The 72,089-nt window shown below is 37.3% G+C and overlaps 2 protein-coding genes across 6 annotated transcripts; both read left to right on the top strand.

Moving 5' to 3' along the window:
* The first annotated feature begins 29,782 nt into the window (after nucleotides 1-29,782).
* LOC145167672 (uncharacterized) lies at nucleotides 29,783-33,057 on the top strand. Of its 5 annotated transcripts, none has more exons than XM_079086910.1 (4): nucleotides 29,783-30,212; nucleotides 30,724-30,888; nucleotides 30,995-31,091; nucleotides 32,714-33,057. In XM_079086910.1, the coding sequence occupies exons 1-4, from the start codon at nucleotides 30,129-30,131 to the stop codon at nucleotides 32,722-32,724; spliced, it is 357 nt and encodes a 118-aa protein (XP_078943036.1). In that variant the 5' UTR covers nucleotides 29,783-30,128; the 3' UTR covers nucleotides 32,725-33,057. The 5 variants fall into 5 exon arrangements, 4 of the variants coding, with proteins under 4 accessions (XP_078943036.1, XP_078943034.1, XP_078943033.1 ...); XM_079086908.1 differs by having other exon boundaries at nucleotides 29,787-30,212; nucleotides 30,727-30,888; nucleotides 32,699-33,057; XM_079086907.1 differs by having other exon boundaries at nucleotides 29,787-30,212; nucleotides 32,699-33,057.
* Nucleotides 33,058-34,224: 1,167 nt separating this feature from the next.
* LOC145164963 (uncharacterized) lies at nucleotides 34,225-35,626 on the top strand. Its single transcript, XM_079083606.1, has 6 exons — nucleotides 34,225-34,313; nucleotides 34,374-34,518; nucleotides 34,608-34,899; nucleotides 34,984-35,080; nucleotides 35,178-35,283; nucleotides 35,396-35,626. The coding sequence occupies exons 1-6, from the start codon at nucleotides 34,225-34,227 to the stop codon at nucleotides 35,396-35,398; spliced, it is 732 nt and encodes a 243-aa protein (XP_078939732.1). The 3' UTR covers nucleotides 35,399-35,626.
* Nucleotides 35,627-72,089: the final 36,463 nt, after the last annotated feature.

The raw sequence follows: 72,089 nt of genomic DNA, 5'->3' as shown, positions 1-72,089 counted from the left end.
GGTAAAGCTGGTCCTAACACACTAGGAAGTGCCCAACGGTGGCAGCGAGATCATATACCGAAGTGTTGTGCCAGCAACTGGGCCATCTCAGTCATCTCTCCAATAACTTCATCTCTTTCCAGTTCAGCCTGCACTGCTCGTGCTTCCATGGCGAATAGTTGTTGCCGTAGTGCGGCAGCCTCAGCCGCCAGAGAACAATTCTCTCTTACGGGATTTCCTGGTGGGGCAGGGTGGTCCTGTTGTGTCTCGCCGGTAGGTGGTGTGACGTAGGCTTCGTCTGTGCCTCTTTCTTCCTCCATGTCGTCATCGGTCCCATCAAATTCGTAGTCTGTGTCCATGTACTCGTCGGGCCTAATGCTGTGTGCTGCCCCTTGTCCTTCCTCGGGGTCTTCCTCGAGGTCGTCCTCAATACTAGAGTTAGATAAGAACTTCTCTGTAATTATCTAAACACTCTGTACTCTTTGAAAGCATAAATTGAGCCATACAGATGTTATTCAGATTTTGTGTTCTAAATCAGATCATACGTTGATTCTGTTTCATTACTCGATTCAATAGGAACTACATTTGGTATCAGAGCAGGAATCAAACTGTTTTGATCTGATTTTCATTTGTTTCAAAAGATTTTTGAATCTCGCTCTAGATTCAAAAGTTTCCATACTTTTGATCCAAATTTTTTTTGTAGATCTTCAGTTTTGATTTGATTATGCACTTCGATTGACTAATCGAGTGTTCGTTGTTCATTTTATGTTTGATTCATCTTGTTAATCTCAAATTTCTCAAGCTTTTCTCTGAATTTATCCGTGCATCCATGGCGAACTTCAACATGAATACCATGACTTCTTACTCTCATCTGCTAGGATCTTCAACAAAGATTCCTATGCTTTTTCCAGAGTATTACGATCAATGGGCATATCGTATGGAGGATTACTTGAACAGAATCGATGAAGAGCTATGGAAGTGCATTACTAATGATGTTCATCCTCCGTCTTCTGTTCAAAGTGTTGGTACTTCTGCAACTAATCCAGATGTTGTTGATCAAACTGCAAGGCTGCTGAAAAACGAGAAAAATGTATGAGAGAACTCCGTGGAGCCCTTCCTCCAGGTGTGTACAATTATGTTCGGAGATGCAAAACCTCAAAAGAAATCTGGAACACGCTGAAAGAAAAATATCAGGGCAGCGAGAAGAGTAAAATCAATTTAGTCAAGCAATGTCTGATTGAATTAAGAGAGTTCAAGCAAAAAGATGGAGAATCGATTGAATTGTTATATGACCGTCTGAATGAGCTTATCTATAAGTGCGATACGTATGGCATCACCAGATCAACTATGGAGTTCAATCTTACTTTCATAATGGGGCTTCGAAAGGAGTGGAGGAATGTGAGTTTGTGTCACACCCCCAAACCAGACGGCGGAAACGTCCGAGGGCTCGTGTGACTTAAATTGAAATATCATCACAATGAATATACATGAAACATAACATAAACATCCCCATGCATTAATACATTGCAACCGTCATTGTTCATATCTAGTACATTGTTTACATTACATAATCCATAGCATAAATTGTTTGAGAGTCACAAAACATAACATCCTAACACACTTGGTATTGTTCTTCAGCTTATCTATTACCTGAGAATACAAGTTATTTTGAAAACGTCAACATATATAATGTTGGTGAGTTCATAAGCAGGTTTGATATGAAAATGTTTTGTATAGTTTGTAAAACCCAGAAAATGCGATATTTTCTGGAACGACAATTGTTTATTGAATAGGTGTGATGATCCATAAGTATATGCGTGAATGATTTCAAAACGTGTAAAAAGGTATGTTTCTCATGATAAATTCTTGCATTATAGTCATTGAAAGTACAAGTGAATGATGTTGTTTCCCCAGAAAACCCGATGTTTTCTGATAAAAATAGTATGATCGTTTTGTATTATTGTATCGTCACAACGAATGAATATGATTTCCCATGATTACTTAGATGGCATTGGATCTCTATGTGAGTCGTTATAACCATTCATAATAATGACTAGTTCGTCTGTCTTGGCATTCTAGCGAACGTCAGAATTGATTTTAAGATTTTGTCACCCTAGACTGGCCGAGTCTAACTGTAGCGAACAGCTTAGGTGTGGGGGAGTCACCCCCGTATAGATCTATACACAAACTATCACTCTCCCTCCAGGAGACTTTGATTATAACTGCAGACTACGACCGACACTTATTGGTGTCGCCCGTTATTACTCACTTAATCCAAATGAATTTGAATAACCTTGATTAACTACCTGATTTTTGTTTACTTGAATAGAAGGTAAGCCTAACAGACGAAGAGAAGAGGACTACGAGGCCCTACTAATCACGTATGTTATTTAAGACTGTCGAGTATACGAAGGACGCGTTAGCCCATTTCGCATATGATTTATTTGGACCTTACTAGCAATGCTAATGGGCCACTGAGGCCCAATAGCATGTAAAAGTCATTGAGGGTCCCTTAGGCATGTAATTGCGTCACAGGAGGCCCAATAAACATGTGTGAATATATCGGGCCCAATAAACATGATATTGGTCCACAAAGTCCCAATAGCACGTAAAGAAGGTATTTGAGCCCAACTTTTGAATCACATATGTTTTATCGAGTTTGAGTTCGTATTTTTGGTATTCGTGGTATGTTAAATGTTTATTCGCAATAACGAAATATTTTAACGTTTGATTTATAACGAAGTTTTTATTATATATATATATATATATATATATATATATATATATATATATATATATATATATATAAAACTATGCGTTATAAACTTGCTATTTTTAACCTCAAAAGTTATAGTCGTTTTAATTGGCCCAAAAACAATTAGGTTAACCATTGTGACACCCTTTTCTATAAAAATGACAGTTTTAGTCCCTTTTTATGAAAATTGACACTTTTGGTCCTTAAACCATTTTTATTGCGATGTTCCACCCAAACTTTATTTGAATAGAACTTTTTGCCCGAAACTATTGCATTTGTCATTTCCAGCCTTTAGTTGTAAAAAGTTTACATTTTTTACAGCAATTCCGTAAGTTTTACAATTTTGACCCCAAAATCCAAAACTTCGCATTTTTAGTCCAATTTGGTAATAAACTCATTTTTAACCCCTGAAAAAGTTTATTTACATTTTAGACCCATAGTTTGTTAAGTTTTCCAATTTATCCCCTCAAAATCTCATTTTTTCGTAACTTTGGGCCCAAAACCCATTAGGCCCACTTTTAAGCCCATTAAGCTAAAATTTATGTTTTTGACCTTTTAAAAAGTGTTATTTTCATATAAATCAGCTTTTATACAAATAAACATCTTATAACACTCATAAAACCGTCAGTTTACAATTTATACCCAATCTTTGTTATTTTTGCAAAAATGACACTTGTAAGGTTCTTTTGGTTTTGTTTTCCAATTTTTAAACTTAAGGACCCTTAGATCCATGATGTGTGTTGTTTATTATGTTTTTTTTATGATTCTTTCACCCTTTTTGCTATAGATCTCGAAATATAACAAATATTACATATTATCATAACCAAAACTAAAGAAATCACATATAGCATGCAAACACACATAGATCATCACATAATACTTGTATTCTCCCCCAAAAAAACAAGTAAAAACCGAAAACAAGAGGGTATGAACTCTCCTTTGCTTGTTGTTGTCGGTTTTGAAGAAAGAATTGGAAGAGTTTTGGTCCTAGTAAGCCTTCTTGGGTGGATCTCGATGAAATAAAGAGACTAGATTATGGATCCAAGCATCAAATTACCTAGGATGATGATTCTTGTGGAAGAACCTCCTTGAAATGTTCCAAGATTTCGAAAATTTATGGAGAAGATGAAGCTTTTCTAGAGAGAGTGTGTTTGAAAGAAGTTGATGAAATGTGTGTGTGTGTGTTCTCCTTGTGTTCTCGGCCGAAGAAGAAAAAGAGAGGGGGAAGAGAGAGGTGAAATGACTTGCATGGATGCATGTTGGTCCATGCATGGAGATATGGGGTGTAATAAGGAGGTGACACCTCCAAAGTCAGCCCTCCCCATTTACATCTTTTTTTTTTTTTTTTTCTACTTGGGCCGAGAGAGAGAAGGAAGAGAAGAGATTTTGGGCCTTAGTGTTTGAGTTCCATAATGTGAAGCCCAAATTGATGGTTTTCGGCCCATTGGGCCTTTAGAGTAGCTCACGGCCCAATTTTGTACAAAATAATTGATTTATGGCCCATTAGGGCTAACTAGGTTTGTTATGGCCCAATAAGGCCCAAAAGAGGTAAACCATTTCATTTTAGGCCCATGATGGCCAAAACGTTAAGTCTCATGAGAGTGGGTCTAATTAGAGCCCATTTAAGAGTTCTAAGCCCAAAATAGTCGAATTGGAAGCTTATTGGCCCCTTAGGCCCAATAAGGAAATCCTAGTGCATATTGGACTTAAACCGGGATTTCTAGGGTTTCCAACCCTTTTGTTGACTATTTGAGTGTTTGTATAGAGTGTTTGATGGGATTTTGTTGTCATTGAATAAGCATCATACATGCTTTCAAGTTTTAGTTACAATGTTATCCTTGTTAAATGTTTACAAAACATTCCTAGTTGTGACAGTTTGATGGTAAAGACATAACAGAGCTTCGATTTCTATACTCTAAACGATCTGTACAACGTGCTAAAATGTCACGAAGCTGAAGTGAATGAAATAGATGAAGAGTCTAGGATCAATCTGGGTGGTCCATTAGCACTGTTTTCGAAGGTATCGGGACGAGAAAATGAGAAGGAAGTTGCTGAGAAGGAAAGTTCTGATAATGAAGGTCTTATCGTCGACTCTGATGACGAAGCTATAGCTTTTTACTCGAACAATAGAGTAAAGAAGTTTTATAAAAATACACTGCGAAGTTGAATGAAGAGAAGAAGTTTAAGAAGAAAGAAGTGAAGGGTGAAGAGACGAAGCAGGTGAAACAGCTTAAGGGGGATACGGGAGTTGATTGTCACTATTACAACGGTGCTAATCATATGGCAATAGACTGTATGTTGAGAAAGAGAGAAGAAAAGAAGAATAAGGTTAAGGATGAAGCATATTATTCAGAAAAATTGGAAGAAGTGAGGGCTAAGTCGAAGGGATTGTCAGTAGTAGCAAGATGAGATGATGAAGATGAAGGAAAATACCAAATATGGTCTTCAGGCTCGGATGACGAAGAAATGAGAAATCCGACGCATGGAGCCATGTTCGCGAGGTATGTGGAGGAAAAAGAAGAGAAAATCACTGCTAGCTGTTTTGTTTCGACTTCTGGAGACAAAGCACCAATGACATCGAAGGTGCGTTCTCTACTTCAATCCTTTAATATTCCTTCAAGTGCTTATATATCTATATTAACTGAATTTGATGATGCTATTACTTATGTCAATATTCTGGTTATTTCTGCTAGCAATGAGGCTAAAAAGTCTAGTACTCAATTACTAGAAACACAGAAGATGTTCGATTTGAAGAAAATGAAAGTAGAGTACTTAGACATGCAAATAACAAATTTAATGTGTGATAGAGATAACATAAGTGCAGATGTTAAAATGTTGTTAAAGCAGCGAAACATATATTGTAACACTACTAAAAGATTGTATGGAAAATTGACAGCTTTTCATCATTCTTCAGATATTAGCAAGGACCAACATAGGAAACTTTTGCCCTTTTCTGAATTCGAAAGGGAGAAAATTGACTATATTTCCTATGATTGTGAACAAACTATTGTTGAATTTGATAAAGTACCAGATAATCGACATGCTTATGGTATTGTTAAAATTGAAGAATGTCTGAGTGCTGATGAATTAGTTGACATTGTAAATGATACATTGACTAAAGACGAACACATTAAGATTTTGAAAAGAACTGAGAATTCGAAAACTTATACTCAAAGTAATTTTGCTGATATCGAAGATGATTATGATGATATTAGTGAAATTGAAGAGGAGGAAGTTATTGACTGTTCTTTGATGTCTATCATAAATGTCACTTCAATGGCTAAAGGCAAAGAAAAATGTAATGATTCTCCTTTTAAAATTGATACTGACAAACCTTCAACTTCGAAAGTTCATGATCATAACAATGTGACTGTCGAAGATAGTCAAACTGATAGTGAGGATGACAAAGAAGATGTTCCGAAAGAAAAAACAACTCCACAGGTTGTAGTTGATCAAGTTTTTGACGAAACAGAGAAATTTAACACAATTATGAAGGAAAAAGGTTCTCATTACCTTGAAACAAACACAGTTGTGTATCCGAATTTCAAATGCTCAGATGAGATTATCTTTCCAAATCAGGCTTTTGTCACAAAAGGAAATAGTGATAACATTAAACATGAGATGCATAAATTGGTTGAAGAAGATAACAAGAAAGCATCAAAAGAAGGATTTTTCTCAAACCAAAGTACTATAGAAAACAACTTAACAAAGAATTCCTACACTTTTCAAAGACAAAAACCACAACGAGTTTGGGTTGAGAAATCTGAAACATCAACTGCTACTTCAAAGAAAGATGATAATGTTTCTCAAAATTTCAAAATTTATTCTCAAGAGTTTTGTATAGCCCTGAAATCTAGGATCCGAACCAGTGATCAAACAAACAACAATCAAACAAGATGAGAATGGAGTAGAAGAAGATTAAACCAAGCTTTGCACACGTTTATATCAAAGAAACGTCAGGTACAATGTGGACACACATACTATGGACCGTAAACTCTATTACTCAACAACAACCACTTACAGACTCTGACAAGCCCTATATAAAGGGAAAGGCTGGCCGTAAACAGGTTTACGACCATAAACCTGTTTACAGTCGTATACAAACTATTGGTCGTAAACACATCCAAACAACTCTATTACATGACAAAAGACCCATTAAGACCTATACATCAGATAGCCTAGCTCAAACCATAAACTAGACCCTTCAATCTCCCCCTTGGTTTGAGGCTAGCTTTGACTTAGTCCTTTTTCAATGATAAGCACATCGGACCCCCCCCCCCCCATCGTGCCTCTCCACATCTCTTTTGTGATGATGTCTACAACCATTGACGTGTATTCTTTAGCAGCACTATCGAAGATCTCTTCAGCCACTTTGATATGATGTTATGCCAAATGATGAACATCCCACTTTCCGAATTGAAGTAGGTCTCTTTTGTCGAACAGGTGAAAACAGCCATCTTGAAACTTAATGATAGCAGTTGCAGTGGTTTCATCATACACCCAGTAAAGCATATTCGCAAGAGATCCATCACAGAAGTTCTGTGACACAAGAATCTGCCTAACTTGGTTGGTCGGTGGCCACATCACAGTCTGGAAAGGCTTATTTGTCTTGGGATCCAGTATGTCAGGGAATCTTTTAATGATGGACCCAACAGTCTTCATGTTAGGATATCCCTTCTTTACTTGGTTCTCCAAATAAAGCTTGAAATGAGTTGCCCGTGGATCACCTGATGGATTTGCAAATGGAGCATTGGATAGTTCTGAAAGATCAACCCTTGTCAATGAACTGAAATCATGGAAGTCTTTGTAATACTCCACATTTGAGCTTTTGCGTCTCACTATCCACATGTTTAACCTGTCATGAAAGCCCCATGAGACAATTCCTGATCTATCACCATACTTGTGTCCAAATCTTTTCTTTTCAAGATCAGTGACGGTGACTTTGGGTTGATCTCCAGGAGCGTTCTGATCTGAGCTCTTCTTGAACAATAGTTGCTTTTTCTTGGCGGATGCTGCTAATTTGGCGCGTTTTAGTGCAGCAACGTTGAGTGCTTGAACTGGTTCCTTTTCAAAACGATCAACGATCCGAGTTCTTCTTTCAGCGGGCGGGTCAACAGGGGGATCTTGAGATGACTGACCAACATTGATTTCTTGAACGAATGATTTGAACTTGTCGCCAAGTTCCTCTGCCAATTTCTTCTTTAATTCAAAGTAGCATGCAATTATGGTTCCCATGTGTGTTTGCAGATCAGAGATTTGCTTTGATTTCAGAGTCTTATATGCTTCAAGATCTGCAACACGAATGTTAAGCTGAGCTTTTTCGACTTTAAGATCAGCTACACGAATATCAAGCTCAATGTTTTTCTGGTTTAGCACTCCGATCTCCTTTCTAAGTTCGTGCATGGTGGAATCATCCTCTCTTGAGTGGTTTTCCTTTATAGAAATTCCTTTAGCACAGGAGGAAGGCACTGAGCTTTGTTGTTGGGCCAGATGCATAACAAGCCTCTCAGAGGCAGCATCATGAAAAGGCCTAAGAGGAGATTATTCTGGGGGAGCTGATGAACCACCAACTTAAAAAAAAATTGCTTGGTCGTTTGTGGGATGGTATAGATGAATCAGCAGCAAAAGTAGTTGTTCGAGTAGTTGTTAGTTAAGTCTGGTGGCCTTGAGATTTTTCTGGAATGAATACTCCCTGCCTCAGATCACATCTTCTCATTTTCAACGGAGACTGGGAGGTTAGAGTCGTCAACGATTTACTCACATATGGCTTAGTAGTAGGAATAACATCCTCAAGGGGAGGAATCCCTGAAGTTGTCTCCATAGGTGTTGTAGTGTCAGCCATTTGTTTGGAAGTAGGAGGCGTTGTTTCAAGAACATCTTCGGTATCCCTTATCTCCGTTGCTGGATGAGCAACATCACATATACTGTCAAAAAACGAGTCAAGGTCTTCATTGGACAAGAAGTTATCATTGCCTCCAAAATTCAAAGAAATGTCATCCTTGTCAAAACCTGAAAGATCAAAATCATTAAACGAATCAGCATCATCTCCTTCATTTTCAGTTGCATCCTCCATCGTTCCCTCATTGTAGTCACTCTCAACATGCAAAGATTGCAAGTTATGCTGTTCAGCCACTATAGCAACAGGTGTAACTACATTATCTTCCTGATCTGATACAAGAATAACATCTTCTTTGGAAATGACATCGTCTTCAGAAGATACGCAGTCTGAAGACTCATGAGACTCAGATGCCTCGCTTGAATCGAAAAACCTACCAAACTTCACTAAGGGATACTTTCCTTGAAAAGTAACTTTTCCCCTTCGGTTTTGCTTGATTAGTTCGATAGTGATTGGCCCAAGAGACTTCATGTCAAGAGTTTCTCCTTCTTTAACCATCACAGGAAATTGCTCGTTGATGAACACTTGAATAAACCTTGGATACATCAAGAACTTGTCCCTTGTTTTTCCTTTGATGTTTACAATCAGCTCGTCAAGGATGAACTTGGAGAAGTTGAAATCTAGTCCCGTAGCAAGTGAAATGATGGCAACTGTGTTCCTTAAAGAAATTTCATCCGCGCCAGATTTTCTTCCTGATATGCAGCTCACAAAGACATGAACTAAGAACCTCCTGTAAGGTGGTAGCAGCTTCTTCATTGTCGGAGGAAATTCGCCTTCATAGCCCATCTTGTTGAGAAATTCCTGAACTTGATCGGTTTCAATCTCAGTAGGGAAGGTAGATTGATCGTCGATTTTCAGAACGTCCCTGATGAATTGTTCTGTTATGATGATTTTGCAACCATTTACAGTAGCTTCAACAGATACAGATCCATCTTCTCCTTTCTTTACGTCAGTTGACCTCCAGAATTCTTTGATCATGCCTTGATAAATTGCTGGATTCACAGTAAGAGTAGTGGTCAGGAAACATTCCCTTAATCCATGTATCATTGACTTGAACTCTCCATGAGAAACAGGAGGAACAGCCAAAAGAATTGCCAAGTTGTGACTGTCAGCGAATTTTAGATCTGCCATTTCAACCTGCATAAACCAAGCCAAGCGAGAAAACAATGTATTTAAACATTTAAAACTTGTGTTTTACTCTTGAAACAGTTTAATTAGACTCTTAAATGAAACATATGATGAAAAATCAAATTTTGTTGACCAAAACTGAGTTTACGGTCAAAGGGAGTTCACGGCCGTAAACTCATGGTGGTAAGCTCTGGCCGTAAGCTTTGGCGGTAAGCTCTGGCCGTAAGCTCATGGCCGTAAACTCTGACAGTTCGATTTTCGTCGATTACACCCTCAATACAGGCTGATTTGATGCGCGAATAGCCTATTGAGGATCGAAATTAGCATACCTTCAGATTCAAACGATCAATTTCACGAAAAGTCATGAAAATTTTTTAGAGAGAGAGAGAGAGAAAAAGAGAGTTTACGGCCGAGAGAAACAAAATGAGGAGGTAAAGAGTTTTTGGCTGAACACTCGTCCTTATATACCCGATCCATACCCAAGAAAAGATCCATGGGCTACAATCCACAATGCATAAAAATAAAGCCCAATAAAAATTTAAAGGCTTTTAAAAATAATGCATTTTGAGGACAAAAAATAAAATAAAACTAAAATGAAACAAATTTTAAAAAACAAACTAAAATATTATTATTTTTTTTTAAACAGTTTTTAGTATTTGAAAGAAAAAAAGAATGAAAATAAAATAAAAATAAAAATTAAATTGAAATTAAAATGACTTAACACTAATTTCACCTCAACTAACGCTAATAATATTTTTGTGATATTGGGATCAAAGTTGTTAGACAGCTTTAATCTGCTTATCGGTATTTCTACCTTCATGTCCATGTCGTGTCGATCGTCGGTATTGTGGTCCACTTAAGCACGAAAAATTATGACAATTTGTTTTTGGACATGCTATAAGTGACAAGACGTTTTGATCATATGTTCCTAGATAAACTTCCTAAGGACCATTCAGCTGATGACGACCAAGGATATTGTTGTCCACCTAAATTGAGTAGCGAGATCTACAGACAACCTATAAATGTTCAATTTTAGATGTACTAGAACGTGTTTCCCGCTTCCTGATATACCCCAATAATCAAGGACTTCCAGAAAACTCCTTACTTCAGATGAGCAGACAATTATTAAGGAATAAGTCAGATTTAGAATGCATATGTTGTACACTCAGGTCGGATCTCTTCCAATCACGCAGAGAGTGAAACATATGACTAACTAGAGTTTAGAGGGATTGAGAAGTAGAAGGTTACATATGCTGTGTACCAGGTTGGTGTTGGAAGTGTGTCCAAGGTCATTAACTAATTGGTGATATTTCTAATAATAGCAGGGTCCTCTTGGGTTGCCCTCAAGACTCAAAATTGAGTAGAATAAATAATAGGAGTGATTAGTTTATTAATTATTATTGTTTAATAATTAATTAGAAACTAATTGGAAAACAATTTGGGAATTAATTAACAGTTTAATTAATAGAATGGTTGAATGTGAATTAATCAATAGTTGGTTGATCAGGGAACATTCCAGAACCCTAGAATGAAGGGGGTTGGACGAAATATCCCTTTGGATAAAGGGAATTTCGTTCTTAGCCTATCCCATCCCACATGGATGGAAGGATAAAACCCTAGGAGGTATCCAAGGCTATAAATAGGGCCTTAGGGATTCATTCCTCCTTGCTCATATTTTTGGCTTGAGTATTCGCCACCTTCTTTCTCCCTCATTGTGGAAGAACTTTCTTTTAGTTCATCCCTCCTAGTTTAATATATGTTTCTACTCTTTTGAGTTCATTGGGTGTGAACTAAGAGAGGGATTCTAGTTTGGATCCTCATCATCCAAACAAGGTGGCACGCACAAGGAGTCAAGCTCGAAGATCATTAGCTGCTAAAGAGGTTAGTATTCTTCCTTGTATTTTCGGATTTCATAGGGTAGAAGTAATAGTATGAAGCCATAGATCCATAGGGTGCTTGTACACTTAGGTAAATCGTTTTGTTGTTTCGATTCTTCCGCTACCTAGTTATAGAGTGTATTTGATGCATGTATTACCCAACAGTTGGATTGTTAATCACGCAAAGGAGATAACATATGGCTAACAGGTAGGAAGAATATCATAGAAGAAGATGCAGAGAGACAGAGTTGCAAATGTTGCAGTCCAGGTCGGATCTTTCGATCACACAGAGGAGGTAACATATGACTGACAGTAAGAAAGAAAGAAAATAACTTTCTACAGACCTAATTTATCGGAATTCCCCAGTTGCCCCGTCAATACCGAAATTAAGGACAAAGTCCGCACATCGAAGAAAAGTTAATCCACAGTTCTAGATACAGATCATTTAATGTATCCGCAGATTCCCATGTATATCTCTCTGCTCAACCTACCTAAGCGTCGTATTGTCAGGCTAAATGGAACTATCTAGGTCAATATTTGTCAGGTCTCTAAATTTCTTAAGTTCATCTGATCCTAGTCAAGTCCATTTTAAAAACTTTCGTGCCTACCAGCGCATCGAACACAGAGCTTAGACAATTCAACTTTGGTACCTTACACAGATTCAGATTGCCTGTTATCACATGATTATATCACTTCCCAACACATCACCTACAAACAAAAACTATCAGCAACATATTTTTGATTTTCTGATTTTCTAATGTTTTTGGATTTTTCATATTTTCTGAAAAATAAATTAAGCCGAAATAACACTATTTTTTTTGGATTTTGAATTTTTAAATTTTTGTTTATTTCTCCCCCAAAATTTGTGCATGGGAGAGAATGAAATTAAAATGCGCAAATTTAAACTAACCTAAAGCAAAAAATTAGTCCTCAAAATGTATCATTTTCAAAAAGCTCACAAGCACATCGAATCGAGCTTTGTTAAATGGCTTTGTGAACAGATTCGCCACATTATTAGCAGTGGGAACCTGTTCCAGCCGAATGAGCGAACGCTCAAAACAATCTCTAATGAAATGAATTTTGATATCAATGTGCTTGGTTTTCGAATGCTGGACTGGATTTTCAGCAATCTGAATTGCAGCCTCATTACCACAAAAAATAGGGGTTTCTAGATAGTTCAACCCGTAATCCAACAGCTGATCTTGGATCCGGATAACTTGAGAACAACAAGCAGAGGCAACAACATATTCCGCTTCTGCTGTTGAGGTTGAGACGGTGTGCTGTTTCTTGCATTACCACGACACCAGACGATCGCCGAGAAATTGACATCCTCCTGAAGTTGATTTCATATCAAGCTCACAGCCTCCATAATTACTGTCAGCAAAAGCATATAAATGAAATTCAAAATTTTTCGGATACCAAAGACCCAGTTTTGGGTTGCCTTTGAGATACCGAAAGATTCTTTTAACAACAATAAGATCTGAAAGTTTTGGATTGGCCTGATATCGAGCGCATTGACAAACTGCAAACATGATGTCTGGTCTGCTTGCAGTTAGATACATCAATGATCCGATCATCGATCTATAGTCGGTCTGATCTACGGGTTCGCCATCAGTATCTGGAGTCAGTAGGGGTCTTTTGGCCATCGGTGTCAATGTAGGTTTAGCGTCTCGAAACCCGAACTTCTCCAGCATATCCTCCACATACTTGGCTTGATGGAGCAAGATTCCGGTTGACTTCTGTTGGACCTGAAGCCCCAAAAACATGGTCATTTCACCCAACGAACTCATCTCAAACCTATTTTTCATAACGCCTTCAAACTCCTTGCATAGTTGCGGACTTGTAGACCCGAAGATAATGTCGTCAACATAGATCTGAACTAGAATCTGATCATTACCCACATGCTTGATGAACAAGGTTTGATCGATAGTGCCACGTGAATATCCATGCTCGAGCAAGTACTTTGTGAAAGTTGCATACCACGCTCGAGGAGCTTGATGTAACCCATACAACGCCTTGTCCAACTTGTAGACATGATTGGGAAACTTCGAGTTAACAAACCCAGGGGGTTGATCAACGTAGATTTATTCCTTCACCTTTGCATACAAGAAGGTTGTCTTGACATCCATCTGGTAAACCGTGAAGTTCATGTAGGAAGAGTATGCAAGGAAGATATGGATAGCCTCCAAGCGAGCCACCGGAGCATAAACCTCGGTGTAGTCAAGACCCTCGATCTGTCTAAACCCACGAACCACCAATCTCGCCTTATTGCGCGCTATGACTCCGGAATGATCCTGCTTATTGCGATATACCCAGCGTGTGTCAAGAGACTTTTTGCCCTTAGGTAGTTCAACCAGCGTCCAAACCCCGAGCTTTTCAAATTGATTTAATTCTTCGTGCATTGCATCTACCCAGCTGGGCTCATTCAAAGCCATTTCAACATTCTTTGGCTCAATTTGAGAGATAAAGCAAGAATAGAGACATATATTAACATCTCCACTATGACTTCTTGTTTTAACACCATCACCCAGCTAGCCAATGACATTTTCGATCGGATGATCGCGTTGAAGACGAGAAGGTATCTCCTGGCTGATGTCATTGAATGAAACGGGAAGATTGTGAATGTTGATAACTCCATCATTTGCTGAATGATCCACTTCAGATGAACCTGTCTCGTTAGAAGGATTTGGCACAAACTAATTACCAATTTGCTCAGGAAAGAGAAGTTCCATAAAAGTTTGAGTAGCAGCGGAAGCATCTATGAACATGAACTCTCTTTCAACAGGAGTAAGAGGTGTGGCATCAACATCTGGAGCGTGTTGTTGACTTGGAGATTCTGGACAAGTAATTGGAATAGATAACTCCATCATAGGAATTTCAGAAGGCACTATCGGTGGTCTGTAAACAACTTCTTCATCTTCTTCTTCAAGTACAGTCTTCGAACCAGAAGTAGAACCAGATAAACTATCTGAACACACATTGAACGATTTGAACAAAGATGTGTAATCAAAAAGCCAATCAGGACCCACTCTAGCATCCGTTTCATTCTCCTCCAACCAGCGCATATCGAAGGATTCTACGTTTTGCTTTGTTCTTTTGTTGTAGACCCTGTACGCAGTCCGAGCAGCATACCCCACAAAATAGCAGTCATCAGCTTTGGCATTGAACTTCGGGTTGGACTCCAAGTGAAGAAGGGTACAAGGGCAACCAAATACACGGAAGTGACTGACAGATGGGTTGTGAGCATATAGAATTTCGTACGGAGTCTTCATCTCGTACAGAGTCTTCATCTGAGCTTTGTTGAGCAAAACACGATTTTGAACATAACATGTTGTGTTGATCGCCTCATCCCAAAAGAAAACTGGCAACTTAGAGTCACACAACATCGTCCTTGCAGCGTCTTGCAATGTTCGATTCCTCCGTTCAGCAACACCGTTTTGTTGAGGCGTACGAACGGAACTATATTGACGCACGATTCCCTTTTCTGCGCAAAAGTGATCAAGAACCGCATTCTTGAATTCTATTCCATTATCAGTTCGAAGCGCCTTCACCCGGTTATTGGTTTGGTTCTCTATCATTACGATGAACTTCTTAATCAGATCAGATACCCCAACTTTGTTGGATAAGAAGAAGACCCACGTGAAACGCGAGAAGTCATCGATCACAACTAGACAGTATGAATTTCTGTTGATGCTTAGGACATTGACCGGACCAAATAAATCCATGTGCAATAATTGGAGCACCTGGCTGATTGAATTGACCTGTTTTGGCAGGTGTGGTTTTTTGTGATGCTTTCCCTGGGAACATGATACACACTTTTCAAATGTTATGAAGTCTCTGACAGGTAGGCCACGCACCATTTCATTTTTAGCAAGACGATTCAGATTCTTAGCGTTCGCATGACCGTGTCGTCGGTGCCACATCATAGCATTTTGTTCTGAGACTTTTGAAAAGAGGCATGTGACTTGTTCAGGAATGTTGCTATTCATGTCAATGATGTATGCATTTCCATCCCGCTTTGATTTAACAAGAATCCACTCATCCGGGATGACAATGTCTGGCTTCAGAATCAGACATTCCTTATCAGTGAAGTGAGTTGAATAACCCTTGTTACAAATCTGGGAGACGCTCAACAGGCTATGCTTTAACTCGGGAGCGTAGTTGACGTTCTCGAAACTCAGCACTCCATTTGACACAGTTCCTTTCTGAGTGATTTTTCTGCCTTTTCCGCCCGCAAAGGAAACGAATCACCCATTAAAATTTTGAATGTCATTCAACTGGGAGATGTCTCCTGTCATATGCCGGGAGCAGCCGCTGTCGACAGACAACCTATAAATGTTCAATTTTAGATATACTAGAACGTGTTTCCTGCTTCCTGATATACCCCAATAATCAAGGACTTCCAGAATACTCCTTACTCCAGATGACCAGACAATTATTAAGGAAGAAGTCAGATTTAGAATGCATAATCAAAGAATTATGGAGGTCAGCTGACGTAAAGAAAAGGAGAAGATGGATCTGTATCTGTTGAACCTACTGTAAATGGTTGCAAAATCATCATAACAGAACAATTCATCAGGGACGTTCTGAAAATCAACGATCAATCTACCTTCCCTACTGAGATTGAAACCGATCAAGTTTAGGAATTTCTCAACAAGATGGGCTATGAAGGCGAATTTCCTCCGACAATGAAGAAGCTACTACCACCTTATTGGAGGTTCTTAGCTCATGTCTTTGTGAGCTGCATATCAGGAATAAAATCTGGCGCGAATGAAATTTCTTTAAGGAATACAATTGACATCGTTTCACTTGCTGTGGGACTGGATTTTAACTTCTCCAAGTTCATCCTCGACGAGATGATTGTAAAAATCAATGGAAAAACAAGGGACAAGTTCTTGATGTATCCAAGGTTCATTCAAAGTGTTCATCAACGAGCAATTTCCTGCGATGGTTAAAGAAGGAGAAACTCTAGACATGAAGTCTCTTGGGCCAAAAACTGTCAGGCTAATCAAGCAAAACCGAAGGGGAAAAGTTACTTTTCAAGGAAAGTATCCCTTAGTGATATTTAGTATGTTTGCCGATTCAAGTGAGGCATCTGAGTCTCATGAATCTTCAGATCGTGTAATTTCTGAAGACGATGTCATTTCCAAAGAAGATGTTATTCCTGTATCAGATGACGAAGATAATGTGGTTACACCTGTTGCTATAGTGGCTGAAGAGCATAACTTGCAATCTGTACATGTTGAGAATGACTACAATGACGGAACGATGGAGGATGCAACTGAAAATGAAGGAGATGATGCTGATTCGTTTAATGATTTTGATCTTTCAGGTTTTGACAAGGATGACATTCTTTGAATTTTGGAGGCAATGATAACTTCTTGTCCAATGAAGACCTTGATTCGTTTTTTGACAGTATCTGTGATGTTGCTCATCCAGCAACGGAGATAAGGGATACCGAAGATGTTCTTGAAACAACGCCTCCTACTTCCAACCAAATGGCCAACACTACAACACCTATGGAGACAACTTCAGGGATTCCTCCCCTTGAGGATGTTATTCCTACTACTGAGCCATCTGTGAGTGAACCGTTGACGAATCTGACCTCCCAGTCTCCGTTGAAGAGGAGAAGACGTGATCCGAGGCAGGGAGTATTCATTCCAGAACAATCTCAAGGCCATCAGACTGAACCAACAACTACTCCAACAACTACTTTTGCTGTGGATTCATCTGTACCATCCCACAAAGGACCAATCAATTTTTTTGAAATTGGTGGTTCATCAGCTCCCCCAGAATAATCTCCTCCTAGGCCTTTTCATGATGTTGCCTCTGAGAGGCTTGTTATGCATCTGGCCCAACAACAAAGCTCAATGCCTTCCTCCTGTGCTAAAGGAATTTCTATAAAGGAAAACCACTTAGGAGAGGATGATTCCACCATGCACGAACTTAGAAAGGAGATCGGAGTGCTAAACCAGAAAAACATTGAGCTTGATATTCGTGTAGCTGATCTTGAAGCCGAAAAAGCTCAGCTTAACATTCGTGTTGCAGATATTGAAGCAGATAAGACTCTGAAATCAAAGCAAATCTCTGATCTGCAAACACATCTGGGAACCATGACTGCTTGCTACTTTGAATTAAAGAAGAAACTGGCAGAGGAACTTGGCGAAAAGTTCAAATCATCCGTTCAAGAATTCAATGCCGGCCAGTCATCTCAAGATCCCCCTGTTGACCCATCCGTTGAAAGAAGAACTCGGATCGTTGATCGTTTTGAAAAGGAACCAGTTCAAGCACTCAACGTTGCTGCACTAAAACGCGCCAAATTAGCAGCATCTGCCAAGAAAAAGCAACTATTGTTCAAGAAGAGCTCGGATCAGAACGCTCCTGGAGATCAACCCAAAGTCACCGTCACTGATCTTGAAAAGAAAAGATTTGGACACAAGTACGGTGATAGATCAGGAATTGTCTCATGGGGCTTTCATGACAGGTTAAACATGTGGATAGTGAGATGCAAAAGGTCAAACATGGAGTATTGCAAAGACTTCCATGATTTCAGTTCGTGGACAAGGGTTGATCTTTTACAACTATCCAATGCTCCATTTGCAAATCCATCAGGTGATCCACGTGCAACTCATTTCAAGCTTTATTTGGAGAACCAAGTAAAGAAGGGATTTCCTAACATGAAGATTGTTGGGTCCATCATTAAAAGATTCCCTGACATACTGGATCCCAAGACAAATAAGCCTTTCCAGACTGTGATGTGGCCACCGACCAACCAAGTTAGGCAGATTCTTGTGTCACAGAACTTCTGTGATGGATCTCTTGCGAATATGCTTTACTGGGTGTATGATGAAACCACTGCAACTGCTATCATTAAGTTTCAAGATGGCTGTTTTCACCTGTTCGACAAAAGAGACCTACTTCAATTCGGAAAGTGGGATGTTCATCATTTGGCACAACATCATATCAAAGTGGCTGAAGAGATCTTCGATAGTGCTGCTAAAGAATACACGTCAATGGTTGTAGACATCATCACAAAAGAGATGTGGAGTGGCGCGATGGGGGGTCCGATGTGCTTATCGTTGAAAGGACTAAGTCAAAGCTAGCCTCAAACCAAGGGGAAGATTGACGGGTCTAGTTTATGGTTTGGGCTAGGCTATCTGATGTATAGGTCTTAATGGGTCTTTTGTCATGTAATAGAGTTGTTTGGATGTGTTTACGGCCAATAGTCTGTTTACGGCCGTAAACCTGTTTACGTAAACAGGTTTACGGCCCTATATAAAGGGAAAGGCTGGCCGTAAACAGGTTTACGGCCGTAAACTTGTTTACGGCCGTAAACAGACTATTGACCGTAAACACATCCAAACAACTCTATTACATGACTAAAAACCCATTAAGACCTATACATCAGATAGCCTAGCCCAAACCATAAACTAGACCCTTCAAGTTTAAGGAACAAATTGAAAAGATTTCAAAAGAAAGTGGTATTTCAAAAAGACAAGCAAGAAAGAAAGTTTTTTGGAAAAACATTGAGTCACGAAAGAAATTAAATGTTATGCAAAACAAAACTTCTGAACAGAAAAAGTCTAAAATGGTTCAGAATTCTTTTCAAAAGAAAGATTAAAATAAGAAAAATACCGCTGTAAAGCAAAAAGATTTGTCTTCAAACAAACCACTAAATGATTTTTCAAAGTCTAAATCACAAGAGTAAAAAACATACACAAAATCAAATTTCCAAACATCAAATGGAAAACAATTTACAAATCATCAATCATCAAGGAATTTCAATTCAAATCAACAAACAAAGTTTTCACCAAATCATTTCTCTCGAAAAAATCGATTTTTTGAATAAACCAACGAATGTTCAAAATAGGTTTTCCTCTCAGACGAAACCAGTATTTTCAAATCAAAAGTTCGATAAAATCCATGAAAAAAGTCATGTGCCTTTCAAACCAACTCAACCACATTTTCCAAATCCTCCTACGAAACATGTTACTAAAGTTTCGTACGTAAAAGGCAAATCTGATGTGAAGAACATTAACCATTGGCTTGAAGGAAAAGGGAAATCATTTCAGTTAGGAAAGTTTTCTGAACAACAAATCAAGGTTGCATATTAACAACATTTGAATGAATCATCGAATGGAAGTTCTTCATCTAAAGAATCAAATTCTTCTTTCAAACAATGGAGAACCATTCCGAAAGAAAAGGTTACTGAGAAACGAACTGAGACGTTAAAGGCAAAAGTCAGTGAACATTCTAAAACAGAGAATACTTACTTTCCTGTGCCTGTAACTAACGAAGTTGATGTTATTGATAGTCTCAAATCTAAAGTTCGTAATTGGGTTTTAGGATCTTTATTTCACAATGTTTTTCAAACTAATAACCAAGGACTCAAACAGCCTTGGGGACCTAAATTATTTCATTTATTGAAGGTGTTGAGTGACGAGCAATATGATGACAAATGGTACATTGATAGTGGTTGCTCTCGTCACATGACTGGAAAGAAAGAAAACTTATGTGATTATCGAAATTTGGAGAATGATGGAGTAGTGAAATTTGGCAACAATCACAAGTGTCAAGTCAAAGGTTATGGCAAAGTAACAAATGGGAAGTTCACTATGAATAGGGTAGCTTATGTCGAAGGTCTTGAACACAACTTGATAAGTGTTTCGCAACTAGTTGTGGACACTGGAAAACAAGTCGTGTTTAATGAAGAAGGAAGTATAATTTCGAACATTGACACAAAGGAAGTTCTGCTCAAATCCAAAGGAAAAGGCGATATATTTACTCTCGACATAAAACCCATTGTTGGTGTTCCTTCAGTATGTCTACTCATGAAAGTTTCATCAGATATCAGCTGGCTTTGGCATCGAACACTTTCACACTTGAACTTTCGAAATCTTAATAAATTGGTGGTAAATGATCTTGTACATGGTTTACCTTTCATAAAGTTTGATGATGATACTTTATGTGCAGCTTGTGAGCAGGGAAAGCAACATAGACAAGGTCATCCAGTTGTCATTGATTCGAAGATCGTTGAACCACTGGAACTTCTTCATATTGAGCTCTGTGGACCATCAATTGTTGAAACAATCAATAAGAAACGATACATTTTGGTTATTGTAGATGATTTCTCACGGTTTACTTGGATATATTTTCTCAGGTTAAAATCTGAAACTGCTCAAGCAATGATTGACTTTATCAAACATATTGAAACAAGCTTAAAGAAAAAGGTTCGAAAGATCAAGAGTGACAATCACTATGAATTTAAGAACATTGTTCTTGATTCGTTTTTAACAGACAAAGGAATTTCACATAATTTTTCTTCGCCATACACGCCTCAACATAATGGTGTTGTCGAAAGGAGAAATCGTTCACTTTGCGAAGCTGCAAGAACAATGTTAACATATGTGAATCTCTCTCAATATTTTTGGGCTGAAGCAGTTTTCACTGCATGTTTTACTCAAAACAGATCGTTTATTCATCGTCGTTTCAACATCACTCCTTATGAAATCATAAATAACCGTAAACCTAATGTGAATTTTTTTCATGTTTTTGGGTGCAGGTGTTTCATTATGAAGCTCAAGGATAATATTTTGAAAATTTAGTCTAAGGCTGAAGAAGGAATATTCTTGGGCTATTCATATAATTCGGTTGCATTCAGGGTGTTGAATAACGAACAAGAAAAATTGAAGAAACGTTTAATCTTACTTTCGATGATTATTATGTTAAAAGAGTTGACAAATCCTTTGAACAAAAGCCAATTATCAAGGAATCAACTGATGAATCTCAAAGTTTGAATTTTTTAGATTTTGATTATGATTTAATATTCGGTTTTCCTGACGGGGCTGTTGATGCTGGACTTCATGCTAATGACAATCGAGTTCCTGAAGCATCAATGCATACTAATGATTCGACTATTATTCAGTATGATGCAGATCTAAACTCGACAAAAAATTCTCCAGTTAATAACGAAAGTCTGCCAGTTCTACAAACTGATCAAGTGGAGGGGAGCACTTGAATTCGACTACTCATGCCGAGGGGGAGCATACTTTCGAGGGGGAGATGTCACACCCCCAAACCAAACGGCGAAAACGTCCGGGGTGGATGACTTCATTTGTAGTATCACAACACATGCATCATAGTAATCAAAGTACAAACAACCATTGTATTTAAAAAGTAAAAGTATTTACATGTGTATAATCACTGTATATTGACACCAAAATAGCTATACAAAAGAAGAAGATATGACTCAAAATAGCTCCATCTTCTCAAAAGCTCGGGGAGTACCTGTCTACTGTTTCCCTGAGAATACAAGTAATTTGAAAAGAGAGTATCAACATAAAGTTGAGTGAGTGCATAAGTATTTATGTTTGAAAGTGTGTTTTCTGTTCTATGAATGTGTAAACTGTTCTAGAAAATCCTATATTTTCTGATGTATATGAAAAGTAGTTTTAATCACATAAAACCGTTCTATTTCTAAACTAGTATTCTGTATTTATATTCCCTTTTGTAAACCTGTAAGTGTGAGTGTGCCTGGTTCCACCAGCTGTAATTGTAAACTGTAATGTACTACAGATGTTTGTATTTAGTAAACTAGTACTTTGAAGATGTACTTGTGTTTAGTTGATTATACACTAACGTATTGTTTATATATTCTTAATGAGTTATTATAACCATACTGACTAGATGTCCTGACCCAACGCTATGAATGCGTTGAAAACTATTGATAACAACTGTCACTCGTAGGTATGTATGTCTGACTGTAGCTAGCAGTCTGAGTGCGGGGTTGTCAATCCCAATATAGATCTATACACACATTGTTTCGATCCCCGGTTGGAGATTCTGGTTATAATGTCAGGACTTTAATTATATTTTTTAAATGAATTAAACAACCTGAATCAAATGACTCACAAAAAGCATATAGACGTTACATGTATAATAGTTATGAAAACCCAATCATTCTGAAATGAATGCTTGATAGTTTGCACCTGAATTTGTATATGAAAGATGTATACTCTTGATTAGTTTTGAATCAAACCCTTGTTCTTGTAAAACAGTGTAATTTAGTATACTTGAATCCTGAATTAATGTTATATGAATCATAAATTATACCTATTATAATTTATATGTACTTTCTGAATTGATACTAACTGTTCATGAATGCAAGCCCTTGCTCAACATGTTACAAAGGGTATTTGAACTGAATGAATAACTTTTATATTTATATACATATACAAATATATATAAGTAAAACTTAAGTGAAATTTGGACAAATAACCGATACTTATAATCCCACATCCAAACAAGGCAATTGAACCAAAGTGGGTTATCAGTCCTAAGCCATTTAAACCTTATTTATATAAATATTATATATATATATATATATATATATATATATATATATATATATATATATATATATATATATATATATATATGATTTCTGGGAAAAAATATAAGTTTATGAAATAATTTAAAAGAAATTTAATATGTTGAAATACTTTTGGTGAATTGATGTCGTTTTAACACAATCTTTGAAACCATTTGATTTGATGATTACTGAAATCCATTTAGATATGATATTTTGAAACTATTTGTTTGTAAAAAAAAATTCTTTGTGTTAGACTTGTATTCCCCCCCCCCCCCCCTTAAAACAATAAAAAAAACTATGAAAATACGGGGGTATGAACTCACCTGTAGTGGGTGATTCAAATGATGAATTGATATAGGATGTTTAGTCTCACAAGTATAATCTCGTAGCAAAACCGGTCCTATAAAACAATTTGTATAGCATATATGCATCTAATTAGCTATTATAATCTGTATAGCATATATGTATCTAATTAGCTATTACAATCATAGGAATGATTGGAAATTGGGTTAATTTATAATTATAACTTAGAAATTGGAGTGTTAGAAGCTAAATTGGAAACTGATATGAGTTCACGACCAGAAGTTCACAGCCAGGAGTTAACGGCCAGATGTTCTTGACTAATGAAGAACACTTGATGATCCTAGACCAGATTCTAAGAAGATTCAAAGGTTTTGAGGTGCTTGTTCTTTGTGTTCTTCACATGTTCTTCATGAAAACTAGTGAAATCAATGGATTTTAGCCTAGTAAATGAAGATGGAAGGGTGTTCTTGAAGTGATAACAAGATCAAGAATTTATACCTGATAGATCTTGTAAAGAACTAGTGTTCAACACTTGAATAAGATGAACAAGGATGATCTTGGTGTGTTTTTGAGGAGATATGATGTTCTTTGTGGATGATACTTGAGAGAAAAAGGCTTAAAATTGTGTTTGGAAGTGTAAGAAATGAAGAAAAGTCGGCTGAAATGAATATATATGCGAGGGTTCACGGTCCGAGGGGTTAACGGCCGTGAACCTCGTTTACGGACCGAGGTCGGCTAGTGTTTACGACCGAGAACGAGTCCCAATGTGATAAGATCCGAGGTGTGTGCGGCTGTGAGGGGCGTATGATCCGAAGAGTGTACGTCCGTAAACGCTTTGCGACCCGAAGTGTTTGCGGTCAGAAGCAAATGAATAAGATGCGAAATTTTATGGTTTTTAAGCATTTCCTTCCTATTTCAACCACAATTATTTTAAGGATTTTTAATAAAAAAAGGTTATTATTTTAACCTTAATAAAAACATAAAACAATAAGGAAGACTTTAGTTGACCCAAGTTTGGCTTTACATATAGGAAATAACGGGATGTTACATTATCCCCCCGTTAGAGAGAATTTCGTCCCAAAATTTTGATTAAAGAGATATAGAAAGACTAGGGAAAAAGATGGAGATACTTCTGTTGCATTTGATCCTCCCACTCCCAAGTGAATTCCGGTCTTCTTTTTGCATTCCAGCGAACCTTCACTATTGGGATACGGCTTTGTTTGGTTCTCTTTACTTCCCTATCTAAGATCTCTACGGGTTCTTCCACGAAGTTGAGGCTCTCGTCTATCTCGATCTCGTCGAGTGGGATAACAAGAGTCTCGTTGGATAAGCACTTTTTCAAGTTAGAGACGTGGAAGATAGGATGTATATTACGTAGTTCTTGAGGTAGTCGGAGTTTGTAAGCTACTGGACCGATTCTAGCAAGAATCTCGAATGGTCCTATGTATCTTAGATTCAGCTTGCCACGCTTTCCAAAGTGTATCATGCCCTTCCAGGGTGAGACCTTCAACAAGACGCGGTCACCAACCTGGAATTCCAAAGGTTTTCTCCTTTTTTCAGCGTAGCTTTTCTGTCGATCTCTGGAAGCTTTAAGTCGCTCCTGAATTTGTACGATTTTCTCTATAGTTTCATGAATGATTTCCGGACCAGTGAGAGTTCTGTCAGGAACTTGACCTCTAGCTAGTTGCGTGTCACCCACTTCAGCCCATCACAGAGGTGATTTGCACTTGCGGCCATAGAGGGCTTCGAATGGAGCAGCCTTTATACTAGTGTGATAACTGTTGTTGTATGAGAATTCGACAAAGGGTAAATGAGTATCCCATACCTTTCCAAAGTCTATCACGCAAGCTCGCAACATGTCTTCTAAAGTTTAAATCGTCCTCTCACTTTGTCCGTCGGTTTGTGGATGGTAGGCTGTACTCATGTCCAGCCTAGTTCCCAAAGATTTTTGTAAAGACTGCCAGAAACGAGAAGTGAATCTACTATCTCGGTCAGAAATAATAGATATTGGCACACCATGCAGTCTAACGATCTCCTTGAGGTAAGTTCTTGTTAGCTTCTCCATCTTGTCGGTTTTTTTTATTGGTAAGAAGTGTGCGGATTTAGTTAATCTATCGACGATTACCCAAATAGTATCATAACCACCCAATGTCTTGGGTAACTTACTTATGAAATCCATCGTAATCCGCTCCCACTTCCATTCAGGGATTTCAGGTTGTTGCAATAAACCTGAAGGTTTCTGGTACTCTACCTTGACTTTGGCACAACTAAGGCACTTTCCCATAAAGGTAGCTATTTCGGCCTTCATGTTAGGCCACCAGTATCGTTTCTTGAGGTCCAGATACATCTTGTGTGAACCTGGATGAATGGAGTATCGGGTTTTGTGTGCTTCATTCATAACCACATCTATGTAACCACCGAACTTTGGTGTCCAGATCCGGTTCATGAAACAATAGACTCCATCATCCTTGACTTCGATGTTCTTATCCATTCCTCTCAGGGTTTCATCTGTCACGTTTTCGGGTTTCAAGGCCTCGAGTTGAGCTTCTTTGATCTGTGTGGACAGATGTGAATGGATTGTCATGGTCAAAGACTTTACTTGGCGTCCCGAGTATTCTTTTCTGCTAAGGGCGTCAGCTACTACGTTAGCATTACAAGGGTGATAAAGAATCTCACATTCGTAGTCGTTCAGTAGCTCCACCCACCGTCGTTGTCTCCTGTTCAGCTCTTGCTTGATCGAAGATATGCTGGAGACTTTTATGGTCCGTGAATATTGTGCATTTCGTGCCATATAAATAATGTCTCCAGATCTTCAGAGAAAATACTACTGCTCGTAGTTCAAGATTATGTGTTGTATAATTGAATTCATGCGTCTTAAGCTGTCTTGAAGAGTAGGATATAACCTTTCCTCTCTGCATAAGAACACATCTAAGCCCTTGATTAGAAGCATCACAGTACACTACGAAATCCTCTGTCCCCTCGGGAAGAGACAGGATCGGTGCGCTGCACAGAGCTCGCTTCAGTATTTGAAACGTTGTTTTTTTTTCTCTCCCCAATTAAAAGTTACACCGTTTTGTGTCAAGGTGGTAAGAGGTTTACCAATTCGGGAGAAATTCTGGATGAATCTGCGATAGTAGCCAGCAAGACCTAAGAATTGTCGGATTTCTGTAGGTGTTTTGGGTGGTGACCAGTTCTCAATTGCCTTTATTTTGGAAGGGCCCACGTTTATTCCTTCTGAATTGACCACGTGACCCAAGAAAACAACCTTCCTGATCCAAAACTCGCACTTTGAGAACTTCGCATAGAGTTTCTCTGTTCTGAGAGTTTGCAATACTTAACGAAGATGTTGGCCATGTTCCTCTTCACTTCTTGAGTAGATAAGGATGTCATCAATGAAGACTATGACGAATTTGTCCAAGAATGAACGACACACTCAGTTCATCAAATCCATGAACACAACAGGTGCATTCGTCAATCCGAATGGCATCACTACAAACTCGTAATGACCATAACGAGTTCTGAATGCTGTTTTGGGAATGTCCTCCTCCAAAACCCATAACTGGTGATACCCGGATCTTAAGTCTATTTTTGAGAAGTAGCTCGCACCTTGCAGTTGATCGAACAGATCGTCAATACGAGGCAAAGGATATCGATTCTTGATGGTAAGTTTATTCAGCTCGCAGTAGTCTATGCACATAAAGAATGATCCATCCTTCTTCTTCACGAACAAAACCGGTGCTCCCCAGGGTGAGAAGCTTGGTATTATGAAACCTTTACTAAGGAGTTTGTTCAGCTGGCTGGATAATTCCTGCATTTCAGAAGGTGCAAGACGATAGGGGGATTTGGCTATATGGGTAGCCCCAGGGATTAAGTCAATTCTGAATTCGACTTGTCGTTCGGGAGGCACTCCTGGAAGGTCGTTGGGAAAAATGTCGGAAATGTTGCAGACCTCAGGAATGCTCGTGATGTATTTCACTTCTTGCTTTTTGTCTACCACGTGAGCTAAGAAAGCACAGTACTCTTTGCGAAGGTACATACAAAGAATTTAACCTTGCTACCCTCCGGACATGAGCAAATTTCAAAAATTGCCTCTGTCTTGTCAATCCATTTTCTCAACGCCATTACTCCTACAGTCCCGTTAAAGGTCCTGGGTTTGGCGTTCGAGAAATCCTTATAGGTAGACTCTCGTGAGTGCCCGTGACTCTCGCCGTGGTTAGAGGGCTACACACCAACTCCTGATCCACTTGTACCAGGGGTGTTTATATGAGCCATAGCAGCTGCAACGGCTGCTGTGACCGCCGCCTGAAACGTGGCAACATCAAATTGAGGAGGTGGTGGTGGGGGTGGTGTTGGCGCTTCATTAACATTGACATGTCTTGGGTTTATGCGAGGAGGCATCTTTTACTAAAAGTCAAAAGATGAAAAGATGGTAAAATATCAAGAGTGAATCATAAACATGATATCTCTGAACTAAAACACTTAGTTCAATATGAATCTTGTAAAGAATTGGAAGTAGAAGTCTACTACAAGTACAACTTCCAACAGGATAATATGAAATTGAGTGGTTATTTTTCAAAGAGTAAGAAAATGCATGTCGATTATATTGGCATATCGAATACATAGATTCTGGAAAACTTGACCCTAAACAGGTCTACAATACACCAAATTACTGGAAAATCATCGACATTAAACCGATCTATTGAAAATGAAATTTTCGCGGTCGTATTGAAAAATATGAAAAATAACGTTAGAACATATCCGCAGACTTAACTATAACCAAAAGAGTAAGTAGTGAACAAGTAGAGAGAAGTCTACTTCTTAAACCAAAAGAAAGGATGAATAGAGCATCTCCTACTGCCGACGTGCACCACTCGGATGTACCCTTAATTCGGCCAGTTGACGCTCCACATTAAGCAGGTGTATCTCATACACTGTTAGGCGTGCTCGGAGCTCTATGACTTGTAAGGTCCTAGAAACAGGATCTTAACCAGTGATCAAGAAATCTAACAATCAAATAAGATGAGGATTGAGTAGAAGAAGAATGAATCAAAGCTTGCACACGTTTGTATTCAGAAAACGTCTGGTACAGCTCTGATACCAATTGTAAGGTCCTAGAAACAGGATCTTAACCAGTGATAAAGCAATCTAACAATCAAATAAGACGAGAATTGAGTAGAAGAAGAATGAATCAAAGCTTGCACACGTTTGTATTTAGAAAACGTCTGGTACAACTCTGATACTGGCCGTAAACTCTATGGATCATCAACAACTACTAACAGACACATACTGATCCTATATATAGGGGAGAAGACATGACCGTAAACTAGACTTGGCCGTAAACAGGTTTACGGCCGTAAACCTGTTTACGGCCATAAACATACTCTTAGCCGTAAACATACCAAAACACTTCTATTTCAAGACTAAATGACCTATACATCCAAAGCCTAGCCCAAACCATAACATGGACCCTTCATGACTTCAGATCGAGTTGCAGCTAGGTCTTGCTGCAAAGTCTCATTGTCTCTCATAGCTCTTCCATGAGCAAATTTAAGATTGAGAATACGATCTGTATTGGTGTTCGTGTCCGCATGAAGCTCCACAGTTTTTTGAATGGCTGTCATTCCTAGCTCAACATTTCGAGCCACTCGGCGAACCAAGATAGGAAGAACTCTGTCTGCAGAGCCTCCCTCACATAGGTTGTAGAAGCTTCGTTCTTCGTTGTAGGGTAAAGGTTGACCTTGCTCCCGGATCCACCTACTCAACTTCTCAGCCCATGAAGGCGTTGGGCCTTGAAAAGCCGGACGAGGGTTAGGATTTGGAATTGGAGCCACCTGGGGTATATCATTGACTTGTAGCTCAGAGTCAGAATCCTCTGAAAAATTTTCTACAAAATCATCGTCCAAAGGAATTTCATGATTCTCTTCTGGCTCTGCATCTTGTGCTTGATTGGGAAAGTACGAGTCTTCGGGTAGATGAAATCCAACCATTGATATCTAAGCGAGAATAGGGATAAGAGATATAGAATATAATTTGTAACAATAGTTTATGAATACAAGTTTCTATGAGGTATACTTACAGTTAACAAGTAATGTATTATGTATGACTTATTTTAGGTATTACTATAACTACAAAGTGTAAACTAATTATATATAACTTGGGTATAATCGACCTTTGATTAAATGATCCGGCTCTAAATCCACAACCAAACAAGGAACAGGAAATGAAGCTAGATCACATATTCTAAGTCTATATAACTTAAATTATATATATCTTTACTATTATATAAAGCATATTAGAGGTTTCTTGAAATTTAAAAGGTACAAACTCTAATACATCATATACAATCATATTAAGCTTATTTCTTCCTATACATATAACCATCCGTTTAATTAACTAAAGAAACGTAAATAAAAAAAAAGTACGTATATGTTTCATTAATTCAATTGATTATATACCATTCTTGAATTTTCCTCCATACTCTAATTTTCTCTCACTAATACCCTTAAACCCTAAAAAATAATAGATAATCGCCGTCACTTTCCTCATCCTCATCTCTCCCACATCAAAATCGCTTCGGACCCCATCTCCACCATCTCTCTTCCTTCGCACCGGAAAATAACCTAACTCCGCCACCACTCCGCCACCCATCCTCAAAAGACTTGTAATCGCCACCACTCCACCACCCATCCTCAAAGAACCTGTAATCGCCGCTGCCCCCACATCCGCCACTAACCAGGGGCTAACCGTCGACGACCACCCTTACATACGCTGCAATCGTTGCTGCCCCCACATCCGCCACTAGCCAGGGGCTAATTGTCGATGACCACCCTCACAGATGCTGCAGTCGCTGCTGCCCCCACATCCGTCGACTATATCTCATCTCTCCTCTCTTCAAACCATAAGGTATAAGTATCATTCTATCTTCAATCAATTCAAAAAAATTGATTCTTTTTCTCACCACTAAGTTAAGCGAACAGATTTGTTACAATATTTTAACTGTTTTCGACATAACTTGAAGAGTAACCAAAAAACAGTGGCTGTTTGCAAATTGTGATCATATAAAGTTCTTCTTTTGTAGTGAAAAAACAAATAATGTGATTGAAATGTCGATATAACACAATAAGAACTCAAAATGGTTCAAATGTGCAAAGTACTTTGTCTTTATGATTCATAAATATAAGTTATATATCATGTTTAATGTGCCCTGTAGCTATTCCTGTATGGGTGCTATATACCAAATTTTGAAATGCTTTAAAGTTGTATAATAACTAATAAAGAGCAAAACAAAGAAAAAAAACACAAAATATTTTTCTTTTTATCGAATTAACGACTAAGCTATTAATATAATAACATTTTACAATTTACAAACAAACATTCATTTCAAACCATAATACACACATATTTTACAAGTAAGAAGAAGATGAGCCACTTAGAAAAACAAGTCACTGCCATCATAGGAAGCTGCTGGAAGGCAAATGGACCTTCTTTTGACAAACTTCCAGCAAACAGATGGAAGATTAAGAACCAAATTGTCAAAGACCTGATCTTTGGTGGTGATGAAAAGAAACATTCATTTCAGGTTTGGATCTTTCGCAGCTTTTAAATATCAATGAACTTTTATTACTTTCTATATAATGCAATTGTACATTCATTTAGTAATCATAATTTATGTCTTTTTTATACAGGTTGGTCTTGTGGACACTCTGCATATCATCATAGTGAAGCAAGTCTTGTGGGCACCATCATTGGCATGGCCCAAAACTTTGTGGACACCCATCACAGGTGATTTTTTTAACAATGCAAATGAACTTCTCAATTACTTATCCATTGAGCCTACTTGGTATATAAATCCCTCTTTTTGTATTCGAACTTAATTTTTTTTTAAAATATTTTTTTTGACATATACCTTCCGGTTATACCCATGGTCTCATCTCATTTTGAGCTTTTTAAAGATTTATATTCACAACTAAACTGGTAACAAGTTTTCACTGATAAATTTACTTATTTAAGATGCCTAGATGACCCAAGCTTTCCGACTATGAGTTGCCACTTTATTTTTATTATTTATATACCTTTAAAAATGTAAGTTATCTTAATTACTACAATAGGCTTCCTTTTTCATAGAACTTCTATTTAGAATTTATTTATAAGTTTCATAATAACCATTGTTTATTATGTCGTGATTAAACATAAAAATATATGCGAATTTTGTTTGCATTTTAATTGTTTTAATATTGGTCTAAATCGTTTTACTATACATGTAACGAGAAGCTTACTTGAATAAAACATTTGCAAAAATCTTCTACTTATAAAACAGGAACTCTTTTTTACCATTGTATTGCTTTTAGTTGAAATAAACATTATAATGGTCATTTAATCAAAAGTATATCTCTGTTTTGTGATACATGGAATTTTGGGATTTTTGTTAGTGTGATGCTTTTCATAAACTCATGATTGTCACAATGATGATGTGCTAATTAAAATATGTATTCTTTTAGAAGATGATAGAGTAATTTTATAAACTAATTTAAACCTAATTATAGCTTGAACATTATATAAATCAATGATTGAAATGCAATGTCATTATTTATAATTTACATGGTAGTTGATATATACGTATTAATATTAATATTCTTTAATATATTCTTGATTATAAGTTTCTTTTCTAAAAGTAACTTCAAAGAATTATTTTTATTATTATCTTATCTGGGTTTTAATGAGCTAATAGTAAAGATTATGTTTTTTGTTTTGTAAATAATAGACTCTATAGCTATAATTAAATTACATATAGAATAATATTACTATTAAAATATAAAACCATATATTGTATTTATATATAATATAAAAACAAGCATATGTAAAGTTCATAGGAAGCTGCCGGAAGGCCAAGGGACCTTCTTTTGACAAACTTCTGGCAAACAGATGGAAAATTAAAAATACATTGTATTACTATTAAAAGTTAAAACCATATATTGTATTTATATATAATATAAAAAATACTAAGCTTACACCCATCACACGTTATGTTAGTTTACAAGATTAAAAATTCTTTTTTCAATCTATTTAAATATGATAATAATATGATTAAGTTTCATATGATTTGAAATACTTTTGGTAAGGATTTGCAACTGTTATTATATTAATTTTTAAATTTTTCAGTATATTTGTTAAGTTTTGTATGATTTTAAATATTTTTGGTATGGATTTTGATAGTTATTATATTCATTTTTAAATTTTCAAGTATATTTGTCAACGATAGTATTCATGGTAAGAATTTAATTTGATTATTTTGGAATGATTATCAATATCCAAAAATACATCATTTTCTATTCTATAATAGTTTATTCCAACTATAAATTTAATATATGTTCTTCATTTCTAACTCTCAGAGCACAATTCGGCAGTTAAGGTTTGAGATGATTGAATCATTCATTTGGAATCGGGAAGACTGCATCATTGCATTGCATTCGGTGACACACAAATTCAGGTTTTCTTTACTTCTTTCTATCTGTTATAACTTCAAGTATGTCTATAATATTTTATTTCTTACTTCTATTTGAAGTGATAAACTTCATCTGTGTCATGTAATACACTTATATAATATGTAGATCTGGTGTGTATGTACGTGTTTGTTACATTGTATATATGTATGGTTGTATATGTATATGTTTTGACCTTGTGTGTATGTCTATTTGAGTGACTGTGTTTGCGGTCTTAAATGGCAGGGACTTTAACAAACTTTTCTGTTTTTTCTTCTTGAAAGAGAACATGGTTTTCTTTACATGAGAAAAACTAAGAAATTAATGTTTAGCAATATGTTGTGACCATCAAACCAATATCTTAACATACACAAAAAAAACAGTTTTTTTGAGTTTGAGTGAATGTGTCTTCGTGTTTTTATGATTGTAATAGTAGAGACTTCATCATTTTTTTTGTATGTGCATTTTTATTTTTGCCAATTAATTTTAGTATATACTTAAAGAGAATATACCCTTTTTTCCAAAGTTTGTGAATTTACCGATTTGCCCTTGGTTCAACAAAAATATAGGATGTGAAAAAAATAAATCCGGTTTCAAAATATTATCTTTTCCTGTCTTTTGTGAGCTTGAAATTTAAACTCCGATTTTTTTAAATTGATTGTGTATTTTATTAGATAAGATTTTTTTTATTTTTGATTACTATATTTGTTGATACAAATGCTGCAAAGTGTGGTCACATGGATTGGAAATATGAAAAAAACCATAAAAATCCAGAAATTATGTCCGTTTAGTAATTTTTGAGGCATTGGGGATATAGACAACTTAGGATTTTTCTACTTTTGAATATTCCTTTCCCTAAACTTTGTCATGAAACTGGTCAAATAAGTGCTGTTTTGATAAACTTTTTCATGAAAATGGTCAAATAAATGCTGTTTTGATAAACTTTTTCATCAAGTTGACTTCTGATTACTACATCCATTATATAGTCTAATTAATGGGTTTTCTATAACATTTAAAGAATAACTCATGTAATAAAAACTCTTATTGCTTGGATATTTCAAATTTACAATACCTATGTTATTATACATTGGGCATCTCAAATCGATATAATTTTTTATATAAATAATGATGTAAATCATTTCTACATCAACATAATTTTTTTTACGTAGAAATGGTGTTATTAATAATGTCACATTAAATTTGGTGACAAAAGACTTTATTAAACACCAAATTTAGTATTGATGTTTCATCGTTTAAAATCGATGGTTCAAGTTTAAGTATATAACCCAAAGTTTCATGACCTTAGATTAGATTAGGTTCAATATTTTCAGCTAAAGGGTTAGATGGTAATTTGAGATGGAAATAAATTATTTTTAGAATTAATACTTATCCATTTGTAACAAATCGTCAAATCCTATCCACGATCGTCAGCTAAAATGGAATCTCAATTGTCAATTGTAATCGTTTGGTCAGTTTGTAGAAGAGTCTTTGTATTGTTAAACAATTTTAACCATTTCAACAAAAAGTAAGATTTAAATTCAATTTTGACAATTTTAATCAATCACATCTGACTTTTGTTTTGTAGAATCATGAACAGTTACATTTATGTTGATGCATTTTCATTGCTACTGAACTTCCATTTGTGGTATATTTTGATACCCGTTTGTGTGAATTTCATTTGGAGAGACGTAAAAGCAAACAAACTCTTCATTGTCCTCATTGATCAAAATGTATGTTTAAAAAACTATTTATATCTTATATTCATTTTCATAATTTATCATAAATATTTTGTTTATAAAAATATTACATTTTCTATTAGAGAGAGAAATTGGTAGCAGTTGTTCCACAACAAATGATGCGTTTTATTTATGGAGGGAATCTATTGGGTGGTGTGTTCTCTTTAAAACATTTCCAAATCGAACCAACATATGCTGAGTATCCGAGGTATCAAGAATACAGTTTATTACGTGGTGATTTGATGATTAGGATCAGCAATAACACACGGTTTAATCGTTTGGCCGATTCTATCATATCATGGTTTCCGGTTTTTCCATTGGTTCCCTCGATTAAAAGTTTAATAGAGGATCGGACAGAGAGAAAAATGATGATCGGTAAATTTAATAACTTCTATATATTTTTAGCATCCTAAATTTTTTAAAATAATAACTTATCCTTTTAATAATCGTTGTTTTTAGATATTGTTGGAAAAATCATCAAAGGCAAGCGAAACTATTCCCGTTACTTTGGTTTAATGTCGTTAACTTCGTTCACTTTATATCTCCAAGACGGCCCGTAAGTTATTATTATTATTATTATTATTATTATTATTATTATTATTATTACACTAAAACAAATTTAGATGACTTTGGAAATATTTGATTATAAATAGGGGGAGTATAATAAAGTTGAAACTATATATAACCGCACGAACTCGCCATCAGATTGTGAGGACTTGCTATGCAATAAAGAGAAAGTACATAATATTTGTTTCTCGGGTAAAATTGGTTCATTTAGATACAAGTTTGTTTTTTTTAGAAAATTATATACTTGTAGTGATATTAAAATAACTAAATCAATCTGTTTTAATAGCTTTTATATTATTTTCAGTGAACATTTTGATATCAACCGAATTAACCGACGTAGAGTTCCAGCCGAGGATGCCGGAAGCATTTAACATCATCAATATGCCTAAAGAATTTTTGATTCCGTGTGAGACATTTAGTGGTGTTTTTTTTTGAAGTTTTGACAACTTTTACGAGTGCGTCTCTTTTAGAGTTGATCTACATTAATGTTAGACATATTGTGGTGAATTTTTTCATGTACGGTTTATTTTTCTTATGTTGCTTTATGACTTGATATATAATAATTTTTGGATATTTATGGATATTTCTTTTAACTATATATTAGTTTCTCCTATTGTGTTTTTGAATTACAAGTTTTTAGTATATTTGGTTATTTATTAAGGGTTGTGTTGGTATCTAAAAAACAAAAAATAAATTAATGTTTAAATCAAATTTGATTATTTTTCCAACAAAAAATTAGTTTAATGTGAGAATCTCTTGTTGAATTAATGAGCATGTGTACAATTGTTAATGTTTAGATCCGATATATGAAAAGTTTGTACTTTTAAAATTGTTAATGTTCATTGCAACACATCACACAAGGCTTTAAGCTTTTGGTATCGTACAATTGTTTAGGGTTTAGGTATCGTACAATTGTTTCTTGTATTTTTTTAGAGTATTTATTCGTGTGAAACACACACATACATGACTACTAAATCACATGGTCTACATTACAAAATGTTACATTCTTTATGATATAATAAGTGTTTATTCTTAACATTTCCATTGTAGTGTGCAATAAGGACTGTTGATAAGGGAAACGAAAACTGTGATGGTTTCCAAAACACAATAGATATAGAAAAGGTATTTCGTTTATATCAGTATATATTTGCATTTATTATATTTGACTATTTATCAAAATAAAATATTTGTAGAAAATCGAAAAAGATACAATAGAAACTATTACGCACGAAAAAAAGAGAAAAACAAAATGAGAAGGATAGCTAACGGTGAAGGATGTAGTCAACCTACAACACTCACAAGTTGCACTACAATGGAGACGAACGAAACAAATATCAACGAAGATTCTTCTGTGAGTGTTTTAAGTGCAGCTCAGAGGACCAGTACTTATAATAAAGAATATTATCAACGAAGAAAGGAACGAAATATGATGACAAAAAGAAGAGTATACGCCTTTCAGGAGAGCAAAAAGTTTACTACAGTTATGATGAAGCGGAAGAAGATAGTAATAATTTATATCCGACGGAGTTCTTGAACTCGCTGAATGTTAGTGGTCTTCCCCCTCATTATCTTCGGTTAAAAATTGGTTGCCCAATAATACTATTACGAAATATCGATCCATCAAATGGATTATGTAATGGGACCAGATTGATATGTAGAGCTTTCCAGCAAAATGTCATTGATGCAGAAATAGCTGTTGGTCAACATGCTGGAAAAAGAGTGTTTTTACCAAGAATTCCTCTATGTCCGTCTGATGATGAGATGCTCCCGTTCAAATTGAAGAGAAAACAATTTCCACGTCGCCTTAGTTTCTCGATGACGATCAATAAAGCTCAAGGACAAACAATTCCGAACGTGGGAGTTTACCTACCAGAATCGGTATTCTCACATGGCCAACTTTATGTGGCCTTATCCAGAGGAATATCACGTGTTAATACAAAGGTATTAGTAAAGCCAGAAAAAACGTTCGATCATGATGCAATCTACACATCAAACGTAGTGTACAAAGAAGTCTTGTGTGATTGATAAGGTACAATTAAGAACTCATTATTTTACAATTGTTACAATATGTATCATGTATACTAATTTGATGTTTATTGCCAAACATGTCATTATATTTATGCATCGACTTTCATCTATTGATGATTAAAAAGAACAAACATGCATGATTGCAGATTGATATTTATAACGAAGTAACACATAAATTTATTTATCAACGTTTAATTGTTGAAATGAAAGAATTATCAATATTTTGTAGCTTGTTTAATACTTAACTGTTTTTATGATTTGATCAAATTGCCGCAAGGAAACTATTCAACGAAATGAGTTAATTACCGCCCAGAAATTATTCGTCGCCGCCGCTTTGCACGGGTACACCACTAGTATATATACTAATAACAAATATGTGAAAACTAAATAACCATTGTGGGTAGAACTATAAATATTAAGAGTATATTATAGTTATATATATATATATATATATATATATATATATATATATATATATATATATATATATATAACTATAATTTACTCTTAATATTTATAGTTCTACCCACAATGGTTATTTAGTTTTCACATATTTGTTATTAGTATATAGTGCCTAAAATACTCTTATAGTATTTTAATCTTTATGTTTTGTTCTAAAGTACTTCTGCATATGTATAGTTGGTAAGTTTTAGACATGTCACAACACTACTATCTCTCCCAAACACATGTTGGTCATATCTCAAACCAATATAGTTGATCATGCTATATTAACCCTAGATATGATTACATAACTGCCTAGGTTTGTCTGCAATGTCCAACATCCAAATACTTTTATGTTGTTATGACTGTGATACTGTACTTGTATGTATGAGTGTTAGTATACTTCTTGTAAAAATACTTAAAATTTTAAAAGTATACTTGTAGTCAGAGCTCTTAGCCCCAATGTATTTATAGTTTGTATATCTTTTATGGAATGATATACTGAGTTCACTATAAACAATGCTTTGATACCAATCTGTCACACCCCCAAACCAAGCGGCGGAAACGTCCGGGGGTGGATGAATTCATTTGTACTATCACAACAAATGCATCATAGTAATCAAAGTACAAACAACCATTGTATTTAAAAAGTAAAACTATTTACATGTGTACAATCACTGTATATTGACACCAAAATAGTTATACAAAAGAAGAAGACATGACTCAAAATAGCTCCATCTTCTCAAAAGTTTGGGGAGTACCTGTCTACTGTTTCCCTGAGAATACAAGTAATTTGAAAAGAGAATATCAACAAAAAGTTGAGTGAGTGCATAAGTATTTATGTTTGAAAGTATGTTTTCTGTTCTATGAATTTGTAAATTGTTCCAGAAAATCCTATATTTTCTGATGTATATGAAAAGTAGTTTTAATCACATAAAACCGTTCTATTTCTAAACTAGTATTCTGTATTTATATTCCCTTTTGTAAAACCTGTAAGTGTGAGTGTGCCTGGTTCCACCAGCTGTAATTGTAAACTGTAATGTACTACAGATGTTTGCATTTAGTAAACTAGTACTTTGAAGATGTACTTGTGTTTAGTTGATTATACACTAACGTATTGTTTATATATTCTTAATGAGTTATTATAACCATACTGACTAGATGTCCTGACCCAACGCTATGAATGCGTTGAAAACTATTGATAACAACTGTCACTCGTAGGCATGTATGTCTGACTGTAGCTAGCAGTCTGAGTGCGGGGTTGTCAATCCCAATATAGATCTATACACACATTGTTTCGATCCCCGACGGGAGATTCTCGTTTTAATGTCAGGACTTTAACTATATTGTTTAAATGAATTAAACAACCTGAATCAAATGACTCATAAAAAGCATATAGACGTTACATGTATAATAGTTATGAAAACCCAATCATTCTGAAATGAATGATTGATAGTTTGCCCCTGAATTTGTATATGAAAGATGTATACTCTTTATTAGTTTTGAATCAAACCCTTGTTCTTGTAAAACAGTGTAATTTAGTATACATGAATTGTGAATTAATGTTCTATGAATCATAAATTTTACTTATTATAATTTATATGTACTTTCTGAATTTATACTAATTGTTCATGAATGCAAGCCCTTGCTCAACATGTTACAAAGGGTATTTTAACTAAATGAATAACTTTTATATTTATATACATATACTAATATATATAAGTAAAATTTAAATGACATTTGGACAAATAAGCGATACTTATAATCCCACATCCAAACAAGGAAAAGGAACCAAAGTGGGTTATCAGTCCTAAGCCTTTTAAACCTTATATATATATATATATATATATATATATATATATATATATATATATATATATATATATATATATATATATATGATTTCTGGGGAAAAATATAAGTTCATGAAATCATTTAAAAGAAATTTAATATTTTGAAATACTTTTGGTGACTTGATATCATTTTAACACAATCTTGGAAACCATTTGATTTGATGATAACTGAAATCCATTTTGATATGATATTTTGAAACTATTTGTTTGTAACACAAAATTCTTTGTGCTAGACTTATATTCCCCCCCCCCCCCCTTAAAACAATAAAAACTATGAAAATACGGGGGGTATGAACTCACCTGTAGTGGGTGATTTAAATGATGAATTGATATAGGATGTTTAGTCTCATAAGTATAATCCCGTAGCAAAACAGGTCCTATAAAGCAATTTGTATACCATATATGCATCTAATTAGCTATTATAAGCATAGGAATGATTGGAAATTGGGTTAATTTGTAAGTATAACTTACAAATTGGAGTGCTAGAAGCTAAATTGGAAAATGATATGAGTTCACGGCCAGGAGTTCACGGCCAGGTGTTTACTACCAGGAGTTCACGACCATATGTTATGGAATAATGAAGAACACTTGATGATCCTAGACCAGATTCTAAGAAGATTCAAAGGTTTTGAGGTGCTTGTTCTTCGTGTTCTTCACATGTTCTTCATGAAAAGTAGTGAAATCAATGGATTTTAGCCTAGTAAATGAAGATGGAAGGGTGTTCTTGAAGTGATAACAAGAAAAAAAATTTATACCTGATAGATCTTGTAAAGAACTAGTGTCCAACACTTGAATAAGATGAACAAGGATGATCTTGGTGTGTTCTTGAGGAGATATGATGTTCTTGGTGGATGATACTTGAGAGAAAAAGGCTTAAAATTGTGTTTGGAAGTGTAAGAAATGAAGAAAAGTCGGCTGAAATGAATATATATGCGAGGGTTCACGGTCTGAGGGGTTCACGACCGTGAACCTCGTTTACGGTCCGAGGTCGGCTAGTGTTTACGACCGAGAACGAGTCCCAATGTGATAAGATCCGAGGTATGTGCGGCTGGGAGGGGTGTACGGTCCGAAGAGTGTACGACCGTAAACCCTTTGCGGCCCGAAGTGTTTACGGTCAGAATCAAAGGAAGAAGATGCGAAATTTCATGGTTTTTAAGCATTTCCTTCCTATTTCAACCATAATTATTTTAAGGATTTTTAATAAACAAGGTTATTATTTTAACCTTAATAAAAACTTAAAACAATAAGGAAGACTTTAGTTGACCCAAGTTTGACTTCACATATAGAAAATATTGGGATGTTACAGGAGAGTGGGAGAATGAATGCTGATGATGAGGAGGAGCATCCAAAAGATAATTTTGTCGAGGGGGAGCAAAATGATAATCAAACAAATATTTCAAATTTTCAAACCGAAATTTTTTATGATTCAACTGATAATGTGTCTTTTGCAGGTTTAGAGAATGATGAAATATTCGAAGATGCACCATTAGAGTTTGATCCTGCATATCCACCTTTAGAAAAATGGACACGAAATCATCCAAAGGAACAAGTTCTTGGTGATCCTCATGAAGGAGAGTTAACATGAGCTCAAATTCGTGCAAAGAATGAGGTATTGAATGTACATCAAGAATTTTGCGTGTTCAATGTTTTTATTTCGAAAATTGAACCGAAATCAGTCAAGGCTGCTATGGAACATCCTGATTGGGTTGTTTCCATGAAATTTGAGCTTGCTGAATTTGAAAGAAACAAGGTATGGAGATTAATTCCCAGACCAAAAGATGTTTCCATAGTGGGCTTAAAATGGATCCTTAAAAATAAAACTGATAAAGATGGTAATATTGTTCGAAAAAATCTAGGCTTGTAGTTAAAGGTTATTCGCAACAAGAAAGTATAGACTATGAGGAAACCTTCGCCCCTGTCGCAAGACTCGAGGCAGTTCGAATATTTTTAGCCTATGCAGCGCATAAGGATTTTGATGTCTACCAGATGGATGTGAAGTGTGCGTTTCTCAATGGTGAACTCGAAGAGACGATGTACGTTGAACAACCCCCAGGTTTTATTAACGAAGAATTTCCTGATCATTGTTATATCTTAGATAAAGTTGTTTATGGGTTAAACACAAGCACCAAGAGTATGGTATGCAACTTTTACCAATTTTTTAAAGCAATCAAAATTTAAACAAGGATCAGTTGATCCCACACTCTTTCGAAAGAAAGTTGTGAATCATCTCATGCTTGTTCAAATTTATGTTGATGATATTATTTTTGGCTCAACTGGCCCTGCTTTTTCAAGAGAATTCGAAAATTTAATGAAAAGCCAATTTGAGATGAGTATGATGGGGAAGATCAACAATTTTCTGGGATTAAACATTCGTCAGAGCAGAGAAGGAATATTTATCAACCAAGAGAAGTATACAATAAATTTGCTGGAAAAATTCGGAATGACGAATAGCACAAAGCTGAGAGTACCAATGGCTGTTGGAACAAGGCTTAGTTCATCATTGGATAAACCAGCTGTTGACCTCACATTATATCGAAGCATGATAGGTTCGTTACTTTACCTCACGGCAAGTCGATCTGATACTATGTTTTCTGTGTGCAATTGTGCTAGGTATCAATCGAATCCCAGGGAACCTCATCTAAATGTTGTTAAGAATTTCGTTCTTTATCTCAAAGGAACAACTTCGTTAGGACTGTGGTATCCTTCGAAGAAAGGATTTTTCATACAAGCATTCGCAGATGCTGATTTGGGAGGTTGTAATCTTGATCGAAAAAGCACAAGTGGTGGGTGTCAACTATTGGATGGGAAGTTAGTAAGTTGGCAAGCGAAAAAGCAAACATGTGTTTCGATTTCTACAGCAGAAGCAAAATATGTTGCTGCTGCAGCTTTCACTTCACAAATCATATGGATACAAACTCAACTGCGTGATTATGCAATCAACATGAAGAAAATTCCGTTGTATTGTGCTTCACAACGTGCCATTCACATCTGCTATAACCCTATGCAACATTCGAAAACCAAACACATTGCTCTTCGTTACCATTTTATAAAAGATCACGTTGAAGATGGAAACATAAAAGTTTATTTTGTAAAGACCACTGATCAGCTTGTTGATATCTTTACAAAACCCTTGGATGAAAAATCTTTCGTAAGAATTCTGAATGGCTTAGGAATAATGGATGCACATCCTGTTCCTAGACAACTTTCGTTAGAATGACAAGCCAAAGTGGAGAAAAGATGTTGATTCAGCGGTTATTGTTCATGATTCAACGGTTAATGTTCATAGTCAAAGCTTCGACATGCTTCGCTTTCGACATCATGCACAATGGTTTGACAAAAATCTTCGTTACTTTTGCTATGTTTCAAATTTTCGAAAGTCAGGTACAATTCTTTTGTTGTTTGTTATTTTTTGTTATCAAAAATCAAAAACAACAAAAATATTTTCATTTTTGTTATCAAAAATCAAAAACAACAAAATATTTTCATTTTCGTCTTTCTTTATCAAAAATCAAAAATACCAAAAAGATTTTTCGTTATTTTTGTTATTTTCATTCAAAAATTTAAAAAAAACCAAAAATATTTTTGTGTTTTGTTAATTTTTACTAGTACATATTTTAGCGAAGATTTTTGGTGGTTCCTGCTTGCTGCTTGAGGGATAGGTAAATTTTCGAAACTTTGTCCTAGTTAGGATTTCCCTAGAAGCATGTTGCAGCATGTCGACCAAAGCCTCCATAACGCAATGTGTTTCGAATCCTTAATGGTTTTCTCATCCTGAGGATTCCTTCCCAATCAGGCTATATTCACATTCGTTACTGAGCTACCTTACTCTTCTCATCTGAGTTAAGAGTTAATTGATTGGTCCAATCATAGCATAGGTACGTTCCATTCTTAAACCCAACCTTTTTCATCTTAAAGTTCTTTCACGATGACACACAATGACATATGTTCAAGAGATTTCTGGTATAAACCAATCAGGATCTAGACATATCAAAACTCTGTGTTTATGATCTGACATCATGAGACCGTGATGGAAGTGAAACCCAAACTTTCGAACTCATAAAGGAATTAACGGGGAACTTTGTTCCAGATTTTAACGAAACTTTTGTTTCAGTACCATTTTTCCATACTTCAAATCATATTCTTTCTTTTTGCGTGGTCTTGCTAAAATGTTCGAAACCCACGACACTTTTACCAAACAAGATCCATACATACTTTTGTTTTGATTTTCGTGTGAGTATCTATATGATTCTTCGTTACTTCAAATAATTTTCCAAGCCATACTTGTCCCTGATTACACTGGTCAAACATGTAATTTCTTTTACAATGTATCACTCTTATGTTTAGATGTGATATGTAACGAAATTTCAAACCAACCCATGAAGCCATATAAAAAGATGCCTTTCGATACTTCCCTATAAGTATTCGATTGTAATTCACGGGAAACCACACAAGCTGTTGATTATCTCTCTTGATAATTAGCAAAGTGATCTTTGCCTGGGATCTAACTGCCTTTATGTCGAAATAATATTTTCAACATCACTGAATCAATTTTTTTTACTTTGTTTCTTATCTTATTGTTTGGTACACATTGGACTCACGAGATCCTTGAGGTTCTGAGTAATACCAACTCAGGTTGAAGATTTCGCAAGTCTGGCACATGCTTTGCTTTTAAACCCAAAAGTGAAAGAGCCCTACCTCCATTCCGAAGGTTTCTGACGGTGCTTATCCACTGGGTACTATCGAAAAGATATCTGATGTGACGGTTTGGTTACTGTGCGATTTTCTAGGCAAAAGTACTCATCACTTTTCCTGACATGGCGTGCTTTACGGCGACTGGTACGATTTTCAAGGAGAAACGTGGCAAACCATTAATGACAGCCGTTTGGAATTCAAATTGCGGATATGTATAAAAATGGAATTGGGGATTTCATTCCAAGTTTACGCTCACAATTTGATTCTCAGACGATTTGTGATATTTTTCTTACTATTCTTCGAGTTCTTTCACAAACCCTAACAATGGTTGCTCATCAATCGCAAACCACTGAAGATGTTGCTTCTCAACCTATTATGAAGATCCAAAGCACAATCTTCCAGGTTCAAAGTGATGTATCTGTTTATCCCGATGAATTGAAGATGCTCATTGTTGCTCTTCAAAACTCTGTTTTATCCAAGGCGATGTTCAATGCTTAGTATTCCAAATGTTGAACCCTTCTATAAGGTCATAAATGAACAAATGATTCATATGTTCAACGAGATGGGTTATCAACCTCCTCCCACCAAAATCAGCGAGTTCAAGAAGTATGGATTACCGTGTTTGTGGAATTTCTTCTTTGGGATATATCTTCGTTGTCTGACTAGAAGAACAGTGGGGTTAGATAAAGGAAGATTGGAGGTTTATGCCATGGTAGCTGATTTATATTATGATTTATAGGTGGATTATGCAACTCAACTTTGGAATGAGTTTGTGAAAAGTTTTGGGAACACAAATGTTGTTGATGGAGTTTCTTGTGGTAGATATTGGAGCATCATTCTACTGTGTGCTTATGAGAAGGAAGGTATCCCAGTTCCTGAGAATGAAGACACTGCTGATTTTTCACTGTTTCATTTTCCTAAAACAGTTGAAGATGATGCCAAAGTTTTTCCAAGTGTTTCAAGAATTCCAGATGCAATGCTTTGAAAGGTTGATCCAACTAATCCTGTCTTGGTGAATTACTTGAAGACGATAAATCCGGATATTGAAACTGGGGTTTTGTTAACAAAGACAAGTGAAGGTCCTTCGAAGAAGAAAAAAAGATCAAAGAAGGATGTTCAGCCTAGTCCTTAGAAAGTCAGTCCAGTTGAAAAAGTATATAATTCTCCAAAGAAAGTTGTTGTAGGAGCAGAATCTTCGAAGAAAAGATCAAAGCCTATAGTTCAAGAAACTGTTCTTCCTTCGAAGGAGGTGGTACCTTCGAAATCGGGAGTATTGAAGAGACTCAAGAAAATGGCTCACAAACCTCGCCATTTTCCTGAAAGATCCAGAAGTTTTTTGCCATCATTTATTCATAAGCCTCAATTGGGTCAAAAGGGTGTTGTAATTCGAGAAATACCCACACCTGTTTCTCCATAATCGAAGAAAAGGCGTGCAGAGGATATGGCTAAGAAAATCTCCAAGAAACAGAGGAAGCAGAGGAAGTTAATCTTTCAAGAAGACTCAATGGATGATGAAGTTGTGCTTGAATCTCCATTGACAATTGATCAAACGGGCAATTCTTCATCTGTGAGAGATTCTCCAGTTAAGTCGAATATCGATGAGACTGGAAATCCTGATGGCACTGTGAAAACTTCTACAGTGGATACAACCATAAATCACGGTGAACAACCAAAGATTTCTACTCCTGAGCAGACAACTGTCATACCACCCGAAGTTTCGACTATCGAATCATTACAGGAGGAGATTCGAACTTCAGGCATCACGACATACGTATCTGTTACTGATGCAAATGTCAACAAGGGTGATGGAGTATCGACAAATGAAGCCCAAGGTTACTCTTATCTTGTTGTATCATCTACTTTCAAAACCTCCATTATTGATACTTCAGTTTCTTTACCTCCATATATTGTTCCCAATACATCTCATATACCTTCATCCACTCATTCTCCTACATTCGAAAATATCATGCAACAACCTATTACTTCCTTATTCCCATCTCAATCCACCGAAGAACCCAAAATAGTTAATGATGATGAAATAGATGATGGAGGGTTCGTAGGCTCGTTTGCTGACATAGAATTTTGATCCCGAAGAGGAAAATATTCCTGATCATATGCTGATGTGTGGGAAACAGTTCAAGATTCTGAACCGCAAGCTTAACTCCTTACTCCAACTTCAAGCTGATGCAGGAAGTAAACATTCGGATTCTGGTATCGAAGTTGATGTAATGCTAAAAGCTCAAGTGCTTCATCTTCTTAATAAACTCAATCATGTTGACAAAAATAATGAATTAAGGGTCAAAGCTCAATCCGAGTCCTTTAATGGTGAATTGAAAGAGTTGAAAGCTATTGCGAAGCAACGCCATGTTCTTTTTGTTCAATGTGTAAAGACTGTTTGAGAAGATGTCAATCGAAAAATTGAAGAGTTACGCTCATACATGGAAAAGGAGAGAACAAATTTGACAACCAATCATTCTTCTCTTCTCACGAAGGTCGATATAGTTGCTGGTGCAGTAACGAAAATTGCTGAATATTACCATTTTATGCTTCCGAAGATAGATGAGAAGGCAGAAGTTGATTTAAAGAATTTTGGGAAGATTGATTCACTTTTGGTTCACTTGAAGGACATGGTTTCAAAGTCTGGTTCCTCATCTTTGTTCACTCCTGAGTTTTTACTCAAAAATTTCGGTTGCTCGAGTCCAAAATTCATTCTGAATTGGCTCCACTTTCGAAACTCCTAAACTTACTACCAACTGATGCCCCACCTGTTACCATAGGGGTGCAAGGGGGAGAAAAGAAAAATGTTGATGTTGGTGTAAGAGCATGCGAAGGAGTATCTGGCAAGTCGAGTGGAGATGCGAAAGTTGTGGGAAAAGTCTTGACTACTCAAATTCCAACAACTATGCCAAAGAAGACTGATCTGATTATTTCAACAACAATAACAACAAGACCTTTGGAAAAAGGGATTGTAATTGGTGGTTCCATCTCTTCTTCTTCGAAACCTAAGCCTACTGAAGCTGATAAAGGCAAAGGAAAGGGTATTAGTGTTGAACAGTCGAAGCAAGAAAGAAAAGCAGTTATTGAAGCTGAAATGGAAAAAGAACGTCATATTCAAAGCATTCTTAGGCTTCGTCAAAATAATCCTCCAACAATAAACAAAGGTGATCCAAGGAAAATACATAGCTATGAAGGTATTGAAGCTATGGTTTCATATGGTGAAATGCATGACTTTGAGAAAAAAACGAAGAAGAGTTATGCAATTAAGAATTTAGATATGAATTAGTTGGATTTTCCTATCAAGAAGATGATGTTTATTACTTCTCAATATCAGATTGTTGACAAGTTCCAAGATAAGGAAGAGTTCAAGAGGTTAAAGATTCGATTCATGTTGTACTTGGGAAAGAAGAAGAAGAGCTTTGGTCATCTATAAAGATTGTTCGAATTTTGAGTATATCCAAAGATGTTCTATTTGAGAGTGTACTTCAAAATTTTCGATATCAAGTGGTCAGAGCAAACAGTACCACTTTCAACTTTACTATTGCTGATTTCCCTCTTACGAATCTGAATGATTTAATCTCTTTCGCAAAGATTCTTAAGGTCAATAATGAAACGAAACTTCAGGGTACAAGCAAAGAAGATTATTTGCTGGGTCTTGCTAATATCAAGATATTCATCTACAATTATTTCGATTGTTTAGCCTCGACAGATGTCGAATTAGCTTTGACAATGAGTAAGAAGTTAATTGTACCTCAATCAGTATTGAAGAGTAAAGCTGATTTGCAGCCTTATGATGATGGAAGACAAAGTTTTTGTTTCAAGCGTGTAACGTCGAAAGGTATACTACTACACATTATACAAATTTGATTGTTCGTATGAATAACTGTAAGAAAAACAATGATAAAGATAAGGCTGAATTGAAGAAGGTGATGAATTGGTATGCAGAGATTCGGAGTTCGATGCATCAAGCTATCCATATGTTAAATGACCTAGGTTCGACACTTCTCAGAAAGGGGTAGAATGTTGACTTCAAAATTAGTTGTGAGGTGTCGAAGGTCAATGGATAGTTTCATTATCATGTAATGTTATTATAAGGGTACTTTTGTATTAAAGCTTTTCATGTTATTACCCTTATATTTCTTGTGTGCTTTCTAGTTCCATATAAATAGGTGATCAGTACTAGAGTTAGATAAGAACTGCTCTGTAATTGTCTAAACAGTCTGTACTCTTTGAAAGCATAATTCGAGCCATACAGATGTTATTTAGATTTCGTGTTCTAAATCAATTCATACTCTGATTCTGTTTCATTACTCGATTCAATCGGAACTACAGTGAAAACCTTTCTTATTTATTTATATAGTCTTCTATCTTTTAATATATCCTCTATTGATGTTAATTGACTTTCTTTTCATGATATCTAATGATCCTAACGTATTTTAATTACCATACCAAGCGTCCCTAATGGTAATCTAAGCTCTAAGGAAACTTTTAATATATTAACGTGAGCCCCTATAATCGACGCTACAACCGTAAATGTACCCCTGATCACGACGCTTCATCGGACATCGAATAGTAACTTATATGGAAGGTATCCTGAATAGTAACATCGCAGGTGGGGTTGTCCTGACCCCGTATACATCTATACATAACTTTCTAACTCTCGCAAGATTAACGATTATAGGTATTGGGGATAGCTGAATTTCACACTCTCTTTGTATATACCTCTTCCGGGTATATATCGTCAAATGATCTTTGTATATATATATATATATATATAGTTATTATCGTATATATATATATATATATATATATATATATATATATACACCCTAATTATGGTTATTTTTACAGGATATTTGGGTGGCGTAACAATTAAGTACTGTTGCATATCCTAAATCTTGTCTAGCATAACTCCTAGGTAATTAAAGTTTCCTAGGGATTTGGCCATTATAAGATCTAGGTAATACCTACTCCTAGATTATCGGAGATCATATCCTTTAGACACAGATCATATCTTAAATCTAGGCATATTATCTACAGTTATTCTATCCTAAGTCATCTATCTTATTAAAAAAATGACTTAATATTTATAAAATAAATATTTTTGTAAAATCATTTTTTAAGCATGTATCCCCCCTGAAAACATTTTAAAACAGTAAAATAGGGGTCGTGAACTCACTCTAATAGCGTATCAATGAGCACCCGAACTATTGCAACCGAAGTTTCTTGCCATCGAGAGGGTATTGAAGTATAGAGAGAGAGAGTTTGGAGGTTGGTTTGAGATGAAAAACCAAGAAGCAAGCACCCCTATTTATAGTGATGGTGCACACCGGGAACTATGTTGTGCGGAGTGCACTTGCTTCGTGGCCCATCCAAATCTTGCCACATGTTACCCTTCTGGTAGTCCACATTTCCAAATCTCTGATGAATCTGGGGTTCGGATGTGCGCGACGGGCATGGCGCGCACATTGACACGCACCCTTCATTTCTTTTTAAAAATTTGTATTTTCTTCATATGAACTTTGTTTCTTACCTTCTTTATATATTTGCTCTTTCCTAGAACTACAACTTTCCTTTAGGTTGCATCTTCTAATTTTAACTTTCATTTTCAACCCACATTTTTATATTTTATTAAAATCGTATCTCCTTCATACGAATTCCATTTTTCCCTTCTTTCTTCTCTAGTTCTTATCTCATGCTTTACTCCAAATTTCTTTTTTGTAGTGTTAGCCGAAAATCAACCGTTCTCTTTTTTTTCTATTTTTGACGTTAATAGCATTATTAATGTGGTTGGTTTCTGATGATATATGGTCCATTAGCATGGCCTAGACAGCTCTGGCGCTAGCCTTTCCTGGCGCTCCCTTGCCAGCCTTGCTGGGGACTCCCTTGCCAGACTTGCCTGACGCTCCCTTGCCAGCCTTGCTGGGGACTCCATTGCCAGCCTTCCCTGGCGCTCCCTTGCAAGCCTTGCCTACGACTCTCCTTCCGACCCGTCCTGGCGTTCCCTTGCCTGGCGCTCCCTTGTCAGCCTTTGCTGGTGCACGCCTGCCAACCCCACTCGGCGTCTCCGGGCAGCCTTGCCCAGCTCCTTGCTAGTTGCGCCTGAATTGGGCTGGCCCAAGGCCTGACCTAATTGACCTTGACCTAACTGTCCCCTATAAAGTGAACAGTATCTCCTCCATGGAGGAGGATCTTCTTGGGTGGCTCAACCACCACCCTAGATTCCGGCCGAGTGGCTCAGTCGCTACCCTCCGTCGTCAGCCACCATACACTACCCCTAGCACCAAGATGGTTCTCTCTAGCTATGGTGCACCATCTCAGATCTACCAGCTGATCTAACTTGATCGTCAGAGCCTGCTCCCGGGGCACAGTCCTTGCGGCGGTTCTAACGGCCTTGTCTGTTGTGACATCACAGATCCTCTACGGCGTAGAAGCACATCCTCATAGCAGGTGGTCAGAGCCAATATCACGTCATTTGGCGCCATCCCGGACTTGAATGAGCAGCCATCTAGTTCTTGCGTAGATCTATTCAGATCTGTTGCGTTTCAGCTCAGGTTTGCTCAGATCCGTTAATGTTTGCCATCATTTGTTCAGACCCGCTTGGCTCTTGCCAAGAGTTGTTCAGATCTGATTAGCAATCTTTCAGATCTCTTGATCTGATGTGTTTTGTTAAGATCTATAGATCTACCTCGTTTTTAGCTCAGGTCTTTAGATCTGAACGTTTTTGGCTCACTTAAACGTCTCTGAAGTTTAAAAACATCAATTTAGACCTGTTTCTACTTATATTTTCGGGGAGAAAAAAGGTTCATGCAAGCCTTTCTCCATATTCGTTCATATTTTGGTGTTTTATCCAAGCAACTTGAGAGGAGAAGAATTTTTTCGTGATTTTTTACCTTATTTTCAGTTTATGTTACAAAGAAATCACCTCCAGTTTATGAATTTCTTTGCAAAGCTCCTCTAAAGTTGTCTATTTAGTGTTTTCTCTAAAAGCTTAGAGATAGAAAACGAAATATTTTCCAGATATGTTTCTTGCTAATATATTGATAGCTTGTTGAGCAAGATGAAAAGAAAATGAAGTTTTATGAGCAGCACTCGACATAAGATCCGTTTTTTATTTATAATATGTGGTTTGTTCAGCAAGTCTGATAAGAACAGACGTTTTTACCTTATTTTTAGTTTATATGTTACAGAAAAATGATTTTTGTTTAGATTTTCTGTGTAAAACTTCAGTCTCTGAAACATTTATTCGTAACCACAACAAGGACGTTTGTACATTTCAAAAAAAAAATCGAGTCCTTATCCCCTTGTTCATATTTTTGGTGTTACCTTTAAAAGCTTAGAAAAGGAAAACAAAAATCCTCTCAGATCTGTTTCTTTTTCACATTTTGTGGAGTTGTTCAGCAAGTGGGGAGAAAAAGAAGTTTTTAAGAGTTTTTATCTTATTTTCGGTTCATATATTACCAAAAAATCGTTTTTAGCTATGATTTTTTGTGTGCAATCCCATCCCTAAAACAATTGTTTGTACAGACAGTTGTGTAACTTATATACTTTACCAAACTCCTCAAAAAAAAAAAGAGGTGGAGAGGAGTTCCACAAAAGAATCGATAAAATAGCATACAAAAGCAAGTGTATAGGCAAAAGAAAAATCTTTACAGCTCACATTTACATACAGTAAATTGTACAAGATATTACAATGACAGCTCCTGAGCCTACAAACAACAAAAGGAAAAAAAGAGGGGGGGGGGGTGAAAAGGAGGCTGGACCCCACTAGAGCGTGATACATGTTGCATTTCGATGGGTCCCGCACATGTCAAAGAAGGACCATTAGCTGCAGAGATGTCAATAGGTGGGGCCCAATTTGGTCACCACCTCCTCTGACCATCACAGACAATGGAACCCGTTCACCACTCATTCCAACTCCGACGAGCAGAATAAACCACCACAGTTTGTTTACCAATCAGTCACCGCCAGCCGGAGCTACATCACCGCCAATCGATCACCAACAACCCACACATCGTCGTTGTCTGCCGGCTCAGTCGAAACACCACCGAAATGCTACAACTCCGAACAGCACTAATCGTCAGTCGTTAAAGCCTACACCACCGACGATAGCAACCGCCATAGTTGAGCGTATTTCAAGCACCACCGGTCACCACCCGACTCATCCATTCCAGTCAACTAGCAACAAACTCCAGACCAGCACACGATGACCCTCGAGCATTACCTGTTGACCTCCATCCAACGATTCTGATAAAGCACAGCCAACAGTCTCACCAGCAACAATAGCTTCAATGTCCGCTTCTATCACCCTAAGACCATCTGTCATCATCGAACGACTTCAATGGTGACCGGTGAAGTCGATTTCCTTATCCAATCCTCCTCAATGGATGACGAACTCGACAGGGAACCCAAAAAAGAAGAAAAAAAGAATTAGGACCCATCTCCGAGAAGATAAACCACAGTCGTCACCTCTAGACAACCTACAACCACCATTACCTGCAGTTAGTTGGCGCCACTACTCCGATGAGGCGGTCCCAAAAACAACCGTCACCTCATAGTAGCGATTTCTGGAACAACATTAGCAGTCGCGATCATCAGTCGATCCCAGCTACACGCCATCGCTCTTTCGACGAAGCAATCCCAACCACAGCCATTTCCTTCTCCAAGTGTTGGCCGTCGGAATCCGACTGCTTTCGACCAAGTACCTACAGCAGCGACCGCCGACACCTGTTCCTCGTGTTCTGCCATCACCTGCGAACCCCCAGCCACTGTCGCTGGTCTCTGTTTCACAATTACAAAGACTCCCGATCACCGGTCACCGCTAACTGCCCCATCGGGACCCATCGACTATCCCGCTTGTTATGATGATACGACTTTTCCTCTGTTGGCATATAGGGAGAGTGGGAGGTGGATGGAAAGTCCTCCAAAAGTGACAATAAATTAATGGGCCAGTGCCCTAATAATCAGATAATACCACATTCAAAAGAGAAAAGTAATTGGACTAATATACATTTTGGGCTCCTTATGATTTATTATGGGTTTCACCCAAATGAGATTCTTCATGTGATTGGGCTACATTATTTGTGAGGCCCATCAAAATAAAGATGATTTTGGGCTCTAACCCATTTGGGATCCTCCCTACGACATAGGGGCCATCATACTTTGGATGGGCTATTTTAAGTTGTTGAGCTACATAAAAAAAACATGGGCTAGTTTTACAAGACAAAAATTAGCAATTTAATACTCGCGAACCGCAAGCTCCGCTCAACAAAATGCGTTGCAGCTCGAACTCTCGCGACTTTAAAAAAAGGAGGGGGAAGAGTAGTATGTTACTACTACTCGTGAGGCATTTCGAAATAATCCTTAGCAACCGCGCCGCTCGACTATTGGCAGTCGTGTTGAACAACTTCAGGCAGTCTCGCTGCTCAACTCTTAGCAGTCGTGCTGCCTGGATCTCATCAGTAGCGCAGCCCAACCACCAGCATCCATGCGACCCAACTCAGCAGCCGCAAAGCCCAATCATCACCAGTCACGTTGTCTGACTCCCAGCAGTCGCGCTGCACAGCTCTCGATAGCTGTGCTACCCAGTTTTATTAGCACTTGTGTCGCCTAGCCTTCTCAGCAGCTGTGCCGTCGAGTTTCTAGCAACTATGCATCCATCTTTCCATTTCTTTGCCTCCTCTAAGAAAAAAAAGGGGGGGGGGAGGGGGATAAGGGTTGGTGCGACACTATGCATAAGTGATTGTTTATTTCGAAGGGGCAGAGTTAAAGTATATGAAAAGCTGACTCTATTTATGATAGTGCATTCCCGATGTGACATTATATTCTGGATCGAAAGAGCAGCCTCATGCTTAAACTCTCGGTTGTCTCGTTGCCTAACTCTCGGTCGTTGTGCTTGCATCTGTCACTAGCAGCTCGATGCTCAGTTCTCAGTGACCCTATTGACCAGCTCTCGACAGTAGTCTCGCTAAACACCACTTGACATCAACTACACTATCATGATCTAAGTAGCATCGTCGCACAGCCCTCGACAGACAACCAAGATAGCGAAGCACTAATCGTCACTACAAATAGTGACGCAACAAAGCATCAGGTGCCATTACACTTTAGCCCGAACTGATCACCCGGGCCAGACACGTAGATTGTAGGCTGCTACGCCCAGTCCTGCAAAGTTCAGTACCTTTGGTTTGAGTCGCCTGGCTTCTCAGCCCGACTCCATTATAGCGGCAAGCTCCGCATGCGAGATTCAACACCCTTGCCTTGAGTCGCATGGCTTCTCAGCCCGACTCCATCATAGCGGCAAGTTCCACATGGAAGGTTCAACACCCTTTCCTCAATTTGTCTGGCTTCTCCGCTCGACTCCATCATAGCGGCAAGCTCCGCATGCAAGGTTCAGCACCCTTGCCTTGAGTCGCCCGACTTCTCAGCCCGACTCCATTATAGCGGCAAGCTACGCATGCAAGGTTCAACACCCTTGCCTTGAGTCGCCTGGCTTCTCATCCTGACTCCATTATAGCAGAAAGTTCCGCATGCAAGGTTCAGCACCCTTGCCTCGATTCGTCTGGCTTCTCAGCCCGACTCCATTATAGTGGTATGTTCCGCATGCAAGGTTCAGCACCCTTGACTCGATTCGTCTTGCTTTTCAGCCCGACTACATTATAGCGGCAAGCTCCGCATGCAAGGTTCAACACCCTTGCCTTGAGTCGTCTGGCTTCTCAGCCCGACGCCATTATAGCGGCAAGCTCCACTTGCAAGGTTCAGCACCCTTGCCTCGATTCTTTTGGCTTCTCAACCCGACTCCATTATAGCGGCAAGCTACACCTACAAGGTTTAGGATCCTTGGCTTTAGTCGCTTGGCTTCTCAGCCCAACTCCAGCGGCATGCTCCGCCAACAAGGCTCAAAGGCTCGCAACCTTTTCCTAGATTATTCCACACGATGCTCTCCCGCGTGATGTATCTACGATCGCTGGCTGCTAAGCCTGATCTTCATGTGAAACTCTCTCGCGTGATGTATCTACGATCGCTGGCTGCTAAACCCGATCAGCACACGATGCTCTCCCATGTAACACCTCCATGATCACTGATTTCTAGGCCCATGTTATTCTCCTAAGCCGCACAACATAAGTCACGCATCGCCGGGCATCATACCATGCCTAACATCGTGCTTTTGGTGTATCTTCCCCCAGAGTCATCATGGTTCCCTTGTGCTCGGATGATCGATAATCCGTTTTCCACATTACATCCTGCTATAGTGAGGTTAGATCCAACAAGAAGATTATCACGTCAACAACCTTACTACCAACAAACCCTCAACATCTCTGTTCCTGGCTCTCGACAGTGGTCTTGTTGCGCAACCCCTATCCGTAGTGTCGCTGTGTATCCCTCACCACCTCAGATGACTGGTTCTTGGAAACGGTCTTGCTGTGCAACCCCCACCTATAGCCTCGTCGCTTATCCCCCACCGTCTGTATGGCTGGGACTTTTTTGCAATGGTCTCGCTGTGGAACCCCTACTCGCAACCTAATCGCCCAGCTCCCGGAAACCCTGCCACTTATATATGGTCAACAACTTTACAACTCATCGGTTTGATAATATAGTCTGATGCGGCTACCTATGCTACCCACACCAGACTGGGGGGAATCCAGTTAGGTATAGCCCAAGCAAGAAACACCTTCAGGACAGTTATTAACACTCATGCAAAGCAGATTATGTAGATGGTTATTGGTGACATTCCATCCACGCGTGACTATAATAACAACCGTGTCGGATAACAGTCTCAGGGACTGAATGGCGAGATTACATTTCTTAGCTACCTTAGCCCGACGCCTTATCGACATCATTGTCGCATAGCAGCCTCACTCCGCATAACAACATCAGTACCCTCGCTCTGTGTGATCGCAACAACAACTATGTTGCATCTCACCGACCGGACCATACTCCTAACAAGGAAAGATCATTCAGCCAGCCCATGCTTGGCACATTGCGCGTCACCCCGACTCTTGTGAGCGAGGTTCAGTCGTTCTTTTTATTATTTGATGCATTGGTGCTTTGCCTAGTCCGGCCTGATTGTCAGCAACCCAATCACATCGGACTAGGGGGACTTGATGAAACATGGTTTATATGACTGAGTCCCGTCCAATGTCATTGGCCGCGTACCAATAACATCGGACTGGGGGGACTTGATGATATATGGTCCATTAGCATGGCCTAGACAGCTCTGGCACGCCAGCCTTGCTGGGGACTCCCTTGCCAGCCTTGCTTGACGCTCCCTTGCCAGCCTTGTTGGGGACTCCCTTGACAGCCTTGCCTGGCGCTCCCTTGCCAGCCTTGCCTGGGACTCTCCTGCCGGCCTGGCCTGCCGCTCCCTTGCCTGGCACACCCTTTCCAGCCTTCCCTGGTGCGCGCCCGCCAGCCCCGCCTGACGCCTCCGAGTGGCCTTGCCCGACTCCTTGCTAGTTGGGCCTGAATTGGGCTGGCCCAAGGCCTGACCTAATTCCTCTTGACCTAATTGTCCCCTATAATGTGAACAGTATCCCCTCCATGGTGGGGGATCTTCTTAGGCGGCTTAGCCGCCACCCTAGACTCCGGTCGGGTGGCTCAGCCGCTACCCACCGCCGTCAACCATCATACACTACCCCTAGCACTAAGATGGTTTTCTCCAACTATGGAGCACCATCTCCTATCTACCAGCTGATCTAACTTGATCGTCAGAGCCTGCTCCCAGGGCACATTCCCTGGGGCGGTTCTAACAAGCTTGTCTGTTGTGACCTCGCATATCGTCTCCGGCGTAGAAGCACATCCTCAGAGCAGGTGGTCGGAGCCGATGTCGCATCAGTTTCTATTTGTCATAAATCATAACTTTTCCAAATCAGAGTTAGATTTTCTCGACGCTTTTAATTTTTGGGATCATTAGGTCACGTATTTTCTAAATACACTAACCATTTTAACTTTTTGATTACTTTATTTTCGACTCAACTTTCCATATTATCCATCAATATGGGAAGTTTTTATCTTGATGAGTCGAAGCTAACTTGTAGTAACAATTAATGATGGAAAATTCTCAATTGTTACATTCTCCCCCTATTTTAGGAATTTCGTCTTCGAAATTCGAGTCTTATCTAAACTTTAAACGGGGAGACCAATTTCTTATAAAGGAAGCCGATTCTTTCTCTTACTGAGTTAACTCAATTTCCTTTTTAGTTTTGTACTTCTAGTTCTTTAACTTCATCCTTAGCAATCTAATTTTCCCTGATTCTATTTTACACCTATAAGAAACCTAACTTTTTCTATCAAACTTTGGTTAAGGATTTCTGGAGGGATTTCCATGTTTTAATTAATCATTTTAAATCTACTATTAAAATGTACTCTTTATTAAAACATTTAAACTTCAAGGATTCCTATTATCCTCGGAAAAATCTTAAATTTTTTTTGGCGGGGTTTCCTTTCCCTCACATTCCTATTTTTATTATTTTCTAGTATTCCTTTACTGGATCAGTTGGCTCTTGTAGGCATCTGCAATATGTCCTGTTTTCCGCACTCCTTGTACTTGAATTCTTCACAACTACCGAGATGGTGCAGTCCACACTTACTACACAAGGGAAATCTTCCCAAGTATCCTTTTTGGGGAACAACAATTAGAGGCTTCCTTTCCTCTTTTATTTTGTACAAGGGTCGTCTTGGTCGTTCCTTGTTGATTTTACCCCATTTTCTTCCAAATTCCCTGGCCTTAATCATGCCATCTAGGATATTGGTTTCCTTAAAGTGGAATGCTAGCTTCTTAGTTTCCTCGAAGGTGTGGGGCTTGTATGCTTGTATTTGCTTCCTGACTTAAGGTGCTAGTCATTGGAGATATTCATTGATTTCCTTTCTCTCTGAGCCAATCATTTCTAAGCATACCGTGGCTAGGTCTTCAATGCGTATGGTGTAGAAAACTAGACTGGACTTTCTAGTGCTTAATTGACTGAATTCATGTTCTACTCGGGCCAAATTTCCCGTAGAATAAAATTTTGTTATCATTTTCTTTTCAACTCTTCCCAATAGATTTCATAGGCTGTATCTACTCCTAAGGCCTTTACCTGAATACTCCACCAGATGAGGGCCTTCCTCATGAGAGTCCAAGCTGTAAATTTTACCCTAACCTTCTTATTAAACCTAATCTCTATTCCTTTGATCCAGTGGATTAGGCTATTTACTCCTTCATCTCCATAGAAGGATCTTGGCTTACTACAAAGAAAATCGTGGTAAACTTGACTGCTTTCCTTGTTGCTGTTGGGTTTTGAGCATTCTAACACTCCTAAGTGTACATGCAACCCTAAATACCTTGGATCTATGTTTTCTCTATTATACATGCAAATATGAATATTCCAAGGTATTACCCTATCTAGCATACAATCCTTGATACTTGGGTAATATAACAAGTTAGAATACATACCTTTTAATGAAGCTTGAAGTCCTGAACTTTAAGAGCTTAGCCCCAATAGTGTGGAAGCCTCAAGTGGAATCACAAATCACCAAAACACCTTGGAAGACTTTAGAGAATATGGATACTTGGCTCACACTTATGAAATCGGTTATTGCCCTCTTTAGTGTATCCACACTAGCCACTAGCCTAATTTCATGAACCATAAGACCCTTTATATAGTGTGGAGGATTAGGGTTAAACCCTAATACCCATGACCTTTCATTTCCTAGGATCCATGGGTTAAAGCTCCATGGACTATCCATGAAGACTTAGCCCAACCTAAATAAACTTGGCCCACTACACATATATATAAGAGTCCATATTTAATTAGTTCTTTTTGATCACTTAATTAATTCTAAATTAATTCTTGATCAATACTAATTAAATAATATGATTCCATATTAATATATTAGAACTTATAATACATTAATATAAATCATAAATATACTATTCTCAAAAGACTATCCATATAAATTGTGCCCGTGAAGTGCAACCCAAATGGACCATGCCGGGTCAGGTCAAGTACATACCAAATATAGTTATGGACTTAGACACTAATCCAACAGTCTCCCACTTGGATAAGTCTAAAACTATTATTGAGTATGACTTCAAAACCTAACTGGCAATCGTAGCTCTTAAAGCCGCTGTCGAACTCTGACCTTGTCAATGACTTGTCCATTAGATAAGGGATCATATATTCCTCCATTCTAGATATCATATGGACTGAGACATGGATTATAATCATTCTCTCTGTCCATTTGTTGTTTCCCGATTTTCGATTTATGATGAATGACTGATTGAACAAATCAAATCAGTCCTGGCTTGGCCAAGCACTTACATGTGTCATCGTTAAATCATCGAGGGGCCCACAGATATCGCTTTTATCCCGAAGGTAAAAGGAATGGATAAACTTCGACTCATATGGCTTGTTCTACTACTTGTTGAATCATACACAAAGGCACGTTTTATAACATCGAGTTACCAATGCGTTTTTGTGCAATCAATGTACAACCAACTCATAGTAACAACTCATATCTCTAGGTTTGAAGAATATAAGATATTATCGTCTCATGATCACTCGTGATAAAATCCATGAAGTGATTCAAATGAGCGCGGGTTGAATCCAATACTCAGAACTTATGAGCACTCATGAGTGTTGTAGCACCACTTTGTCCACCAACTTGGACCTCTACAAACCAACACATGACAGTCTTGATTCATCTCTACTTCCAACATATGACCGACTGTGGATGGTTTGAATAACTTAATCATTCAGGAAGAGCGACTTAGTTATTCTGGAAGTCAAAACATGCAAAGTGAAACACAAGAATAAATGAATCAAATATGGTATCAAACCCTATGAATATAAATAAACACTTTTATTTATCACCATACTGATTACTCATTATTCATTGTTTCGGTTTTATCAACTTTATACTTGAATTAAAAACACTAGTCGTCCCATGCTCCAAGCATGTACACTATGTTTTTCTAAACAATAGCTTTGCCATACACCAAGTATGCACTCTATGTTTGTCTATGATCCTTACTTTGTGAAATAAACCAATTGACCAAACTTTCAATGATTCTAATTTCACACTCCCAAATCGAAACCTTGTTAGACTTTAAACTTAAATGCACTACCCTCTTGCAATGAATGTGTACAAAGTCACAAAGACTTGTCAACAACCATTACAGGGTATTCTAATGAAGACCTACTCCATGGACACAAAGCCTTTTGTTCAAAGTATGCATTACTTTGAACATGCTTCTTGCACTAAGTTTTTTTCCTAATCTTACACAGATTGCTTCTATCTATGTAGACAACTCTATATTCCCATTTGACTACCACTTCTGAACAAGAGTTGCCTCTTTTCAGACTATGTCAATATGGCCCTTCCAAAATTCACAGTATACTTCCCACTGTCCTTGAGCAACCAATCTTTGGTAAACCTTAGATTGTCCTCGACAATTGCTTAATCACTTTAGTCATATCCAATTCTAGACATTTTCCCCCTTAATGCCCCAAGGCATTTGGAAAATTCAGAAAGGATAAATATTATAGCACATGTAATCGATCTTGTTCCCAAAGTAAATGGGACACGATTCATGATGTTTCACATAAAGACATGGTTCTAGACCAGTCTTTTTCCATAATAATTTTTGTTTGCCATATTCTCAAAATTTGACTATGAAAAGGGATGTCGTAATCATGATCGAATTTTGAGAACACAATATATAGAATTTTCTTAAGTTGAACCAATCCAACATGAAATTCATATATATATATATATATATATATATATATATATATATATATATCTTGACTAAAGGTGATTAAAATCTCAATATAAGCTCTTTAGAATGATTATAAACTCAAACTAAGCTTTTTAGAATTGAAATGAAGCATAATTTCCTCTCCCTTAATTATAGCAAAACAACTTTTTCAACCCCTACAACCTCACGAATTGAAACTTTTGTTTTCTATAATTAACATTGCTAACTTGCAATACTTATCATAATTATCATGCTCCCACTAACATGATGATTATTAGCATAACACTTATGCTCCCACTAGCTTTGACATGTATCCAGAAAATAATTGGACTTCTAGAGGTCAATACTAGATTGCTTTGATAAGACTTTATCAAAATCATACACCTTATCTTAGATAGCTCACAGGTGTGTCTAAACAGTTTCAGAACTATAAAAAGGGATGCCGTAATCATAGTCTCAATTGTTTAGACCTTTGCTATCTGCTTCACATCTACTTGGTGGAAGTGTTTCCTCACCGTCATTTTCATGAATCGGAGAGAAACCTTATGACCCTTAGATTTTATGGTATATGTGTTCCTTTCCATGTGAATTTTTTGTCAAAACCATAATCACAAGACAACATTAGTGACAATTCAAAATTCATATGGACTGAACTTGTGCAATCTTAAATTCTTGCCATCTGGCAGCTCAAGGGCATGCTATTGCTTCCAAGTTGATATGCAACCAATTGAGAAATCTAAGAACTCATATGCAAAGCCAACTTTAACTGGAATGGGCACATAAATGGAAATATGTCAACACGATAGGTTATAGACCTCACGTCGTGTGCTAGTGTTAAACTACAGGTTTTTTATTCTTGATTAGATCTTGAAATTCTTTTTAGGATCTTTAAGACTCCCACTGTCCTCTTGACATATAAGACTATCTTGCCAAATATTCAAGAGATAGTGCGGATTCTTTATCAAGACAAACGCTTCACATAATTGGCCTAAGTTGGTCTTTGTTTTATCCAAAACATCACAACTTGCCAATTTCAAATGTACAAGAGTAGGACACTTTTACTCTTACATTTGACAAGTGTTTTAAACCTTTCTTTAGGATATGTCACTCAACTTACAGTCTTGGAGTATGACTCTAAGACTTGTTTTGGAACGAAGTATGACTCATCTTCTTGATTTGACCACTTCAACAATTCATAGCTCCTCTTCTTAGCTATCAGAATGCACTTAGAGGATGAATTGTGATAAGGTCTCTTAATCATTAAGATGATCATATAACATTATACTAAAGTACTCTCCCATCTTTTCAGATTTGAGAAACTTTTATCCTTCTGCCTAATTTGATTCTTCTCAATCGTTCTACCATACATCGAAAATTTTCCAATGTATCAGAATTACACTTAAGCCTGTAAGTATAACCATATTTACTAAACTTTAGTAAATCATGACGAATAGTCTTAACAATTATTTGTGGTGGGCTTGATCAGTGCACATGAATGTGTACTCGATCCCTTAGCCCTTCACTTGACTCACACATCCATGTGAACCAGTAATTAGTCTTAATTTTTCCAATGCTTGAAAGTTCTCATTCATCATACTATACAACTTGCATGATTCCAAGTTTCGGTCCAATTGAAACTTGGGTGATGAGAAACTTTCCTTATTTGGTAAATTTAGACACTACCACAAATGAAAGCATCAAAACCATTTTCCTATATTACTAGCAATGGAATCATATAAACAACAATTTCTTTCACAAATGCCATTGTAAGGATACTTAAAATAAATAAAATCAAAAATTTCCTTTTATTTTAAAAACTTTGCGGAAAAACTTATCCTTACAATCCATATGAAAACCTTGTTGTTATATATTCCTAAGCAATGTGTTATTACTCCTAAGTAACAACTTCAAAATTCTGATGCGATCGAAGTCCATCTTCGTGATCAGAAGCAACATATACTTTCCTTAAGCTTTCTCTCTTTTCTTTGATTCTTATAACATCACCATGTGACTCAGTCACATTATGTAATAAGAATCTCCAAATAGGAGCTTAACAGAGTTAGACAATGGACTTTACCTAAAGTAGAGTCAAACTTATTGACTTTAACATCCTTAGGTAAATTTGGCAGCTTCGCAACCAGTGCCCCTTCCTTTGGCAATTTTAACAAATGGACGCTTTGGTAATGGTACATGGGACTATCACAGACTTAGCTTTTCTCTTTACCATTTGGTCAACCGAGTTGACTATGGCCGATCCCTTTCCATTGGGAAGAGAATGCTTTTTCTGGATTTCAAGTGTCATCATTGTCAATGTCCATAAAGTTTTGGGAAGTCGATCTTCTAATCAAATTTGCTTTACTAACCTTCCAAATCATTGATGATTCAGCACTACCAAGCAAATAGATAAGATCATTAAGGGTCTTGTCATAGTCTGTTTCATAGGAGTCCCAAAGGAACTCACTATGTGACTTAGAAAATGATTGAACCACCAACTTTCTCAAGACTTTGACACCCAACTCTCCCGGCTTGTCAATATGTGACTTCATCTCCAAGATGTGATCACACCTAGACCTTGCCTTGCCAATAGGGCTTGAATGACCTTGAACTTGTGGGTTGGGGAGAATAATTGGAGGAGGTGGAGAAAGTGAAGTTCCAAGAGATTTGGGAAGATTATAAATGTCTGAACTAGACATCTTTTAGGAGATATTCAAGTTTAGTTGATTTAAAGTCCTTAATATAACATCCAATATGAAATATTAAGGCTAGGACCCAACAAGCTATGTTATAACTTGGAAGAGGGATGCCGTAATCCAAGCTATAAAATATTTGAAGGTAGGTGAATGACGATTCACCAATTTCCACCAAGATAAACGAAATGTATTATTAGGTTTTAATTGGTTTTGAAACTCCTAGATTCTTTTGAGATTCATTGAACTTTTCAAAGGCATGTTTCAATCTCGAGTGTGCCCTTCAGGTTTTGTGACTGGGATGCCGAGGATCACAAAACAAGGTGTGAATAACCATGCAAATATACTTGGTACCCTTAATATTTACCCCTCAATCGATGTGCCGGTTAACCACACACGCTCCACCGATACTATGATAAACATTAAGTTACCCTTTGCCTACCTTGTTAAATCAAGCTAGTGTGCCGGTTAACCACACACGCTCCACTAACTGACTTAAGCAAAGTGCAAAGTGTAATTTCATGGGTTAACACCAAATTCACATTTTCCTAAGTAACTAAGATTGGGAATTATTAAGAGTTTAGTTACTTAGTATTTATCATTAATACTTTTAATGAAGGGAGAATTATAGTCCTTGTCCTACCCGTTCGACTAACGACCCTCCACCGGTCAAGGAAGCGGTGGGTGAGAGTGGACACCCACTAAACTGCAATTTTATAGGCAGTAACCTTATACCCCCCTTATAGACCGGCTTCGTGAATGAGGCCTACTAATGGTAAGACGACTTTACTCTTATACATATATATAAATATTATTAACTTATAATATTATAAAGTATAAGGGTTGAATTTTAACTTTTAAAATTCTAAGGGCTTAACTTGGAATTAAAGTATTCATAAGTGAAAACTTTACAAATTCCAAAACTTGAGGGCAAGTTTTTGAAACTATTCAAAACTTTTCATTTCATAACTTATGAGTTTAATGGTTCATTAAAATGAAGACTATTCATTTTTTATGTAACCTCTTATTCTTTAATAACACTTTTAAAGAAGTGACTCTTAAACATCCATAACTTGAGGACAAGTTATGGAGTAATAATACTATTTAATGAAAAAGACTCTTCATTTTTTTATGTAACCTATGACACTTTTATGAGTTTTAAGATTCATAAATGTGACCTTTTATGTAACTTGAGGACAAGTTACAAAAACACATATTATGAACTACCTCTAGATTAATTAAGATTGAAAACAACTAAAAAACAATTTTTTTTTCCATTAATCTAAACTAACTCATAAATCAAGGAAACATAAACACTTTTGGTAATCCATAACTTATGGAGTTAAATGCTTGTTTTATGATGAAACTTTTCATGTTCCACAACTTAAGAATAAGTTATGGAATTCTTTAAAACATTAACACCAAATTTTGTAACTCCATAAAAACTTTGAATCAATTTTTTTTAAAACCTTTACATATCCATAACTTATGGAGGTTTCAAAACACTTAAGATCACAACTTTAAAAAAACTTTTGAGCTCCAAAATTTTATGACAAAATTTGTAACTCCTTAAAACATTTAGATCAAACTTTTAAAACTAATAAAATAATCATATTATTTTATCTTTTACTAAATTTGACCTAATTCAACTCATATAACAAATGATTCAAATTTTACAAATAATTAGTTTTTCACAAAACCAGTAATTATCTTAAAATTTGACAAACTTGATGCTTTTTTTTCTTTTTTTTCAACTTTGAAAATCAAACATTTGCATGAATATAACAGAAAACAACCCATGGCTGTGATACCACTGTTGGGTTTTGAGCATTCTAACACTCCTAAGTGTACATGCAACCCTAAATAGCTTGGATCTATGTTTTCTCTATTATACATGCAAATATGAATATTCCAAGGTATTACCCTATCTAGCATACAATCCTTGATACTTGGATAATATAACAAGTTAGAATACATACCTTTTAATGAAGCTTCAAGTCTTGAACTTTAAGAGCTTAGCCCCAATAGTGTGGAAGCCTCAAGTGGAATCACAAATCACCAAAACACCTTGGAAGACTTTAGAGAATATGGATACTTGGCTCACACTTATGAAATCGGTTATTGCCCTCTTTAGTGTATCCACACTAGCCACTAGCCTAATTTCATGAACCATAAGACCCTTTATATAGTGTGGAGGATTAGGGTTAAACCCTAATACCCATGACCTTTCATTTCCTAGGATCCATGGGTTAAAGCTCCATGGACTATCCATGAAGACTTAGCCCAACCTAAATGAACTTGGCCCACTACACATATATATAAGAGTCCATATTTAATTAGTTCTTTTTGATCACTTAATTAATTCTAAATTAATTCTTGATCAATACTAATTAAATAATATGATTCCATATTAATATATTAGAACTTATAATATATTAATATAAATCATAAATATACTATTCTCAAAAGACTATCCATATAAATTGTGCCGGTGAAGTGCAACCCAAATGGACCATGCCGGGTCGGGTCAAGTACATACCAAATATAGTTATGGACTTAGACATTAATCCAACAGTTGCTTCCTTCTCCATGGTCAAATCTGAGATTCTCTAATGTATCAGAGACTTGATGTTGAATCATGGATTGGATGGCGGTTGGGTTTAACAAGGTTAACATAGCAGGGTTGTTTTCCGGAAACAACAGACGAAAGGATTATTGGGTTTTATCTAAGGGATTAATTCTATTCCCTATTTGTAGGGTACTTATAGTCGCTCTCTTACCAACCTGTCTTATCTCTTTTATAATTATTTTCTAAATGGGATTTTTGGATTTTTATTGTTAATGTCACATATTTTGGTTGCCTTCCTTGCAACCTTATGATAAAAGCATCCTATTGTTGCTTCCATAGCAAATTATTGTTGCTTTCCTAGCAACTTACTGATTATAGCATGCTGTTGTTGCTTCCCTAGCAACTTACCATTGTTCTTCTAACAACTTTCTGATCATAGCATGTTGTCGTTGCTTTCCACGCAACTTCCTGTTGTTTTCCTAACAACTTACTGATCATATCACGCTACCGTTCTTTCCTAGCAACATCCTGTTGTTTCCTTACAACATACATATCATATCATGCTGCTGTTGCTTTCCTAGCAAGTTACTGATCATTCCAAGGGAATTCCTTCTTCTTTGTTATAAATTTTGGTTCCTACAGCCTTTTATTTTTTTAGGGAATCCAGAGGGACAAAATTATCAGAAAGTAAAAATCTTGATTGTGCGCGTCGGGCACATGATCCGCGCATCGCGCACAGACATTAAATGAACATTAAAATTCATTTTTGGCTTCATTTGAACATTCCTTCTGTCTTTATCTGATTTGTCGCTATCGGAGTCCACACGCACGACGCACACTTGGCGCGCCTGATTCCTTTCGTCGATTTCTTCACTTCATTTGATCACTCTACTACTAGGTAATCTCTATGCTAAATCCTAACCAAATCGTGGCCAAAATTTCGAATTTTTAGGGTTTTTAGAGGGTTTTATCAATTTGCGAATTTTGGTTGTATTTTATGAAATTGATGAGTAATATAGCATCCTATACTACCTATTTTTATTTATTTATTTATTATTATTTTTTGTTTTAGTATTTTGAACTAAAATTGGAATTTAATGTTGTTTTGGATGAAATGAGAATCCTATACATGTTCTAGAGGACTAATCGAACATTCCTAATTGATTTTTAGGTTTAAAATTGGACGAAACAGCAGGTTTCCATGCCTGTTGCTCTTCATGTTGTTGGGGTGCGCCGCATAGATGCGTTACGCGACGTGCACTCGCATACAACGCACATCTGCCGCGTTTGCCCTATATTAATCCCATTTTCATTTTAAGTTATCCTAATTTAATTGTAACTGTTTTCTTGCGTTATTTTTCTACAGATATGTCAAGAAAAGCTTGACAGGCTACAAGTCAGTTTACTCCTAACTGCCCAACACATCCTTTCTTATAGTTCCCCGATGACCTTCTTGATCGGGGTACTTTCATTTCTCGCCTCATTTCCCTTCTGTCCAAGAAGGTCAGCATTCCACAGGCTTTTTTCTGGGAATGTGGCAAATATCATTTGCTTGTCTGCTCAGTTAGCACTATTCCTCACACGATCACTTCGGGATTATAGCGGTCTCCAGATTTTTGTCTGCCACAAATGGCGGCCGGTTATTAGGATTCGAGAGGTGATCTACCAGGAGCGTTGGTGGGTTTTCTTTTTGAAAGTCAAATTCGACAAGGAGTCAAGGCTCTGGGTTGATCGATTAGTGTTTTCTTTTCGCCTGGGAGGCGTATCCCGTCCTGCAGCCTCATCGAGTTGGGGAGGTGTCTAGGGATTTACATTGCTGAGGAGACTCAGAGTCCTTATTTTTTATGCCTTTTTGGATAGATGTATCACTGCTCATCCGCAAGAGTATGATTTTATGCAGGTTTGGGCCCATGCTTGGGGGACATATGTCTCCCGGTCGGCCAAGGAGAGCATCTTTCGTTTTCGTATCTATAGGTTGCTTCACTGACTGGTTGTATCCACTATTTGTCAAAGACCTGAGTGTGACAAGGTTCCTTCTGGTTACCTTTTCTACATTTGGTGCCTCATTCAGAAGGAGGTTCATCTTTACCTTACTTTCACCCTTGCTCTTTACCTGTCTGGTATGGCTCTAGGTACCACATCTCGAGTAGGATTTGCGGGGGTCAATGGGTTACTAGGTTAGCCCTATCCTATAGGGTTTATACTAGGTAGGCAGGGAAGCCTTGGAGGATACCGGAAGATGACATCATCGAGCTAATTCGGCAGGTGGAGCCAAAGGTCATTCCTGATCTTGCCTTTGCAAGGCATTAGAGACCTAGGCACGCGAAGCCTGATTGTTCGGAGCCTACTCTTGGAGATGTGATGCGGGGTCTCACCGCTACACGGGAGGAGCGCCGTTGGATGATGTCTTTGCTTGTCGTGGTGATGCGTCATCTGGGGATGGACCATCCACCCTTTCCTAGTGCAGATCCCATTGCACCACCCCCTTCTCATCCACACAACATTGGTTATGATGGTGCTGGTGTTGGACTTGGTGTCTAAGCCCATAACTATAACTGGTATGTACTTGACCCGATTTTAGCATGGTCCTTTTGGGTTGCCTTCACCAGTGCAATTTGATAGGATAAATTTTGAGAATAACGTTATCCCATCGTCATTGACTCAAAGATCATCGAACATCTGCAACTTCTTCACATTGACCTTTGTGGACCTTTGACTGTTGAGGCTCTCAATAAAAAGAAGTACATATTGGTCATTGTTGATGACTTTTCAAGGTTTACTTGGGTTTTCTTTCTTCGTCAGAAGTCTAAAACAACTCAAGTGATGATAGAATTGATCAAGCAAATCGAACTAAGTCTGAGAAAGAAAGTTAAAATAATCAAAAGTGATAATGGCTCAGAACTCAAGAATCAAACTCTTGATTCATTATTGGCTGAATTAGGGATTTTGCGTAAATTTTCATCTCCTTACACACCACAAAAAATGGTGTTGTCGAACGAAGGAATAGATCTTTGTGTGAAGCAGCAAGAATAATGCCGACATATGTGAATTTGCCTAAATATCTCTGGGCAGAAGCAGTCTCGACAACGTGTTTCACTCAAAACCGATCATTTATTCATTGTCGTTTTAACATCACCTGTAATGCCCGTGTTTCTAGGCTAGGCATTAATATTGATGTGATAGTCTAGGTTAACCTTTGTAATTCATTTTGAAGAAATGAAAAAGGAATAATGTGAATATTATGTGTTTTATGCTTAATTACTAGGAGTTAATTAATTAAGAATAAAAATGAGCGTCCAAAATAAATATTAGATAAAGCTGATATCTATTAAGAAAGTTGTAGTGGTCGTGACAAGGATTACAGATATATAAAGAATACCAAAATCCGATTTATAACGAAGAAGTTATGACCTGTCGAAGTTTCACAACAAAACCGGCACGATGCCGAATGACGTAAAAAGTGAGTTTTTGATAAACTACTTTTTGGCCTTAGTGATCTAAACGAATGTCGTAGTGCTCGTTAAACCGAGAGTATGTATAAAAAGAACGCCAAAATCTGACTTCGTATGAGGAAGTTATGATTTTTCGAAGTTTCAGCTTAGCAGTAGACAGCTAAAAACTCGAATTTTAGATCGAGTGATTTTTAGCCGACACGATCTAAACGAGAATCGAAGGTCTCATCAATAGTAGCACAACGGTAAAAAGACAGATGAAAACGGACGTCTGATGAAGAAGTTATGAATTTTTAACGGATTTACTGTCCCGGTCTGTTAAAAATAATAGTATAAAAATTAATTTCAAAATTAGCCGACGAAGTCTAAATGAAAGATGTAGAGCGTAATTTTACCTACGCGTGCATATAAAGAACGTCAAAAACGAAGCTCGTATGCGATAGTTATGGATTTTAGAAGTTTTGGCGCGAAAATCGAGAAAAATTGCCAAAACCGAGGAATTTCGCATAGGTGGACTTCGGCCACCTCACCCTCGCTTAAATTGTGCCACGTCCGAAATTCTGCTGAGTCATCCGAACTGGAGAAGCCATCCGAAGTGGTCCAATGATGTTGCGACGCGTGCCCTTTTCCTCGTGCATCCGAGCTTCGCAGGGTGCCACGGACCCCCCCTCCTCTGACCCGGACTTCGGTCCACATAGAAGATGCCACCGAGCCCCTCGCATGCGCAGCCCACGTGCGAGCCATGTGCTGCCCTCTTCGGATCTGCTGACGCGTGGAGGCTTCTTAGCCCTTGGATCAGCAGCCTCGGCCCCTATAAATAGGAGGGTGCGAGACCTCCCGGGTATATTTTGGAAAATTTGTCACTTTTAGCCCCTTTCTTCATATTTCTTTCATTTTAACATCCCCCAAAGCCCCGGTATCAATTATAACACCCGGAATACGCCCCGAAGTGCCCGAGAAGCCCAAAAAATTTATCTTTTCGGTTTTGAAGCCCGACCTTTGCAGAGCCCGGTTTCTGAATAAAACTCCCGGTTTTATTAGAAACGAACGTTTTAGGAAACGAATTGCTGCCCGATTTTCAGTAAATCAAGTGAGTGTATAGTCACTTTCACCTTACACATATATATGAAGTATTTTCTTTAAAATACGTGCTATGTGTAATTATATTAATTGTTTAATTAAAGTGACTGTTGAATCGATGTTTTATACAAGTTTTAAACTGTATATGTATTTTTATCTACAAATATGTTGGGTAAAACATGGGTAGATGAATTAGATGATGTGTGATGAAATAAAAAGTGATGAGAGGTATTGATGTTTAAAGATGATCTAGTCATCTAGCAGAGTATAGACAACGACCACAGACTACTTTAGATAGTCCAGTGGAACGTTAGCAGACTAGTAATCGGTAGGTATGTTTGAACTATATGTTCATAAGGTGTTCTCGAACTATATGTTCATTAGGTGTTTTTGAACTATGTGTTCATCCGTTAGTTCTTCTTTTTGACACTATTACGTGTCGAGGTACGGGAGCGTACGAGAGTACTTTATTAGTATTTTCCCTATAATTTTATTTTGAAGAGCTTTGGAGACTTTGTTTCTTTTATGAAGTGATCAGACGAGCTTCATGAGTCAGCGTTTCCATTGCCGGATAGGGTGCGTCTGGGGGTTATATACCTCACGATATTCAGACCACAGCCTAGGCATTAGTCGGTGTTTCCATTCTCGATGCCGGATAGGGTGAGTCTGGGGGTTACATATCTCACGATATTCAGACCACAACCTAGGCATTAGTCGGTGTTTCCATTCTCGATGCCGGATAGGGTGAGTCTGGGGGTTACATATCGCACGATATTCAGACCATAGCCTAGGCATTGATAACTACCCCTGACTTAATTGTCTTGTGGTTCTTTCTTTTACGAACGAAGGTTCGTGGTTAAACTTATTCCGTTCATTTGATGTCTTCTTCGATCCTCGTTTGCTGCTAGGGAATTTCCAAAGCAGTTTCGTTAGTTGGTTGTTCATATCGATCCTTTAGGCTAGATCTAGTAAGATCACCGTATAGGATCAGTATGTGGGGATCGACGTTGTTAGTGCTTGTAGTATAAACCTTGGGTAGCGATGGACTTCGTGCCTATTCCTTAGGATGAATCCTTAGGAATGAGTGATAGTTGATTCTTAGGGTAAATCCTTAAGAAATAAATAAGATAATGGGGATTGGGTAATTGGGTTGATTGTTTGATGTTTAAGCATAATAAATTTATTTATTGTGGGTTGAAAACCCTATATGTTCACCAGGCTCCCAAGCCTGACCCACTCAGTTTAATTATATCACAGAGATCGATACGAAGTTGCTTTACACCGAGAGATTAAAAGAGAAGTAGATCACTAGTGTAAATGAATGTAAGTTTTGTTTATGCTAATGTTTTTGTATTGACAATGACATCCCAATGGTTTAAGTGAATAAAATACATTTCTTCGGAAATGATTTGATAACATATTTATCATGTTTTTCTGGGAACAAATTCCGCAACACTTTTA

The sequence above is a fragment of the Lactuca virosa genome, chromosome 3, assembly GCF_052849685.1.
Source record: "Lactuca virosa cultivar CGN04683 chromosome 3, Lactuca_virosa_CGN04683_v6, whole genome shotgun sequence".
Taxonomy (NCBI): domain Eukaryota; kingdom Viridiplantae; phylum Streptophyta; class Magnoliopsida; order Asterales; family Asteraceae; genus Lactuca; species Lactuca virosa.
Note: the sequence above shows the minus strand (reverse complement) of the source record. Positions and strands in the feature narration are given on the sequence as shown.

Coding starts and splice junctions, on each gene's coding strand:
- LOC145167672 (XM_079086907.1), top strand. CDS start 30,129: ATGACCACCCTCACAGATGCTGCAGTCGCTGCTGCCCCCACATCCGTC. Junction 30,213..30,723: donor TCCTCTCTTCAAACCATAAG/GTATAAGTATCA, acceptor TTTACAAGTAAG/AAGAAGATGAGCCACTTAGA. Junction 30,889..30,994: donor AAAAGAAACATTCATTTCAG/GTTTGGATCTTT, acceptor TTTTTTATACAG/GTTGGTCTTGTGGACACTCT.
- LOC145164963 (XM_079083606.1), top strand. CDS start 34,225: ATGGAATCTCAATTGTCAATTGTAATCGTTTGGTCAGTTTGTAGAAGA. Junction 34,519..34,607: donor TTGTCCTCATTGATCAAAAT/GTATGTTTAAAA, acceptor ATTTTCTATTAG/AGAGAGAAATTGGTAGCAGT. Junction 35,081..35,177: donor TTATATCTCCAAGACGGCCC/GTAAGTTATTAT, acceptor GATTATAAATAG/GGGGAGTATAATAAAGTTGA.